This window comes from Schistocerca gregaria, chromosome 1 (genome assembly GCF_023897955.1).
Source record: "Schistocerca gregaria isolate iqSchGreg1 chromosome 1, iqSchGreg1.2, whole genome shotgun sequence".
Taxonomy (NCBI): Eukaryota; Metazoa; Arthropoda; class Insecta; order Orthoptera; family Acrididae; genus Schistocerca; species Schistocerca gregaria.
This window is the reverse complement of record NC_064920.1, coordinates 979,091,923-979,164,011: the sequence shown is the minus strand read 5'-3', so window position 1 is coordinate 979,164,011 and position 72,089 is coordinate 979,091,923.

Sequence of the window (72,089 nt, the reverse complement as noted above, 5' to 3'; positions counted from 1 at the left end):
AATATGAAGATAATTGTTTAACGAGTTATGTAGTGGGATTTAGTGTGGGAACATTTCGAAGTACGGATGTGGACAAAGGGGAATTTCGTTGAATAGATTTGTAAAGTATGTTTATGGTAAAGGGAAAGTTAATTAAGGTATAAATAACAATAATAAATAACTTTATCCATAAAAAAATTCAGCATATTAGATAATTACGTCGGTAAAAAGTGCAGTCGTTAGGTTTACTATTTTGCGATTGGTTATTGATGAAAAGCGGGGACTGACGCGGGAGAGTGTTGTTTTGCTATTGGCTGTTGAGTAAACTGACCAATGGTAAAGCAATATTTTTCGCGCACCTATCTCTGCTGCTAGAGAAGACAGAGTATTCTAGAGAAGAGTGGGAGCCTAGCCATGAAACAGTTCGGATGTGTGTAGTAGTAGTTCCGATGGAAACGATAGGTTGCCGGATCTAGCAGTGCTTCATGCATCAAAAGTGTTGCCGATGGTCGTGTAGAAATTTCCGAATTTTTAAGTGAATTTTGTGACGAGAAGAGACATATAGATTCCGAGTGGCGTATTGATCAGGTCGGTGGCTACAAACTGTGACTGCATTTGGTACCGACAGACATAATATTTGGCGGGCATTATCAATCAATACAATCAGTATTTTTGTAGCTATTACGTTTTCGTGAAATGCAACACCATAAACTTGCTAACCTGAGTGAAAGGGATTGTCAGTGACTGTGTTAAGACTAGCACAGGCTTGGCAGTGATACTTGTTCACCTAAGTTTCAGAGTATATTAATGGTGGACAACATTTTCAACCTTTCATTTCGTGTGAAAACTTTCTCCCCAAACGTAGATTAGTGACTTTAATTGCAGCTTGGCTCACGTCGAAGTACAATAGGTTTCGCTCGGCTTCCCTACTGATGATATGGAGACACTGTTCACAGGTAGGTGCAGCTTCGTCGTAATGGGACGGAAAGAACCGCGCCGCCGTAACCGGAATACTATTCTGATTTAAAGAACTATAAATGGCACTGTGTGTCCAAAGTAACTGTATACGCACACCTGTCTATTCGAACACTTAACTAATGGCTTTGAGAACCAATAGTAACATGTACGTAGGAGTATTTCCTCTGTGTTGTCATATGTTAAGTGTCATTATTTTCTTCTTCTTTGTTTTTTCTTTTTGTTCTTCTTTAAACATGATAAGTATCACAGTCCTTCGTGAGTGTTTAAACGACGCCAACATAAATGTGGGAAATGTATCATACGATATTTCTTATGAAAGTAGTGCTCACTATCTTACTTGAACATGGCATCTCAACATGAAATGCTGGCTCGTTACCTCTAGTCTAGTCCAGCACCATCTGCTGAGTGTATTGTGAACGTGAGGAACCGACCAGCCGGAGCTTTTATTTGTACCTGCCGGTTACAAAAGGCTACGGCCGTGTCCTGCATAAGCGACGAGCGACCGACAGCGAGCGACGACTTCAGACGACGAAACACTAACGCAGGTATGGTTGCGGAAGTGTCCTACGTGGGCGACATCCGTGGCTCTGTCTGTTCTCTGCTACAAGTAGCTACGTTTGAATTCAAACGAGTTTGAATCTTGTCGCTGCAGCACGCGCGACAATGAGAGCGACAGCCATGTGTGTTCTCGGCAAAGCAGTGGAGCGGGCGCAACTGCTGTTATGAAATACTTACTATCCGATTAAAAAAAAGAAAAATTATTCGCTGAAGAAATTTGTGTCTTCCCCATGTTGTAGCTTGATTTCTTTGCTCGATAAAGATCTGAATTTATTTTCGCTATTCGTCATAGTTACTGTGCTGCACGAAACTGAGTACATGGCTGCACGCCGAGGTAAAATAACATTGCGTAGACCTTCTGTATCGTTCAAATAAGGCCATACATTATTGCGTGTGAATTGTAACCAATACATCTGCATTGTATTTAAAGTTTCGACCGCAATGATACCTCTTTTCATTATTGAGAGATTGCTTGCTATATCTGCGAACGGGTCGCTCGCTGCGCGTCCGAATCCTTTCCCGCGCTTTGGGAATCAAGTGGACGCAAAAAACGTATCTCATAAAGGGTGCAAGATATCGAAAGGGCGTTTTTTGGAAATGACAGCACACAGAAAGGACTATTTTATCGTATGATTAACACTCGATACGTTTTTGTAAATGTGTGAGCAGAGAGTAAACAAGACTCCCTACAAATTACACATGAGGTGTTGTCCAAATTTTCACATCTGAAGTCTAATTTTGCATGAAAATATTTAACTGTATGAAAGTAATCAGATTAATTAAAGAAAACGTAATTAATTAATTAATTAAGGAATATTGAAATATTGCACGAAAAGCTGCTGCCAAGCTATGTAACTGGAGTGTCAAAAAGTTCAAAAAAATGGTTCAAATGGCTCTAAGCACTATGGGACTTAACATCTCAGGTCATCAGGCCCCTAGAAATTAGAACTACCTAAACCTAAATAACCTAAGGACATCACACACATCTATGGCCGAAGCAGGATTCCAAACTGCGACCGTAGCAGTCGCTCGGTTCCGGACTGAAGCGCCTAGAACCGCTCGGCTCAAAACGTTCATCTGTTCAAAATTTTCAAAAAGGGCTTCCTTCGAATCAAGTACCAAAGTTAGGATTTTCGAGAGCAGAAGACGTTAGGAAGGAAAATGAGGCCTCAGTAAGATCATGTTTTCTGAATTAAAATTTAAAATAACAGATGAAAGAAATCGAACAAATATTTTGTGAAATGGTTTGTCCAAAAGAAGTAAATAGACCAGAGGAACGTTCTACGTGCTTTTCAAGGATGCTGGAAATCATGAACAGAAAATGAGGTGCGTCAAACGATTCCCTAATATTTTTTATTATATAGCTTCAGAAAATTATTTCACAAAACGTTTGATTTTCTTCTCAAAAATTTTGTAACCTCTACTTTTACAAACTAATTAGATTAATTGAAATGCTTGGCCTTAACACTGGCTGCTGATCAATTACGTTCGCAACACCAATATACCTATAAAATGTCAAGGTTGTTTATTGTAATTTATTAGGAATTCAAGGTACGTTATATACTGGGATACGTATGTATACACTTCAAGATCAACTGCTTCGGCAAGTCCTAAAAATTACACTTAGCTATGCAGAGTAATCAGTATACATAAAACAGAATACAGAAATGTAGGTTCAGGAACCTTGAACGCTACCGTTACACCACTGCTCACTCTTGTTTGTGAGTAGTTATTCTTAGTACATTCCTGGAAATGGAAAAAAGAACACATTGACACCGGTGTGTCAGACCCACCATACTTGCTCCGGACACTGCGAGAGGGCTGTACAAGCAATAATCACACGCACGGCACAGTGGACACACCAGGAACAGCGGTGTTGGCCGTCGAATGGCGCTAGCTGCGCAGCATTTGTGCACCGCCGCCGTCAGTGTCAGCCAGTTTGCCGTGGCATTCGGAGCTCCATCGCAGTCTTTAACACTGGTAGCATGCCGCGACAGCGTGGACTTGAACCGTATGTGCAGTTGACAGACTTTGAGCGAGGGCGTATAGTGGGCATGCGGGAGGCCGGGTGGACGTACCGCCGAATTGCTCAACACGTGGGGCGTGCGGTCTCCACAGTACATCGATGTTGTCGCCAGTGGTCGGCGGAAGGTGCACGTGCCCGTCGACCTGGGACCGGACCGCAGCGACGCACAGATGCACGCCAAGACCGTAGGATCCTACACAGTGCCGTAGGGGACCGCACCGCCACTTCCCAGCAAATTAGGGACACTGTTGCTCCTGGGGTATCGGCGAGGATAATTCGCAACCGTCTCCATGAAGCTGGGCTACGGTCCCGCACACCGTTAGGCCTTCTTCCGCTCACGCCCCAACATCGTGCAGCCCGCCTCCAGTGGTGTCGCGACAGGCGTGAATGGAGGGACGAATGGAGACGTGTTGTCTTCAGCGATGAGAGTCGCTTCTGCCTTGGTGCCAATGATGGTCGTATGAGTGTTTGGCGCCGTGCAGGTGAGCGCCACAATCAGGACTGCATACGACCGAGGCACACAGGGCCAACACTCGGCATCATGGTGTGGGGAGCGATCTCCTACACTGGCCGTACACCTCTGGTGATCGTCGAGGGGACACTGAATAGTGCATGGTACATCCAAACCGTCATCGAACCCATCGTTCTACCATTCCTAGACCGGCAAGGGAACTTGCTGTTCCAACAGGACAATGCACGTCCGCATGTATCCCGAGCCACCCAACGTGCTCTAGAAGGTGTAAGTCAACTACCCTGGCCAGCAAGATCTCCGGATCTGTCCCCCATTGAGCATGTTTGGGACTGGATGAAGCGTCGTCTCACGCGGTCTGCACGTCCAGCACGAACGCTGGTCCAACTGAGGCGCCAGGTGGAAATGGCATGGCAAGCCGTTCCACAGGACTACATCCAGCATCTCTACGATCGTCTCCATGGGAGAATAGCAGCCTGCATTGCTGCGAAAGGTGGATATACACTGTACTAGTGCCGACATTGTGCATGCTCTGTTGCCTGTGTCTATGTGCCTGTGGTTCTGTCAGTGTGATCATGTGATGTATCTGACACCCAGGAGTGTGTCAATACAGTTTCCCCTTCCTGGGACAATGAATTCACGGTGTTCTTATTTCAGTTTCCAGGAGTGTATTTAGAGAAGGCAGCCATTCTTCTGCATTTATCGGCTGTTAAAATTTCTTGATCATGTAAAAGACATTCGTCGTTAAGTTGTTCGTGGTATACTCGAATGCTCCTCAACTCATTCACGTATATTCGAAGAATTGTCTGGTGATCTTATTAGTTGATGATATAAATTATGAAATTCTCCATCAAGATACCTCCATTTGTAAATTTTAATCACAACATTCCGTTTCGCTTTATTTTCCTAGCCGTCCTGTAGCGCGAGGTTGTCGCTCGCACGCAGGACACGCGAGATTTCCGTGCGGTGCTGCTTCTTGTCACTGCAGTGTCGCGCATCCCGACGTTGCTCGCTGTCGGTCGCTACTGACGCGTACGTAGGACACGGCCTAAGCCACGGCTTCCGGTCGGCCAAGTCCTCGTGACCACTCCTGCCGCTGGCCAAGCACCGGCGTCGCTGACTCCTAGCCCACTACGCGACAAGAAGGGGCAGCTGGGACATAGAGTTCTAATTGCAATTCCACCACAGGCATAGGCTCCGCAGACTAAAAAGTCTGCTTTATCCAATCCATACAGGGCGTTCTTGTTCATACCTTCGAATTTCTCACACGAAATGCAGATGCGTTATTTTTAATGACAAGAAATCAGTTCATACACACGTTTTCACATCGTTAAAGAATCGTTACTCGCTGATTCCTAGTGTGAATAACCTGGACAACAATATGGCATGGGTTGTATTTCCTCTATGTATTCATTCATCAACTAAACAAGTCTGTTCTTATCAGTTTAATATCTGTTACGTCCTGCATCATAGGAGTAAAATATGAAACTCTTTTTGGCTCATGAAAGAGTGCTAAGAGCATGATTTACCTTTGTCGCAGGATATCTTCTCACTTTTGAACTCTCTTAAGGTAGTCAAATGCCTTATCAGCTACAAAGTCTCTTAAGGTAGCCAAATACACTAGACATTAAAATTGCTACAGCAAGAAAACAAATGCAGATGACAAACGGGTATTCATTGGACAAATATACTAGAACTGACATGTGATAACATTTTCACTCAATTTGGGTGCATAGATCCTGAGAAATCAGTACCCAGAACAACCAGCTCTGGCCGTAATGACGGCCTTGATACGCATGGGCATTGAGTCAAACTGAGCTTGGATGGCGTGTACAGGTACAGCTGACTGTGCAGCTTCAACACGATACCACAGTTCATTAAGAGTAGTGACTGGCGTATTGTGACGAGCCAGTTACTCGGCCACCTTGAACAGACATTTCAATCAGTGAGAGATCTGGAGAATGTGCTGGACAGAGCAGCAGTCGAACATTTTCTGTATCTAGAAAGGCCCGTACAGGACCTGCAACATGCGGTCGTGCATTATCCTGCTGAAATTTAGGGTTTCGCAGGGATCGAATGAAGGGTAGAGCCACGGGTCGTAGCACACGTGAAATGTAACGTCCATTGTTCAAAGTGTCATCAATTCGAACAAGAGGTGAATGAGACGTGTAACCAATGGCACCCCATACCATCACGCCTGATGATACGTCAGTATAGCGATGACGAACACTCGCTTCCAATGTGCGTTCACCGCGATGTCGCCAAACACGGATGCCACCATCATGATGCTGTAAACAGAAAATGGATTCATCCTAAAAGTTACGTTTTGCCATTCGTGCACCCAGGTTCGTCGTTGAGTACACCATCGCAGGCGCTCCTGTCTGTGATGCATCGTCAAGGGTAATCGCAGCCATGGTCTCCGAGCTGATAGTTCATGCTGCTGCAAACGTCGTCGAACTGTTCGTACAGATGGTTGTTGCCTTGCAAACGTCCCCATCTCTTGACTCATTGATCGAGACGTCGTTGCACGATCCGTTACAGCCGTGCGGAGAAGATGCCTGTCATCTCGACTGCTAGTGATACGAGGCCGTTGGGATCCAGCACGGCGTTCCGTATTACCCTCCTGAACCCACCGATTCCATATTCTGCTAACAGTCATTGGATTTCGACCAACGCGAGCAACAATGTGACGATACGATAAACCGCAATCGGGATAGGCTACAATCCGCCCTTTATCAAAGTCGGAAACATAATGGTACGCATTTCTCCTCCTTACACGAGGCATCACCACAACGTTTCACCAGGCACCGCCGGTCAGTTGCTGTTTGTGTATGAGAAATGGGATGGAAACTTTCCTCAAGTCAGTAGGTTGTAGGTGTCGCCACCAGTGCCAACCTTGTGTGAATGTTGTGAAAAGCCAATCATTTGCATATCTCAGCATCTTCTTCCAGTCAGTTAAATTTCGCGTTTGGAGCACGTCATCTCGTGGTGTAGCAATTTTAATTGCCAGTAGTGTAGCAGCAGAGAGGAGTTGTAAATATCAGGTTAACACTACTTATCACTCTATAAATTCGGTAATGATCATGATTGTATTAAGATGGTTATTTCCCCTGCGTAGGTGGAAGATGGAAATTTCGTTAGAAAGATCTCACCACAACGAACAAATGCCTGATTACTGCTCTAGCCAGCGAATGATATGTGTGGCAGTCTCGCCCTCACCCGTCGGCACGTCATTGAAATCAGATTGATGGAGTTATTAATTAAATCGATTGTGATCGCCTGCCGAGCGAGGTGGCGCAGTGGTTACACACTGGACTCGCATTCGGGAGGACGACGGTTCAATCCCGTCTCCGGCCATCGTGATTTAGGTTTTCCGTGATTTCCCTAAATCGTTTCAGGGATGGTTCCTTTGAAAGGGCAGGGCCGATTTCCTTCCCAATCCTTCCCTAACCCGAGCTTGCGCACCGTCTCTAATGACCTCGTTGTCGACGGGACGTTAAACACGGTGAGAAGTTTTTTCCTGCATTCGCATTCCATCGATCAGGTAACACAAATGGGAATCCCTGGAGGGAAAGTGATGTTCACTTTTGAAAAAATTTAGAGAACAGACTGCAGAAGGATTCTACTGCCCTCAACATACATTTCGCATAAGGACCACCAAGATAAGATACGAGAAATTAGCGAACGCATGGAGGCGTATATATGATCTTTTTTTTTCCTCGCGCTATTTGCGAGTGGGAAAGGAAATGTCTGGAATTGATTCATGGCACCCTTCGCTATGCATCGTACAATGGCTTATGGAGTACGCATCAAGATATAGATGTAAATTTAATCTACCTAATAATGTGTCAGTTCATCCATTAATAGGCGCAAGAAACACACGGAAGAGTGTTTCCTCTTATTTATCGAGAAAACAAAAGAAGGGACTTCTGTCTCTCAGTAAAAACCTTCACATTAGCCTCTTATTTGCTTATTGCGGTCACTTTGCGTGACGTATGTGAGAGACTGTAACATGATTTCTCACAACACTTAGACGATGCGGTACAGAGCTGATCTCTCAACTCCCCTTTCATCAGGGTATCACTTACTCGCCATATTCTCACGAGTCTTCCAACCTCTGATGCACAAGATTTGAACCCATGAGATTTCTAATAGTAAGAGGTGTCCCCGTCTACTCACAGACCCCGGATAATTCTCTCTAAATCCCATCACGTTGTGACAGCATTGTTCCATTAGTTACAAACCTGTCCAGCCCTCTACGCGTCATTGACTATGTACACATCTATCACAATAAGAAAAAATAGCACTTTAACGTGCAGGGAAAAATTCACTACCATGTTGATGCTCTCCTCCAGATAGTTTTTACGACTGGTACTGCTTCTAGTGATTCGCAATCTATGACATAATAGAACGGTAGTAGGTGTCTTCGGCTATTTTGGATTCAGCAGTTAAATTTAACTACGTTCAGCTCAAACGCCTACCAATCCTCAATGTTCTGCAGGTCGCTATAGCTTTCTTGCGTCACAACCCTGTTGTAGAAAGGAGCCTGCATGTAAGTACGTATTCCATGAACCACCGCATGGTGTGTATTATGTCGAAACAGTACTATCAGTTTCATCGTTCCTTTTCCAGTACGGAACCGTGCGACTGCTACGGTCGCAGGTTCGAATCCTGCCTCGGGCATGGATGTGTGTGATGTCCTTAGGTTAGTTAGGTTTAAGTACTACTAAGTTCTAGGGGACTGATGACCACATTAGTTAAGTCCCATAGTGCTCAGAGCCATTTGAACCAGTTTGAATCTTTTCCAGTCACATACGTAATGATCGACTAAAAATATCTGTATGCCTTTGTGTGTACCCTATGTTCTCTACAACAGATATAAGTTGGTTTAGGCCAAGGAAGCCTTACTGCTGCAGTATACAATACCAGGATTGCACAAAGAGAATATGATACATCTGCAGTTCACAGATATCGAATGACCGTCTATAAATATGTCCCTGCGGAAGTCCTAATCTCTATTATCGTATTCGAATGGTCGCTTCGCTAGATATGCGACTGCATAATGGTGTCACAGACTTCGTCGACAACATAGTGTTTCACGAGAAATGCATCACCAGCTTTTCAATTGGGATATACTTCAATAACTAACACTATCACAGAGCTTTCAACAAACACACACTATCCACTGAATCATTTACACTGGTGCAACAGCCTCACACCTCCACACACAATTCAGAGCTACTGCAGGAGTAGGGAAACATCCAAATTACCCAGTCCTATATGATAACCGCCCCTTCCTTCACAACCTCAGTAGAGTTAATCATTTTGCTTTCCACCTCTCCGAAATCTTCTGCATACCTGATGACCCTCACTTTAATTACACCATTGACTGCACTGATACCAGTGTCCCACCTTTTGCTCCTGGCTTCTGGTACTTGGAACACACTTATCACAGCACAAGACATTAAACTCATCCTCCACCCCAAATGCAACATTGTCCGTGGTGAAGACTGCATAACCGACTGCCAACGTAAGGATTGCCCTCTCTGCTCCCTCGCTGCCCTTTCCACCCGTTGCAATACCATCCTTTCCACTGGCTTTTACCCAACTTGTGGAAGACCTCCTTGTGACACCTCCTCCTATCGCCCCATATGCTCACCTCCATGTCCAGTAAGGTCTTTGAGTCTACCCATCACCACCTACCTCAACACTGCTTCCTCCCTCTTATCCAGTGTGCTTTCTAGCCCTTCTTCTCCACTGATGACCAGCTACTTAATCTTACCTACCTCTTCTCCCTCCAGCCTCTCTCTCGTCATTCTGCTATTTTTGTTTCTCTTGACCTCCAGAATACCTATGACTGTGTATGGCATTCTGGGCCCCTTTTAAAGCTCCAGACCTATGGCGTTCTTATCAACTTCATCTGCCTCATTGCTTCCTTCCTCACTTACTGTCCTTCCTATGTGACCATTTATGATGCCAATTCTTGTACCTTTTGCCCTACTGCAGGTGTGCCCCAGGTCTCTATCCTTTCTCCTCTCCAATATACCCTGTACACTGCTGATATGTCCAAACAACCCCCACCCGACCACCTCCTTCAATATGCAGTTCCTTGTCCTCTATCCTATCCTTCAATGGTCCCAACGCTCCCTCCAAACCCACCTATACCAATTTAACACTTGGTGCTCCTTTGAATCAATGCTTTCAAAACCTAGGTAATCATTATAGGATATACCACCCCCTCCTTCTGCTACTATGATTTCTCCCTCGCTATTTATGACCGCCCGATCTAACTTACTCCCATCTTAAAATACCCGGGCCTCACCCTTGACCTTCACTTCAACTGGACTGCCCACCTCCTTACCATCTCATGCACAGGTGACTCCTGAAACTCCTGTCCCATTGGACATGGTGATTGCATCCATCCATCATTCTTCATGCCTACAAATCCTGGATCAGTCCTATCCTTTGTTATGTCAGTGTTGCCTGGATCTCCACCCCTCCTAAATTCTATATTTCCATGCAATTCCTTGAACGCCATGCACTCCACCTAGTTTTCTGTCTCTGTTTCCCATCCCCCATGAGGATCCTTTATGACCTCATCAACTTCCCACATCTCTTTTTCCTCAAACAGATCCATTTTCTCTACACCAACCGCCATTTCGATCTCCCTAATCCCCTGGTGTCCCCTTTCGTCTCTGCTGCCCACCCACTGCAGTGCCTCTACTGATGTGTCCCACCCCTCCACCTCCTCTCCAAAAGAAACTTCCAATGTCTCCCATTCGTTCCATGAAGCTCTAAACCTCCTCTTATCTCCTCTGTCGGAGTCCCTCTCCTGACCCTGTGCTGTTTCCTGCATCCTACTGCCCTGCCCTTCTCATTTCTCTTTTTACAGGTTGCTCCCTCCCTACTCTCCCTGTCTCCTGGCCCTGGTGTGCTACTGGCTCACACCCTTCAGCCCCTTCCTGCTCCACTCCTCAACCGACCCTGTTTCTCTCTTACCTCTCTCCCTCCTCTCTAACCTCCCCCCTCCCCTTTTGTCAGGTCCTTCCAATATTAATCCAGTTATTGTGTTGTGTTTTGATGCTCACCATGTATGTATCGTAAGGGCAGTGTGTGTTCTGTGTCGTTGTCACATGTGGCTCTTTATTTTGGTGCTCACCATGAATGTAACATTAGTGCAGTGTGTGTTAAGTGTCTTTGTCCTGTGCACCTCTCATCACTGTGAATGCCATTTCTAATTGTGCTCTTCATGCCACCAGTGTTTGTGTGCTTCATCTTCGTTGAGTGCCATTTTTGTTAGATGTGGGTTTTATGTAAACATGCCATGTGAAACTACCACTTTTTTGTATAAATCAACTTCCATTGTTTCCCCTTCTCGTGTGTAAACGTCGTCTTTTATCTCTATATTTTGTGTATTTAAGGTTTTATGTTATACAGTCTCTTGACTGGAAAGGAGCGAATTGTGCTGCTGTCAGACCACTCCTACCCACATTGAGCAGGGTACAAAATGACAATAAAGGAAAAAAAAAGAAATATAGCCGCTCTGGGACAGTGGGTCGCTGTCTTAATTTTATTACCGATACTTATGTCCCTTCCAGCAGCATCCATTTGTAGATCAGCAGGAAATTATTCTGCTGCATGTCTGTGATAATCTGCTGTGCCATTATTATTGCCCATCCTTCCCACATAGGGCTATTGGCTGGACTGGCTGGAGCAACTCTCTTGTGCCAGAACAACACAAAACTATCCTCTCGACGTTCAGCATTTATTGATGAGGCTGTCTAGAGGTACTCTCTAGCACTCAGCCAATTGCAGCAATCCCATCCCAACTCCAATGTATCAAAAGTAGGAGAAAAATTTGATTTTCCCAACTGGTGTTTGAATTTCCCAGCAATAGAAGGAGGGGATTTAAACTGCAGTAGTATTCTGGATCGACCAAGTTGAGGTGGTGATGTCATAGTTAGTCAGCACCAGTATTCCAAAGATAATCAAAGAAAGAGAGTACCCTTCATTCTTCCACACCATCGATATGCAGATTGGTTTTTGCTAATAATGACTATAGTATTATTGATTATTATTATTATTATTATTATTAATATTATTATAATTATTGTTTTTTCCTCTGAAAATCAATGTCATCAGCATTTGAATTTATTGTGAAAATACCAATTTACCATTTAAATCTGAATTTGTTCACCATTTTCTGAGATGGATAATGCAGAGGGGAGTAGGTGCAATTAATTGATTGATTTAATCAATTAGTTTATTAATTTTACATAAATTTGCTATCAAAAATGGGACATTGCGGAGACTTCATCAGGGGGAGGAGGAAGGGTGGGGGATAAATTCGGCAACAATGGAGACTAGTGTAGAACCACCCTTGCTCCACTACTAATACTGTATATTAGCTTTCTTCCTCTGTAGGCTATCCCTATTTTTTTCTGAATCTCAAAAATCTTCTTCCATTTTACAGTGTTTAATGGTTTTCGCAGGTCGTCAGATCCTATGTCGTGTCTTGATGTTTCGTCACCCGGGTTCCATTATCAATTGAAACTTTAGATCTGCGTCTCATGGCCCTCAACTGTCATAAAGCCAAACTGATCGCCGTCTAATAAATACTCAATTTCCTTTTCCTTTCTTTAGTATATTTTTCTTATCAGCTATTCGGGTGCATGTGATGTTAAGCTGCCTGTGCGATAGTTGTCGCACTTGTCAAGTCTTGCAAACTTTGTAATTGAGTGGTGGATGGTTAACTACATCTACACACCATCGTGAATAGTCGTTCTATTGGCGCTTCCTCCAATGATTTTAGAATTTTCGATGGAATGTTATCAGTTGCTTCTGTCTTATTTAATCTTAAGTCCTTTCTTTTAAATTATGGTGTGAATATCTCTTGCCCTCTGCTCATAGAGGCTTTCAATGTACTCTTTCTATCGATCCGCACTCTTCTTCGCATTTAACAGAGTTATTCCCATTGCACTCTTAATGCTACAGCATGCGCCGTATCCATCTAAATACTTATATCTATCGAAATACCAACCGAAAGGCATCCGCTAAATACAAACATGTATTCCTGAATGTCACATCCAGTTACTCTTCACTCCATAAATGTTTCTTCCCTTGTCCTTGTGGCATCCTTTCTTTAACAGAGTGAGGAGACGGTCCCCCGTCATTTCTATAAGCATAATTAATCTTAAAATCCCTGACTATGGACAAACTATCACAAACATTGGCCTCCATTGTCTTCTTTCAGAAATCCAACTCCTATTCCAAGCTGTTGTCATCGCTGATCAGGAAGGCACATGAAGAAGTGTTGAGAACTTCTTGATTCTGGAGTAGGCGGTGTGCGGTGACATCTAAATACCTACTTGTATTAACAAGTTTCTTGTCAGGTCTTATATACAGTAACGGGAGACCGACCTCACCCTCAGCCTTCAATGGAATGAATCACTCGTCACTCCATTAAACCACTGTTCCTGAGATTACTGACTGCAAAACAAGAATTCTTTATAAGAGATGGTATTCAGACCTGTTTCTTCGGTCGAAACAAAGTAGAAGATCTATTCCGACACAAAACGGGTGTATCTGATTACCTGCTCACTGCAGGCATCGACGAAATGATGTGTTCCCTGCGCTAAAGCCAACATTTGCGAAACAAGATGGACTGCTTAAGAAGGTATTAAGGAAAACGAATGCCACATGTGGCTAAACAAAAGCGTGAAGGTTGCGGTAGCGGCACATAACGAGACCTGTGGTCTTGGCATTGATCTTAATACTATATTTGTGCTGGCTCAGAAAACCAACATTTATAGAAAAACTGCTGGAGAAGCGATTGAAATTTCTAAGGACGAACGTAACTACAATAGACGACGGCTACAGGCTTCCGGCTTCGTTGCTCCCCGCCTTCAAGGAAGTGAAAACACGGCCGCGGTGTGTGAGCAATACACACAACATCCAGGAAGCCACCCTTGCGGACAATAACATTTGTGATAAACATTCCACCTCTCTTGCTCCATCCGTTTCGCTTCCATCCAACGACGGTGACCTGTGAAAAGCAACAGGAAGGATTTTAACCAATAATTCATCTCTAGGATAAGTCCCGGAAAAATCTCTTTCATTCCAATGACTATGGTCCACCAATGGCAGTCACAATAACTTTTTGACAACAAAGCCACTTCTTCAGCCTTAGTGCTGGAATACTTCACTTACTATCCAATGATTATGCTCCGCCAAAGGTAAAGGAATTTTACCCAGTAATCTCGCTTCTAAAACATAAGCGCAGATAAAGTCCCACTTTGCCTGCCGGGGTGGCCGAGCGGTTCTAGGAGCTACAGTCTGGAACCGCGAGACCGCTACGGTCGCAGATTCGAATCCTGCCTCGGGCATGGATGTGTGTGATGTCTTTAGGTTAGTTAGGTTTAAGTAGTTCTAAGTTCTAGGGGACTGATGACCTCATATGTTAAGTCCCATAGTGCTCAGAGCCATTTGAACCATTTGAACCAAGCTCCCTCTTTATAAAAGATCACGACACTGCTGTCTGACAGTGTTCAGTTAACTGTGGACACCACAAGATCCTGAAGAAGATCGCAACAGAGAGGTTGAAATGTGGATCGTACAGAATATATATGACACGGCCTGTCAACCCAGAAGGTTTTACCTTCAGTCCTCAGTTATTTGTTGGATATCTCCCAAAGATTTCACACTCTTCATTTCCTTAAAGTGTGATGAAAAGTATTACCTTATGCCTTAACACGTGTCCCTTCATCCCATCGCTTCTTCTTGTAAGTGTCTTTCACATGTTCCTCTCCTAGCCGATTCTGTGGAAATAATCAGCTTACCATATAAGTCATTTTCAATATCCCTCCGTATCATCATATCTCAAAAGCTAGGATTCTCTTATTTTCTGGATTTATCACAGCTCGTCATTCATATCCATACAATACTTTGCTCCAAACGTTTCTCCCTCGAATTAAAGCCAATATTTGATAACAGTAGGCTTCTTTTGTACACAATAACGTCTTTGTTTGTGCTAGACTTTTTTATGTCCTTTTTGTTTCGTCCTTCATAAGTCATTTTGTTTCCAAAGTAGCAGAATTCTTCCACGTCTTCTCCATCGTGTCTTCAGTTTTTATGTTAACTTTTTCGCTAATCTAATTTCTGCTACTTTTCAATACTTTCATTGTTCTTCGTTTTAATCTCAATCAGTGATCAGTTTGTTGAAATAATCAATCCATTTAACATGTCCAGCAAGTTTTCCTCAGTTCCTCTGAGATTAGCAGTGACATTAGCGACTCTTGTCATTGATGTCCTGAATTTCAGCCACACTCCAGAAACTTTCCCTTATTTCCGTCATTGCTTCCTCGTCATAGAGAATGAACAGTAGGGGAGAATAACTGCATCCCTGTTTGAAACTCTCTTTAATGTGGGGACTTCGATCCTAATTTTCCTCTTGTTTCTTATACATATTGTACATTTCCCATCTTACAACCATTTTCGAGAGAGCTGAAACATATCACTTCATGTTACATAATCTAACGCTTTTTCCAGATCGACAAATCCTATAAACGTGACTTTATTTGCCTCAAGTTTCGCGCAACCTTAGAGTGCCTGTCTGTTGCCTTTATCTTTCCTTAAGTGATCGTCATCTAAGAGGACCTCAGTTTGGTTTCCCATTCTTCGATATATTATTATTTTCAGCAACTTGGATGCATGAGCGTTCAAGATGATCGTGTAATTGTTCGAACAGTTGTGGCCACATTTTACCTTTGAGATTGAGTGGATGATAATTTTTCGAAAGTCTATATTAAGTCTTATAGATACTACAGACCATCTTGAAGAGCCATTGGCTGCCATTTCCCAAACGATTTCAGAAATTCCGGAGGATTATTATACAAGTTGGGCAAAATAAAACCGACCTGGAAAATATTTCATGCGTCTTATTATGTGCAAGGCAACTTACATAATTAGCATCTGGGGCGAGTAATGTAAGTTGGTTTGCCTATCACAAGGTGCATCATACATTTTCTGGAGAAATTTTTTTTTGTCCTTTCCGTATATCACGTCAGCCTTATTTGATTGTAAGTCTTCCAAACTTGTGTGAAATTCTGTCTAATTGTGGGACGCATATGTCTGCCATATGTTGTTGTTGTACCACGTCTCAGGTCACAACTTAATACTGATGAAGAGTAGGCTGAAATTTAAGAGACCAGTACGGAGGAATCAGTGCGGTAGGAAGTGGGATACTGAAGTACTGAGGCTGAAATTTAAGAGACCAGTACGGAAGTGGGAGGAAGTGGGATACTGAAGTACTGAGGAATAATGAGATAAGGAGTACTGAAGTACTAAGGAATGATGAGGGCCGTTTGAAGCTCATTGAGGATGTGGATACACCGATAAGGAATATCAGAGTAGACAGTTCAGCTGAAAATTAGTGGAAAGCTCTACACAGGACGATCACAGATTTTGAACGTAGATACCAGGACGTTAAAACCGAAGAAACCGTTAGTAACAGAAGAAATACTTGTTCATCGACGAAAGACGGAGGTACAAAACTGTTCAGAGAAATTCAGGAATGCAGAAATACAGGTCACTTGTAAATGAGATACATTGGGGTGCAGGGAAGTTAAGGTGAAATGGCTGCATGAGAAATGTGAAGAAATAGAAAAATAAATAGTTGTCCAAAGGACAGAGTCAGCATGTAGAAAACAACTTTTCATGAAATTAAAAAGAAGAACGGTAACATTAAGAGTGCATCAGTAGTTACACTGTTAAATGCAGAGGAAAACATGATAGATAGAAATAGGCCTAGTACACTGAACGCCTCTACGAGGTGGACGACTTGTCTGACGACGCGATAGAAGAAACGGAATTCGATAGTGAAGATATAGGGGATCCAGTATTCGATTCAGAATTTCGAACAACTTTGGAAGACTTACGAGCAAATAATAGATAACTTTCTATCGAAATTTTTAAAAATCATTGGGGAGGTGGCAACAAAACGATTATTCACGTGGGTGTGTAGCATGTATAAGACTGGCCATATACCACCGGACTTTCGGAAAAACATCGTCCGCATAGTTCCGAAGATTGCAAAGGCCGGAAGCGCGAGAAATGTCGCACAATCAGCTTAACAGCCCATGCTGTGGAGAAGAAAACTGAGGATCTGTTGGATGACGGTAATTTTGGCTTTAGGAAAGGTGAAGGCACCTTAGAGGCCGATCTGAACTTGCGGTGGATAATGGAAGCAAAAATGAAGAAAAATCAGGACATGTACATAGGATTTGTCGATCTGAGAAAAGTTTGCGACAATATAAAATGGGGAAGCTCTCGAAATTTTGAGAAAAACCGGAGTAAGCTTTCGGGAAAGACGGGTAATAATATGGACAAGAACCAAGAGGAAATAATAAGACTGGAAGACCAAGAACGAAGTGCTCTGATTAAAAAGATGTAAGACAGAGATGTAATCTTTCGCTCCTACCGTTCAATCTATACAGCGAAGAAGCAAAGACGGAAATAAAAGGAATATTCAAGAGTGGGATTAAAATTTAAGGTGAAAATGTCAGTGATAAGGTTTGCTGACAACATTCCTCGCCGAAAATGAGGAGTCTATTTGTTACAGAATACGGGTTGAGAATAAGGGGAATGAAGGTGAGAAGGAGGAGAAACGAGAACACTGAGAAATGTAGCATCAGAATTGGCATTCACGAATTGGATTAAGTTAAGGGATTCAGTGTCCTGGGCAGCAAAAGAAGCCCATGGCGGACGGAGCAAGAAGGACATGAAAAGCAGGCAGGTAATAGCAAAAAGGGCATCCGTGACTAAGAGATGTCGTGTAGCATCAGACATAGGTCTACATTTGTGGAAGAAGCTTCTGAGAGTATACGTTTGGTTGCACAGTATAGTACGGTAGCGAGACACGGACTGTGGGAAAACCGGAATAGAAGAGAATCGAAGCATTTGAGATGTGGTGCTGCAGGGGAATGTTGAAAGTTAGGCGCACTGATAAGATAGGGTACGAGGAGGGTCTGTGTAGAATCGTAGAGGAAGACTGAGATTGGATTACATACAGAAAATAATTGAGGACTTAGTTTGAATATGAGGTGAAATATTCGCATAGGGGAGGAATCCGTGGTAGGCCGCATCAGACCAGTCAAAAGTGAGGCAGCTTTGTCCCCTCTGGTACGGGCCTTCAGTATACTCTTTCCATCCAACTGCTTTCTTCTCTGCGTGTAATAGCTCTCTTTAAGTTGACGGCAGTTTTAATATTGCCAACATTTAATTTGACTTAATGTGCTGAGTAAGTCCTTCCGACGATCATTTATCACTTTGCATTTTTGCTGCAGACTTTTCGCCTTGGCTACCAGCACTTCGTATTAAATGCGTTCAGAGTTGCTTTGTAGTATTTTTCTGAATATCATAAAACTGCCTTCGTCGATTAATTCAAATACTTTTTCTTTAGCCTAAAATTTCTTCACTGTTACATTCCTTGTATTTGTATATGTTCAACTTCTGTGTGTTCCCTTCCTTTAGAGCTGTCGATTCATTTTCAGCTTCAGCTTCATTATCTACGGCTTTCAAGTAGTTTCAAAATACCACTCATCCCTCCAAAGCACTGAAATATCGCACTTCTTTTCACATTAATCCTTTGAGAAGATTCTCTGAAAGTTCATTGTACTTTTCAGCATTACTAATTTATGATATGAGTCTATATCTGCTCCTGGGTACTACAAGCCACTATCTAATTACGGAATCTCTGCCTCATTATGACGTCATCCAGATGAAATCATCCCTTCTCTCTCTGCCTTTTCCAAGCATTCGTTTTTCTCTTATGATTTTTGGACAGTGTATTCGTCATTACTAGCTGTCATTTATTGCGGAAGTTAATTAGAAGTTCGCATCTCTTTCATTCCTACCGCGGAGTACATATTCTTCGATAGTAAAAAAGCAAAATTTTGCGAATGAGATATAACATTTTCAGTTTTGAAGTCTGACCAAAAAAGGCAAACAGACACGCAATGTATTTTACAAGTTGTTTTTAGATGTCACATATTAAAAAGACTAATCGATGTTCGGCCAGTTAGTATTTAATTTGATCTCCATCTGTTGTCTATTTCATCTTGTCGAAACACTGATGGTCTTGACAAGAGACGGAGGCAAAAATACCTGGTGTAGTTTCCACGAGCGTAACTGGCCAGTAATCGCACTTTACCTTTGCCGCCGATGAAACCATAGCCTATAGGGCAAAGGCTTATCTACTGCAGTGATCCCCATTAGAAAATGTGCGACACCACATATTTAGGAAACGTAAATGTCTCAGGGAAACAATTCTGAGCTTGCACTTTAAAAAATGAAATCGATTTGAAGTGTTGACAGGGTACTTTCACTCATTGTTCATCTGTGTAGTGGGAATAACCGAAGTGGAAAATGACGACAGGTATACCCACAGGCACGGTTGCAGCTTATCATAATTCTTAAATAAATTGTTTCTCGAAAGACAGATAGTATGGTAAGTGTGGAGTAAATACCTCTGCTAAGTTTCTCGTTTACTATACTTTCAATAAATCGTTGTTAGAAACTGAAGTAAGATAGCTCTTCTGTCAAAAAATAAAGGATATGTAGAACTGTTGAATGTAATGATTGGTTACCTTTTATTCTAATGCAAGCGTTCATAACCAAAGCTATTACGAGAGCAAAAGAAGTTAGACGCTGACTGAAAATGAACATAGGGTCTGCTGTATTGGGGAAAAATTAAAATTCTGCTATCTAGAAAAGTGAACGAAACAACTTGGCCCATAAACCGTAGGTACATATCACAAGGATGCAGCAAATTGGGAAGAGATCATGCATTAGGAGGACAGGCCTACTTGAATAAGTTTTTAACGACAATTTCAGGCATTTTGAAGCAGTATGGATTTCAAGAAAATGAAAATACGATCTGTAATGGTATAGTAATATCCATTTTTCGGATATGAAATAGCGATTGTTTAGCAATGATGACAATGTAACAGTCAGAATTTAGGCATAGGGTGAAAAAAAAGAAAAAATACCTAAAAACACATTTTATTTTATAAATACCTTCCGCGCGGGATTAGCTGAGCGGTCTCGACCGCTGCTATCATGGACTGTGCGGCTGATTCCGGCAGAGGTTCGAGTCCTACCTCGGACACGGGTGTGTATGTTTGTCCTTAGGATAATTTAGGTTAAGTAGTGTGTAAGCTTACGGACTGATGATCTTAGCAGTTAAGTCTCATACGATTTCACACGCATTTGATTTATTAATACCTCAAACTGTTTTGTTGTCAATCAGATAATGACAGCATTGTTTCTCGAAACGCAGTGATGAATTGTGTTAACTACCATTAAGGTTGATGAACGGTAACAATTGTCTTCAAAATGTCGTGTTACGTTACGAAACTATGTAAGGAATGAGGGATGCTTCTAGATGAAATAGGAATAAACTATAAAGTCCGCGCCGGCTGGAGTGGTCGAGTGGTTCTATGCGCTACAGCCTGGAAGCGCGCGACCGTTACGGTACCAGGTTCGACTCCTGCCTCGGGCATGGATGTGTGTGATGTCCTAAGGTTCGTTAGGTTTATGTAGTTCTAAGGTCTAGCGGACTGATGACCTCAGAAGTTAAGTCACATAGTACTCAGAGCCATTTTTTTATAAAGTCCGCGGGGACTTTTCATCAGATAAATATTAACGAAATTTACTTTGGATAATGCAGCAATAATGTTCCGCGTAGAGTAGCAAGAGTTGAAATTATAGTAACAGAACAGACTGAAGGTGAGTATGGTGGCTGTGATGGGTAGAATTGTTAGGACTGCAAGAGATGGAGGACGACTTGAAACCAGTCAAAGAAGAGATGACCACTAGGTTTAGCATTTTTAACTCCACTTTTCCATACACTTGATTTTGTATGTGTGTGTGTGTGTGTGTGTGTGTGTGTGTGTGTGTGTGTGTGTGTGAGAGAGAGAGAGAGAGAGAGAGAGAGAGAGAGTCAGACAGACAGAGACAGAAAGAGAGAGACAGAAAAGGAATGTTAGCGTTTAACGTCCCGTAGGCAGATGTGACGTAAGACTGCTTTTATTACATTTTTGACGCCAACGTTAAGAATTTTGCAATATACGATGACTTAAATCTATTGGTAGCGCCTTATGATCACAGGTTGATTGAAAGTGATACTTCATAAAAGTTAGCGTCGTCAGCAAGCCCTGCCGATTTCAGATTATATAACCTTTTCCGCTGTGCTGGAGGTATTCAGACCGACAACTTCGAGAAACTATTCTAACTCAAGGTCCATTTTCCTCAGTCATTTGTTACTGCACCGTCAGAGAAATTAAGAGAACCGGCGTCGCGAAGGAAGCGTGTTTGCGAGGCTCAAGCGAGCACTTAGTCAAATTATTCCCGACGTGGCCGCCCACACTCGGGACGTAAGTTACAAGCGCCGGTTCTGGAGCTGGCGGCTGGAGACGCCTTGTTCCTTCGGCCGCGGCTTCTCTGATGTCGGCCAATTCCAGTGTAAGAGGACAGAGCTGTCGCGGGAGCGGAAAGTTCCCGAGGGGAATGTGCCGTGACGTATGGGGCGTCGCGAGTTATGTGCGTGTTTGGCCAAGGCGAGGCCTCCGCCGTGGAAGCGCGGGGTGGCCGGCGGGTGGGGGGCTGGGTGCGGGGGCGTGTTTACTGGGGCCAACAGGGCGCAACCGCCCACTTCCTATTGTGCGCTCTCGGCTCTGCGTCGTCAGCTCTGAGGCGTGTGGCGCTCTCGGTTGAAGAAGCCGTTCAGAGGCGGCTTTATTGTTATGTTGTTCATCAGAAGATACAGAGGCTTGCTATTTCATAACATGCTATTCCTTGCGTTGTTAAGAAAAACCAATGGGCGGAGCATGTAATCTACTTAGTGAATTGAAGAGAGCTCTTCTGTAATCCATTTACACCAAAACACGTCTTAGGTTTTTGTACCCCCTAACGACACACGTCAGCAACACACACTGAGGTGACTAAAGTCATGGGATAGCGATATGCACATGCACAGACGAATTAAGTCGGGTGATGCTGAGGGAATTATATTAGGAAATGAGACACTTAAGTAGTAAAGGAGTTTTGCTATTTGGGGAGCAAAATAACTGATGATGGTCGATATAGAGAGGATATAAAATGTAGACTGGCAATGGCAAGGAAAGCGTTTCTGAAGAAGAGAAATTTGCAAACATCGAGTATAGGTTTCAGTGTCAGTAAGTCATTTCTGAAAGTATTTGTATAGAGTGTAGCCATGTGTGGAAGTGAAACATGGACGATAACTAGTTAGGACCAGAAGAGAATAAAAGCTTTCCAAATGAGGTGCTACAGAAGAATGCTGAAGATTACATGGGTAGATCATATAACTAAGGAGGAGGTATTGAAAAGGATTGGTGAGAAGAGGAGTTTGTGGCACAACTTGACTAGAAGAAGGGATCGGTTGGTAGGACATGGTCTGACGCATCAAGAGATCGCCAATTTAGTACAGGAGGGCAGTGTGGAGGGTAAAAATCGTAGAGGGAAACCAAGATATGAATACACTAAACAGACACAGAAAGATGTAGGTTACAATAGGTAGTGGGAGATGAAGAAACTTGCGCAGGATACATTAGCATGGAGAGCTGCATCAAACCAGTCTCAGGACGGAAGACCACAACAACAACAACAACAACAACAGCAGCTTCCACAAGGTATAAAACGGAAGTATATTGACGAAGCTGTCATTTGTACTCAGGCGATTCATGTGAAAAGGTTTTCGACGTGATTATCACCGCACGTTGGGAAGTAACAGGCTTTGAAGGCGGAATGGTAGTTGTAGCTAGAAACATGGGACGCTCTATTTCGGAAATAGCTAGAGAACTCAATATTCTTAGAACCACAGTGTCAAGAGTGTGCACTATCTCTCAGCGGCCTTTACTTAACGACCGAGAGCAGCGCCGTTTGCGTAGAGCTGTCAGTGCTAACAGACAAGCAACACTCAAGAAGTACCGCAGAAATCAATGTAGGACGTACGACGAACGTTTCCTTTAGGAGGGTGCGGCGAAGTTTTTCGGTATATCGGTTTGACTTTGGCCCTGAAAAACCGTGGCCTAGTCAGATGAGTCCCGATTTCAGTTGGTAAGTGCTGATGGTAGGATTCGAGTGTGGTGTAGACCCCCCGAAGCCATGAACACAAGTTGTCATTAAGGCACTATGCAAGTTAGTGCTGGTTCCATAATGGTATGTTCTGTATTTATCTGCAATGGACCTCGTGCTCTGGTCCAACTGAAACCTGACCATTGACTGGAAATGGTTATGTTAAGCTACTTGGAGACCACTTGCAGACATTTATGTACATCATTTTATGGACGACTGCGCCATTTCACTTGGCCACAATTGTTCGCGACTGGCTTGAAGAACATTCTGGGCAATGTGAGTGAACGATTTGGCCTTCCAGATAGCCCATTATGAATCCCATCGAACATTGATGGAACATAAATGGGAGATCAGTTCGCTCACAAAATACTGCACCGGCGACACTTTCGCAGTTATGGACGGGTATACAGTCAGCGTGGCTCAATATTTCAGCAGCGGACTTCCAACGAGTCTTTGAGTCCATACCTTGTCGAGTTACTGGCCCGCTCCGGCCAAAAGAAGATTCGACACGATATCAGGAGATATTCCATGACTTTTTTCACCTCATCATAAGAAGATGGTAAATTGTTCAGTCATTTCATTATTCCAATGGTAACTCAATGATCTTTGTGTTGTGGTGGTATCCAGCCTGTACATCATCTCTGCATGCCTATTATACCTTTTATCCTCTTTCACTCTTGCACTTGGACACTGTATTGAAGCACTGACCTCCCTCTGCAAACCTCCCCCGCCCCCCCCCCTCCCGCCATTCCCCAATCTAACATTCGTTACTGAATTCAATACTTTTTTCCTTCTGTTCGATTGAGTACCTCTTCATTAATTATCTGATTTACTCATCTAAATTTCAGAAATGTTCTGTAGAACATTATTTCGAAAGATTTTATTTACAAAAGAACAGAAAAACTGACAAAAGCCAACTCGGTGAAGATCAGTTTGGATTACGGAAAAATATATAGAGACCTATGACTTATCTTGGAAGATAGGTTGACTTCCTACTTTCTATAACATTTTCGAGAGTGTTTTTGGCGATGCAGAATTTGTAATTCTTAACGTAAGAGATAAATAGAGGAGCGAAAGTTTATCAACGACTTGTACGGAAAACAGATAGCAGTTATGGCGTCAAAAGACACGAGAGAAAAGCCTTGGTTGAGAGCGGAGTAGGACAAGGCTGTAGGTTATCCCAGATTTTAGGCAAATTATATATTCAGCAGGCTCTGAAGGAAACCACGAAAAAATCTCGAAACGGAATTGAAGTTCGGAGAGAAAAATTAAAACTTTGGAATTAACCGATACTGTAATGCTTTCGGTGTCGGCATATAGAATTGGAAGTTGAGCTGATCAGGAACAGATGGAGTCCTGAAAAGAGGTTATAAGATGAATATAGGAGAAGTAAAAGAAGGATAATGAAGTTTAGTTGCATTACATCAGGCGTCTTCAAGCAGTTAGATTTGGAAATGTGACACTACAGGTACTGGGGAGAGAAATACCTGACGATGGCTAATGTAGGGAGGATATACGTATTAAATGTAAACTCGTAAAGGAAGAAAAGATTAGTTTCTGTAGGTACTTATCTCAAGTGTATAACTGCACAGAATGGAATGTGCACGACAAAACGTTCAGACAAAAGGAGGATTTTTTAAGATATGGTGCTACTAAAGGCACTGAACCGAATTTGGGGAAAATTGCCTACTCTTCATCGTAGTTCACTTTTATTTTTATTTACGTGTTCAGAATTGATTCATGCATCTATCGGAACGAATGCCTCGCCATGATCACCATCCTGAGATATTCATCAGAATTTATATGCAAAAACCAAAACATCGTGAAGTAATGAATTCAGTTTTCATTTACATCCTTGTGCGCTGTTCTGGATCCTCAAACTGGTACCTGCTATAATAGAAAATTTACAAAGTTCCTCATCTCGTAAGCGGAAAATTCATTCTGGGCCCCTGAGAACACTTCCTGAGGGCTTACAGACCCCTGACCATGGTGTCATATCTACAATAAGCAGATCTACAATAAGGTACTACTGTTCTTTCATGTCGTCGCTACACAGAAAAAGAATGACGATCCTACCACGAAAATGTTACCATGCATTAAATAGTAATACTTAATTGCATGGAAAGCAATGCAACAATAGTCCCCAAAGGGTTCAACTTTCTAGCTTTATACGGCAAGGTTATAATTAAACTGACGGTGTTCAAAGCGCTGCAGTGCGATCTGTATACAGTACAGGACGCTGAAATATTGTAGGTACACTCCTAGAAATGGAAAAAAGAACACATTGACACCGGTGTGTCAGACCCACCATACTTGCTCCGGACACTGCGAGAGGGCTGTACAAGCAATGATCACACGCACGGCACAACGGACACACCAGGAACCGCGGTGTTGGCCGTCGAATGGCGCTAGCTGCGCAGCATTTGTGCACCGCCGCCGTCAGTGTCAGCCAGTTTGCCGTGGCATACGGAGCTCCATCGCAGTCTTTAACACTGGTAGCATGCCGCGACAGCGTGGACGTGAACCGTATGTGCAGTTGACGGACTTTGAGCGAGGGCGTATAGAGGGCATGCGGGAGGCCGGGTGGACGTACCACCGAATTGCTCAACACGTGGGGCGTGAGGTCTCCACAGTACATAGATGTTGTCGCCAGTGGTCGGCGGAAGGTGCACGTGCCCGTCGACCTGGGACCGGACCGCAGCGACGCACAGATGCACGCCAAGACCGTAGGATCCTACGCAGTGCCGTAGGGGACCGCACCGCCACTTCCCAGCAAATTAGGGACACTGTTGCTCCTGGGGTATCGGCGAGGACCATTCGCAACCGTCTCCATGAAGCTGGGCTACGGCCCCGCACACCGTTAGGCCGTGTTCCGCTCACGCCCCAACATCGTGCAGCCCGCCTCCAGTGGTGTCGCGACAGGCGTGAATGGAGGGACGAATGGAGACGTGTCGTCTTCAGCGATGAGAGTCGCTTCTGCCTTGGTGCCAATGATGGTCGTATGCGTGTTTGGCGCTGTGCAGGTGAGCGCCACAATCAGGACTGCATATGACCGAGGCACACAGGGCCAACACCCGGCATCATGGTGTGGGGAGCGATCTCCTACACTGGCCGTACACCTCTGGTGATCGTCGAGGGGACACTGAATAGTGCACGGTACATCCAAACCGTCATCGAACCCATCGTTCTACCATTCCTAGACCGGCAAGCGAACGTGCTGTTCCAACAGGACAATACACGTCCGCATGTATCCCGTGCCACCCAACGTGCTCTAGAAGGTGTAAGTCAACTACCCTGGCCAGCAAGATCTCCGGATCTGTCCCCCATTGAGCATGTTTGGGACTGGATGAGTCGTCTCATGCGGTCTGCACGTCCAGCACGAACGCTGGTCCAACTGAGGCGCCAGGTGGAAATGGCATGGCAAGCCGTTCCACAGGACTACATCCAGGATCTCTACGATCGTCTCCATGGGAGAATAGCAGCCTGCATTGCTGCGAAAGGTGGATATACACTGTACTAGTGCCGACATTGTGCATGCTCTGTTGCCTGTGTCTATGTGCCTGTGGTTCTGTCAGTGTGATCATGTGATGTATCTGACCCCAGGAATGTGTCAATAAAGTTTCCCCTTCCTGGGACAATGAATTCACGGTGTTCTTATTTCAATGTCCAGGAGTGTATGTTGATTAACCGGTGCGCTCGTGAAGTAAGCGGAGAAAGAAAATTTTCCTTTTTCTACCACCAGGTGAAACACTGGGGCAGTAAACAGTCAGAATATGGTGCACGTGAAGGAAAAAGAACGGACAAACACCTGATAACGCTGGTTATGGCACGTTTATTGGGATTGTCAAATGGCTCAAATGGCTCTGAGCACTATGGGACTTAGCTTCTGAGGTCATCAGCCCCTTACTACTTAAACGTAACTAACCTAAGGACGTCACACACATCCATGCCCGTGGCAGGATTCGAATCTGTGACCGTAGAAGTCGCGCGGCTCCAGGCAGTAGCGCCTTTAACCGCTCGGCCACCCCGGCCGGCTGTTTGGGATACTGTTACAAGTTACAACATCCTGTATCCATAACACGGCATGGTGGACAGTTGCTCACAGCGTATCCAGTATAATCAGAGCAATGTCTTTTCATATGCTATCCTTCAGATCAGGAAGAGTCCGTATTCATCCCTGATGGACCCAACCTTTGAGATATCCCCACGACCAGAAGTCACGTGGATTTAGGTCGGCGTATCTGAATTTGTCTAGAGATGAGGAGATCGTTCCCGAAAGTTTCACGAAAAATTTTTCACCTGGCAAGGGACGTGTAGTGTTGGCTTATCTTGTATGAATTAGTGGAGTGGACACAGTTATGTCTTTGCAAAGCGGGAATCGCGTGTTAAAGAAGGAAGTCTTTATTGTATGTAGATGTCACTATACAGTATCTCCTCGAAGGAAAACGGACCAAGCATGAAGGAGATTGTGGAACAGCACCATACATAAGCTGAGTGCAGTAGACCTTCCTGCTCAACATGTGGTGGAGTAGAATCCCATATAATGTACAACAGTTCTGTGCATTCAAGGCACCGTGCTGAGTAAAATATGCCTTGCCCCTCCAAACAATATTCCCCGGTCACGAATCGAAGGGCAAAGTCACAGCTTTATAAGCTATCTTGAAACTTCATCTGGTACACATTTGGAACCTTGTACGGGTACCAGTGTAAAATCCATCGCATTATCTTTTGAACTGTTGATCAGGATAGAGACAATTCCCACGACGAAGCTCGATCATTAGCTGCAGAATTAGAGACGTGTGTTGCACGGGCAGCTGTAGCTACAGCAACTTCACCACAAACGGTCAATGGGAACGGACCGTCTCCCTCTCCATGCTGCACAGCATAATTCATCTCCTTCTTCAGATATTCTGAAGCCCACTTATTGAAACGGGTCCTCGTCGTAGTTGTTTCTGTCGGCGATATTCACGCAATGCAGGGCTGCTGTTGCTGCCGTTCTGAGGAAACAGCTTCACCAGTAGTGCACAGACTTTCTTTTCAATAGCCGTTGCATTTCTTACGGAAAACTTCAGCCTGCTCAATCCTTTGGACCAAAGTCACTTCGTAAAAGAAATTAACAGACATCGCCAAGCGACAATTACAGGAGGCATTCCTCATTCTGACTTCTTACAGCACCATACTTTCAATTGGTATCAAAAAGTGTAGCTTTTTTCAGAATATTTCACGTGCGCACCGATTAATGAATAATCCTACAATGTTTCAGCGTCCTGTGGTGTATACAATCCAGACTAGACTACTTGCAATACCGTCAGTATAATTATAATCACCCGGCATGTATCACACTAGCAGGCAACAAAGTAAACAAATGAAACACCTAAAATTCAGAAAGCACCAACTAATACGGTGAATTGCGTCACTGCTTATTTACTAGTGGGTATTAATCTAATAAATTGCCTGAAGCAACCTATAGTAAAATTGTATTACTAAATCATAAGTAATTCAAACAAACGTTTACAATTTACTGCTAATTACATACAATATTCTGTGTACTTTGCTATTAATGGCAGATTTCCAACACCTGTATATGGCGCTACTTAGTTTGTAATTCTAGTCCAATAGGAAATAGGGAGGTGTTTTACAGACATCTCGAAACAGAACACTAACGTAACCATGCCGATTTATGCAACCAAAGAAGATACACACATCACATGCACACACCTGGGACTGTGTATCACTGATGCGGTGGATATGTGTCTTGAAGCAGCCAGGACTGAAATTCAGGTGTGACTGCAGATATGAAGCTCCTCCAATCATTGTACTGTTAGCAAAGTGAAGCATACACTCTTTTCCCACGTCTGAAATGATTCAAATGGCTCTGAGCACACTGAGGTCATCAGTTCCCTAGAACTTAGAACTATTTAAACCTAATTAATCTAAGGACATTACACACGTCCATGCCCGAGGCAGTTCCCTAGAACTTAGAACTACTTAAACCTAACTAATCTAAGGGCATTACACACGTCCATGCCCGAGGCAGGATTCTAACCTGCGACAGTAGCGGTGGCGCGGTTCCGGACTAAAGCGTCTAGAACCGCTCGGCCACACCGGCCGGCCCTACGTCTGAAACGGTACGGCCGTTCTTTGGCTAAAGATCAATTCAAAGGAAATCTGTAGGTGGGAACCATCGATGAATAATTTCTATACTGTGAGTGCTGTTTTTTGATAAAACATACACCATCTGATCACAAGTATCCGTACACATCTATATAATGCGGAACGGATCACTAGATGCCACGAGAGGAGAACCCACAAGAATAAAAGAGGGAGGCGCTTCCCGTTTATCCTTTCTCTGGGTAACTACGACCACAACCATGAATGGAAACATAAGAGACCAAAGACACTACTGGCAAGGAACTAAACATCTATGGTCCAAAGCACGCTACCAGGACAGTACTGGCGAGCCCCTGCAACACAGCTACTACTGGCAAACCCAGATGCTCGACCCGCCGAAAAACAGGCAATCGCAGGGAAACCTTACTATACACAGCACGCAAACCAGACACATACACCCCCTACACGGTGAGCCGATCTATGACCGATCGCCCACTAATGTATGGCGACGTTGAACTGTTACAGGGACGCAGCAACTGCAGCAAGCCCTACAACGAGCTTCCGCAGCGACAAAGGTAACGATGCACGATACCTCGCACTAACACAACAACACCTTGCACGCACTGTCGCAGCTATCAAGCCGCTACTGCCCTTACTACCCGTCCTACTGTCGCAGAGGCTTTCTTCCCTTGGCGCTGGCCTTGGCACTTTTTTTTCCTCTGCCCTTACAACCGCTACCGTTTGATCGCTTTCGTCCACTTTCTGTCTCCTGATGGAACATGTAAATGAGTAATCTTACCCAAACACATGGATACCATTACAGCCCGCATCCTGCGATCCCTGAGTCAAAAACTAACATGTTATACGGAGATGACGGTAGGACTTTTGGTTTGGTCACCACGTTGATGGGGGCGTGGGGGGCCTCTTCCTTTGGTGGTGGTAGCGGGGGGGGGGGGGCGGGAGGTGAGGATTATATTGTCAATAGATAATTAGCAACAGCAGAATGGGTCCGTCAGGACAGCTCGGTAACTTCGAACATGGACTAGTCACTGGATGTCGCCTGAGTAACAGATCCATCAAGCACATTTCAACCCTTCTGAAACTATCCAGGACGACTGTTGGTGATGTGATTGTGAAGTGTAAACGCGGAGGAGCAGCAGCGGACGAGGGACAGGCTGACTTGTCCAAAATTCCGATCTGAAACCAATGGAACACTTTTGGGATGAGTTAGGACGTTGATGTCGAGACAGTCTCCAGCTTCCACCGCCATTCCCTTCGCTGTTTTCGACACTGTGGAAGACTTCCATTCATCCACAGACGTTCAGACATCTCACTGAAAGTGCCCCCACAAGAGTTACCGCCGGTGCTGAAGTGAGAGGTGGACGCGTCTAGTATCAATGTCCACTAGCAGGTATCGGATAGTTTTGATCTTAAGGTATGTATCATTTCGCTTGATTTGGTTCAGAGACTGATGTACTGATGTTAGCTGTAAGAAAGTAATTATATCGCGTGCGGCTCGCAACTCGATGCTATACTAAACGAGTCAGAGCTTCTATCTGATGCACAGAGACAGAAAAACTACTAGCAGTTTTATTTTGTTACGTAGTTTTATTACGGAGCACACTACGTTCTGAAGCGGAAGAGTAACTGTAAACTATTTTGTTGATAGTACATAGGAACACGACTTGTTTAGAGTAGTGTCATTTTATACTTGCTAAGATAGTCGTAATTGGGGATGGAAAAATATTTTCTTCGAGACGATATTTCGAAAGCGACTGCAGAATTTCCCCGCAAATCTACCCCGAAGTTTATTAATCTGTTATTTGTTTCCGGATACTGTAGAGGAGTGTGTTCAGGCACTTCAGGCTGTTGAAGAGAGACTGAGGAGCTGTGGGCCATCCCCACGCCACTCGACACCGCTTCGATTGACACCACGAGACAGACTGTGACACAGCGGATGGGACGACGCGCTTATTCATCTGGTCCACATCGTGTTTCCTTTCTTTATACACCAATGGCCATTAAAATTGCTACGCCAAGAAGAAATGTAGATGATAAACGGGTATTCATTGGACAAATATATTATACTAGAACTGACATGCGACTACATTTTCAAGCAATTTGGGTGCTTAGATCCTCAGAAATCATTACCCAGAACAACCACCTCTGGCCGTAATAACGGCCTTGATACGCCAGCGTATTGAGTCAAACAGAGCTTGGATGGCGTGTACAGGTACAGCTGCCCATTCAGCTTCAACACGATACCACAGTTCATCAAGAGTTGTGACTGGCGTATTGTGACGAACCACCTTTGACCAAACGTTTTCAGTTGGTGAGAGATCTGGAGAATGTGCTGACCAGGGCAGCAGTCGAACATTTTCTCTATCCACAAAGGCCCGTACAGGACCTGCAGCATGCGTGAGCCGTGGTAAAACTTGCTATTTTGAATAGCGCACCGCAGCGCGTTATGTGATGCAGTCGCCCTCCGTTTCTGGCGATGGCGCTGCTGTGACAGTCGCAGCTTTGGTGTCTCCCTCTGGTGGGAAAGGGGAAAGGTAGCCCGTTCACGTGCATTTACGGGGCGCTATGAGCTCGCCAAGGGGAAAGTCTGGGCAGCGCTCAGCTAGTGGTCGCCCGGTCGGGGCTGTGTTCCTGCATCTGAGTCTGCGCTTTAGGTCGCCAGTCTGCTCGAGCTGCTCGGGCAACGGTCATTGGTGGTTGTATCGATCGGTTGGTCGGTCGCGCACTGAGACACAAGATGACTTGTCTGCCTTGAGCGTCGGCGCATGTGAGGTCGCCACGTGAGTCCAATGGGCCGCGCCGTATAGCGAGGGGTAGTGGCTTCGGGGCCGACACGAGAGCAACAGGAGTCAACCCATGACATTGGTCTGGCCGGGACGAGCTGCGACGCCGTGAGACGGGAGATCGGCGCGCCTTCCTGCGTCCGTTGAAGCGGCTGGCAGTGGACGGTTCGGGAGAGCGTTTTGGGTCTGCTGCGCCAGGTCTTCGCCAGACATCACAGTTTATTAGAAGTCAAGTGATTCGTGGTATGTTGTTTCATTTACTTGTTAAATTCTACTTGTTTTCTTGGTCAGTTTCTCGTTCCCAGCTTGCTCGTATCTCTCTCATCCGCATTTGTTAGCCAGTTAGTGTCTGTCTGTCGGTCTGCCGCACATTAATAGCTGCCTCTGTTATGTTTGTCGCATTCGGTGTTAAAGAATTTATTGTGTGAAGTGTAACGGCCGAATTCCTGAAACATGTTTTTATTTTGCCTATCATCTTGAGAGGGGATATGTGTGTAATGTAAAGCATGTTTGGCCAACCTTGTATATTTTATATAACACTGCGTTTTATGGTTTTTAATTTAAATGGCCATTTTAGTATATAAAGTTACCACCCTTCCACCGTAAGAGTTTTTTTTTAAATCAAGTTGCAAGTTAATCTTTTAATATTAGTGTTTTGTACAATTTCCATCACTCCTACAGGGTATATTGTTTATGTGCTTGTGTGAGTTGTTAGAATTTTTAGTTTAAAGTAATCTGATGTGTTGCAGATTTGTACCATCGTAGTCTCTCAGAGGTTGTTGTGAGCGGTCGTCACTACGACCGTGTCAAAAGGGAGCGGCAAGGTTCTCAGTCTGAAAGCTCATACAGTCAAAAATTTGTTCTCTCTGCCTCTGAATAAATTGTAACTTGATATTTATAGGGTGTTATCTGATTATAATTTTAAGCTGTTTTTTTTAAAAATAAAGGCTTTTAGGAATAAAATTTCCATTTGTTGAAAGAAATTTGATTTGTTTTCATAAGTTACCTACTGGCACTACTTCCACGCTCACATAGTGTGATTAAATGTGTTAATGTTCTTGATGAAACGATAGCGAATAAAGTAAAGTCTTAAGAAAAGGTTTTGAAAGTAAATTAATGGTTCAATGAGATCGTGCATTATCCTGCTGAAACGTAGGGTTTCGCAGGGATCGAATGAAGGGTAGAGCCACTGGTCGTAAAACATCTGAAATGTAACGTCCACTGTTCAAGGTTCCGTTAATGCGAACAAGAGGTGACCCAGAAATTAGCAAATGGCACCCCATACCATCACGCCGGGTGATACTCCAGTATGGCGATGACGAATACGCGCTTCCAATGTGCGTTCACCGTCACATCGCCAAACACGGATGCTATAAACAGAACCTGGATTCATCCGAAAAACTGACGTTTTGCCATTCGTGCAACCAGGTTCGTCGTTGAGTACACCATCGCAGGCACTCCTGTCTGTAATGCAGCGTCAAGAGTAACCGCAGCCATAATCTCCGAGCTGATAGTCCATGCTACTGCAAAACGTCGTCGAACTGTTCGTGCAGATGGTTTTTGTCTTGCAAACGTCCCCATCTGTTGACTCAGGAAGCGAGATGTGGCTGCACGATCCACTACAGCATGCGGATAAGATGCCTGTCAACTCGACTGATAGTGATACGAAGCCGTTGGGATCCATCACGGCGCTCCGTATTACCCTCCTGAACCCACCGATTCCAAATTCTGCTAACAGTCATTTGATCTCGACCAACGCGAGCAGCAATGTCGCGATACTATAAGCCACAATCGTGGTAGGCTACAATCCGACCTTTATCAAAGTCGGAAATGTCATGGTACTCATTTCTCCTCCTTACACGAGGCATCGCAATAACGTTTCATCAGGCAACGCCGATCAACTGCTGTTTGTGTATGAGAAATCGGTTGGAAACTTTCCTAATGTCAGCACTTTGTAGGTGTCGCCACCGGCTCCAACCTTGTGTGAATGCTCTGAAAAGCTAATCATTTGCATATCACAGCATCTTCTTTCTGTCGGTTAAATTTCGCGCCTGTAGCACGTCATCTTCGTGGTGCAGCAATTTTAATGGCCAGTAGTGTATAACTGTTATGTATGGCTTTTGGTGATTCATTGGATGGCTTTGATATGTACAGGAAATCAAACGACACACAGGTAATGCTAAAAGACGAACTCTACCCCTCGCCGACCATCATGGTTGGTTAACTCTGCAGTGGTGCTGAAGTAGCTCGGAATGAAGTATTCTTACCTATCACCCGAGTTATAAACATGTTTGCTGCCGGTGTTGGCTGCTCTCTGTACTGAGTTTCGCACCTTGGAAAATCCCAAACTACCCATAAGTTGATGTGCTCTTCTTACTCTCTGCTATACGCACTGTAGGTGAAAATATGGTGTCTGCTATTCTTTCTGATGGTGAAGTTTTAGTGGCTAGCAGTGTGAAAAGCAAAACACTTACATGATTTATGGGAATAGGGCTGTGGTCCAAGGCTTAAGCTTCTGCCTAAAGTTTCGTTTTCCTCTGTTGGAGACATTATAAGAACATTTAACACCACACAAAACTGTTATAGACTCAAAAACAGCAAACCGAACCGTTTATATATATCCATATTAATATGTTTATATGCTTGTATGTATCCATATAAATATAAACATTTCCGTTTCCTCAGCTTGTTTAAGTCTGTAACGACTTTCTGACTCGTTAAAGCTTCTGATGATGTTTGCAACAGCTGAAGACGAAAATTTAGGCAGAGAATTATGCCTTGGACTGTGGCCTTACGCAGTTTTTAAATTATTCGGTTGTTTTTGTATGAGATTTGTCTCTTCGTCCTTACTCACTTGGTCATATCTCTGTCCATCATAGGTGCTTTCATAAAGCACTAAAAATTTAAGTTTGGTGTAATGTGTAACAAGTAACACTCTTAAAACCTAAGAGTTCTCTAAGAACTTTTGTAACAAGTAACACTCTTAAAAGCTAAGAGTTCTCTAAGAACTTTTGTAAATATATGTGTTCCTCGTTATATAGTCTTTATTTTTTAATTTTTAATTTTTGTTTCTTTTTTTCCGTGATATTCTTCCACAATCTTCATTGTGTCTTAGGTACACTCTTTTCCTACAACCTCTCCGTCGTTCAATAGTATCACCTGCCAGGTCCTGCTACATAGACAGCAGGTTGAAAAACTGGGCTCTTTGCAGCTCCGGCGGAGGGGCCCTCGCACGCGCTTTGCAGGAGGGGAGATAGCAGACGTCGTCGTGGCGCTCGGCATCCGTCTAATTCAATTGTTCCTCCCCCTCGAGGCACGGAACGGTTGGGGTCTCCCCACCACAGTCACGAACGTGAAACGACTTCTTAATTATCAGGAGAACGGCGATGGACTCAAGGAAGGCGTCGTGCTAAAGCGGCCACAGCTGTAGTTCAGAGCTTGTTACCTGCCGGCCACTCTCTACGTATTTACGTTTGTCTTCTTTCCGGCAATGCAGATGGTACAATATTATGGTTCAACTCAACACTTGAAACAGTTATCAACGCTGTATAACTTAAATTATTGAAATGTCAAATGCATCGAATAAAAGTACTCGAAACAAGTATGGTGAGTCACAAATTTATCCTGCCACTGATCTCGTTATGGATGCTTAAATACGGCTCACAAGGAGCTACTGCTTGGACAGAGTGATTATAATTTAAGTTCCAGTATGAAAACGCTGTGAAAACGGAACTACTGCTGAAAATGAAGTCAAATTTGAACTGAATATAATCAAAGAAGGGGGAAATGCGATGAAAGCCCAAAGGTTAACGAAACATCACTCGAAACCACTGTAAGGGACATAACGTAAATGGGTTCGGCAGCAAATGACAGGTGAAACATATTACAACGTCTATGGTGTGGGTTGCACGAGGGGAGTACAATACATAATGCAAAACTTTTTTTGTGCACCCGAGTTTTATTCAGTATTCCAATACCCTATGCTACATTCCCCACTTTTGCCTACAAAATCCTATTTATCACCTTAACCTTCGTTCAGTGCGTCGACCTTACAGGGAGAGCCTATGTACCCGCATGGTACCATTCTACTGGTCGACGTCAGAACCAACGTTTTGCTGCATTAATAATCTCCCCATCAAGCTCGTACTGCTTCCTGTGGAGTACATTCTTCATTGGACCAAACAGATGAAGTCGTAGGGGGCGGGATCGGGGTTTCCAATAAAGTTTTGTGAACTCCTCTTGGATACGCAGAATTGTGCGAGGCTTTGCATTGTCATGGGGGAGGAAAAGCTCGTGAGCATTTTTGCAGTGCCGAACACGCTGAAGTTCTTTCTTCAGTTTACTGAAGGTAACACGACACAAGTCATAGTTGATCGTTGTACCATGATGGAGGACATCTAACAGAATAATCCAGAATAATAAACTTATTTCCTGAGGGTGTGGCTTTGGACTTTTCCTTAGGAGAAGATGTGGTGTACACCACTTCATGGATTGCTGTTTCGTTTCTGGTCAGAAGTCACGATACCATGTTTCATCGCCTGTGACGATGTTCGATAAAATATTTTCACGATCAGCCTCGTACGACGCAAGCAATTCCGCACAGCTTGTCCTTCGTTGCTCTTTAGGGTCCTCTGTTAGGTGGCGAAGAATGCAGCGGGCACACGCCTTTGAGTTACCAACTGACAAGTGTCAGCACTACCAAAAGAGACGTCCAGTTGAGCAGCGATGTGTCTGTGATCCGCCGATCACATAGAATGGGAGTGTCCGCACGTTCCAACACTGCAGGAGTTACAGCTGTGTGCTGCCAGCCGGCGCGCTGGCAAACGAACAGGTTTGTCCGACCTTGTTGCGATGAGGACAGACTCTTCGCCAAACGACTCACCGTGCTTTTGTTCACTGCCAGGTCTCCGCACAAATTCTGCAAGCGGCTACGAATATCTACGATGCTCTGCTTTTCCCCCAAAAGAAACTCTGCTCCGAACGCACCTCCTTTACAGACGTCATTTTGGAAGCACGTATAGCGCCACTACCTATCGGAGATTCATGAAACTACAAGGGCTGAAGCAAGAATAATCCACGATGTCCCACTATATAAATGGCAAATTAAATTAGTAAAAATAGAGCTGTTAATTAACATGTACAATTTACAAGGTGTATGAAACTAGATTTATAGACGGTGTTTCTTTTAAAGTGTACAGTACTGGTGTTGGGATTATTTTTAACAGTTATTTTCTTGGTTTATATATTGACTGGACTGGGAAGACGAGATTTAAGATAAGATTAGTGGTTCATTTAAAATTAATAAGTAGGTACGCATTTGGAAGGGAGTGGTAAGAATGGTTGGGGTGGGGTGTGTGTGTGTGGGGGGGAGGGGGGGGATGAATGAGAAAGAAGAAGGAAAGATACTATTAAAGCGGAGAGTATGCAGGTCATCTAGGACCGGTTGCAACATATGTGGACCAGCTTTCCTCAGGAAAGGATATAACGGGTAACAAGGGTGCCCGCTTCTCAACTGGATCAGAGCAGGCATCCAGGCAATAGGGAACGCAATGTCATACTGAGACGACGTCCCATACTGCCGAGCTATTTGTAAATTAGACCTCATTTTGTAATTACTGGAACAACATAATATGCTCTCTCAACCGTGAAGTTTCATTTCGTTGTCTTCACCCCGCCCCATCTGAGTGTTTCAATCATTTGTCAAGCAGTTTATATACACTTTTTGGGCCAGTTTTCCTTTGCACACCCTATAGAAAGAGGTTTCTTTTTCAAAGGTGCTAGAGTAATGCATTGTAGTTATGTCTGCAAGCTTTCGCTGTTAATTCCAATTACAATAAAATCCTTTCGGATACAGGAGTGCACCATTCATAAAAATAAATTTTAATTATAAAAAAAATTATATGTCCCGCAGTGTTCCTTTTCGGACTCTTCGGAGACATGCAGCATTTTCGTCAGCTTGAAGAGCACCGTTGCAAGGCGGTGGATACGATGGCTCTAGATTCATTGTAACCGGTTTGTTTTCAAAAAATCAGCAGCCTAATTATTAAACAGATTTTATTTACACGTAGTACGTTTCCTAGTAGTCAGTGTTACTAAAGCACCAGTGTTGCTAGTCGTCAGTATACCAAGGATGGCCATCGTGAGATTCCATAAAATGTCCCCACAGACCATACGGGTAAGATAACAGCGAAAACAGTTGTGATCCTGTCTTCCTTGTCATTGCTCTGAGACTGCACATAGTATTCATTAATATTTAAGTTAAGCGGAACGACTTACCAACTGAAGTACAATGTTCTGCTACGAGACAAATAAGAAGGCAAAGCTTTCTGACATGAACGAAACGTACTGATTCTAAATTCTTTCTTATCTCCTTTCCCCCGTGCAGTACCAGTATCTTCATTCTTGCAGCGTAAATTCTTCGTTCAAAATTTCATATCTTCCCTCTACATAATTCTGTAAACATAGCCGAAAATACCCTCGAGTTCCAGTATTTACTAACATCACAGTTGCTTAACTGTAGATCGAACTTGAGCATTCATTCAGTATGCATCTTTTGGCATATCGTACGTCACAGATGGTCGTTTGAACTAAGAGTCAAACTCACTCTCAATACCCCGGCGAGGGTGGTCGAGTGGTTCCAGGCGCTACAGTGTGGAAACGCGCAACCGCTACGGTCGCAGGTTCGAATTCTGCCTCGGGCATGGATGTGTGTGATGTTCTTAGGTTAGTAATGTTTAAGTGGTTCTAAGTTCTAGGGGACTGGTGACCTCAGAGGTTAAGTCCCATAGTGCTCAGAGACATCTGGACCATTTTGAGCCCAATACACTAGCATTATACCTTGTCATGTCCATTATACTAGGTAGAAACATAGCAATCTCGATTATTCCTTCCACAATTGTGATTGTCAAGGTACGTAATCCATACGTAATAGCCGGCCAGAGTGGCCGAGCGGTTCTAGGCTCTACAGTGTGGAAACGCGCGACCGCTACGGTCGGAGGTTCGAATCCTGTCTATATACTCCTTCCATCTTTCTGCTTTCCCTTCTTTGCTTAGAACTGGGTTGCCATCTGAGCCCTTGATGTTCATTATGCATATTCATTATTAAACCTACTCCTGCAGTACCCCAATTTGATTTTGTGTTTATAACCCTGTAGTCACCTGACCAAAACTCTTGTTCCTCCTGCCACCGAACTTCACTAATTCCCACTATATCTAACTTTAACCTATCCGTTTCACTTTTTAAATTTTCCAACCTACCTGCCCGATTAAGGGATCTGACATTCCACGCTCCGATCCGTAGAACGCCAGTTTTCTTTCTCCTGATAACGACATTCTCTTGAGTAGTCCCCGCCCGGAGATCCGAATGGGGGACTATTTTACCTCCGGAATATGTTACCCAAGAGAATGCCATCATCATTTAATCATACAGTAAAGCTGCATGCCCTCGGGAAAAATTACGGCGGTAGTTTCCCCTTGCTTTCAGCCGTTCGCAGTACCTGCACAGCAAGGCCGTTTTGGTTATTGTTACAAGGCCAGATCAGTCAATCATCCAGACTGTTGCCCCTGCAACTACTGAAAGGCTGCTGCCCCTCTTCAGGAACCACACGTTTGTCTGGCCTCTCAACAGATACCACTCCGTTGTGGTTGCACCTACGGTACGGCTATCTGTATCGCTGAGGTACGCAAGCCTCCCCACCAACGGCAAGGTCCATGGTTCATGGGGGTAGGAGTTCAGGATATATGAGATCATAAACAATGAGATGCGTTCAAAACTACCGCATCATGCACGACCTTTAAATGTATTACTTCTGTGCTACAAACTATATTCCCAATAAGTTTCTCAGGAAGTATCCAAATATGCTGCTAAATGAAACTGCAAAAGTATATATCACGGTTCCACACGTCGTTCACGGGATATAACGTCGTAAACACTGAGATGTTCGAGAAACCGCCGCATCATGCCGTCTCTGTCCGAAGACGCCTCGGAAGGTCCCAAGGTATCGACTCTTGCGTCGTCCTTGACCCGTAGGCGTAACTGAATGAGGATGTGGAGGAGCATTTGGTCAGCACTTGCTCTCTTGGCCGTTATCAGTTTTCGTGACCTGAGCCATTCTTCTCAGTCGAGTAGCCCCTCCACTTGCTTCTCAATGGCTGAGTACAATCGTTTTCGCTCTGAAAGCTCTAAATGATTCTACAAAAGTACATTACGTCATAAATAGTGATATGTGTGAAATAATGCCACATCTTGCATGAAGTGCATAACCTTTAAATTTATTGCTTTTTTTACTTACTCTATTCGAAACACATTTCGCTGACGGGATTCACTTATGCCGCTGAATGTACCAACAGGAATATATCACAGTAAGATTCGAAGTTCAAGAGATATAACGTCACATACACAGATGTGTAAAAATTCCCGCATCTTGCATGAGGTTTTAATACATTCATTCTTTACTGCTAAGACACTCCTATAGTCGAGTTAACTTACGGAAATCACTGATACATTGCAGCTCTCTTGACAGCTTGCAACTGCGAAGCGAAAATGGCTGTTAGCGAAAACGATAGCCGTATAGAGAGCTATGAGGGGCTGCTTGCACAGAGACGTTTACAAAACCGTGTTGTTGACACGGGATGCGCCCAACGTATGGAAAACGTCCGCGTGTCTTAATTTGGATACTGTACTTATACATTACGCATATTTGTTTGTATGACTGTTTCCTTATTTCAAAGAAATTCTCAAGGATACATGTAAAAGAATTTTTTTGTGTACTCTACTACAAACGGAGTTCATTTTTAATTTTCGTTTTTAATAGAGCATTATTAAAGTCATCACAAAATGTCACATCTTTGAAGCCGTTAGATACTGGATATACACAGTCAAATCTCAGAAACGAGGACTGCGTCACTCTCACATTCTCATGTGGGTACAAGACAGAATTCATCCCAAGGATATGGACCAAATCATCCATGCTGAATTTCCCAATCCAGAAGGAGATCCGGAACTGTACGAGATTGTAGTGAAAAACATTATTCACAGATCATGTGGGCCATTAAACCCCAATTAGCCAAGTGTAAGTGATGGAACATACACAAAAAAAAAAAACATCACCGTATTTGGAAGAGACACAAAAAGGAGCTGATCGCTATTCCAGATACAGAAAATGATCACCCAAAAACGATGGTTTCACAGCGAAAATAGGAATACGTTGCAGCGAGAAAGTGGAAGTAGATAATCTATGGGTAGTACCATGTAACACAATACTTTCAAAAATGTTCCACACACACATAAACGTAGGATATTGCAATTTCGTGAAATCTATCCAACATGTTGTAAGGTGTGACGCAAATCCAACACCTTCCATGAAAACCCTGACATGATAAGCAAATCCAGTAGTACGTTACATACCTCCGAATAAATCGTTACATTAAATTAACCAAAGTAATACGAGTAACGAGTGAGCAAATGGAATACCACAGAGTAACACAAGAATGTCTAAATGCATGTCATACCTTCCCACCTTCCCACCATGAGACAGACGCAGTTCCGAGGGGAGAAACTAGAACAGAAGCCGAGAGCAGAACTGTATTAAGCTAGAATGCCCTACGGTAAGGGACGGACACCCACGAGCCAGCTAACCAACAGGACCACCCCCCAGCCCATGTTAAAAGCTAGAGCCCTCCAGAAGAATAGTATAGATCTTACAATAACACTAAAAGGGCCACACCAGCTGCATGTTTTAGCGTGAGACTTTTTCGCGTCTCTGTTACGTTGTAAACTTTAAAAACATAGACCCACCACGAAAAGTATAACGTTTCTCATTGGATAGACAGAATTTTTGTAGGCGGAGATTAAGATTAACATTGAGACCATGAATGGTGAGATGAAAACACAGCCAGATAGTTTTTTTTTTTAAACCAACTTCGGTAAATTGTAGTAAGGAGAAGCTAGAAAAGAGTTGCTAGCGAAACGGCGAGCTGGATGGAGCTGCGTCGCCCGACCCCCACTGACACTGCCTAACCAATGACAAGGTAATGAACGCACGCGATGCCGCATAGCACCGCATAAAGCTTCACTCAGAACTGCAGAAGTCTCATCTGTTACACCCCCGTTTTGCGTAATACTAGTGTCGATCGACAATTAAAGCTCATGGTATACACATTTTCTGACACTGCCTAACCAATGACAAGGTAATGAACGCACGCGATGCCGCATAACACCGCATAAAGCTTCACTCAGAACTGCAGAAGTCTCATCTGTTACACCCCCGTTTTGAGTAATACTAGTGTCGATCGTCAATTAAAGCTCATGGTATACACATTTTCTGACACTGCCTAACCAATGACAAGGTAATGAACGCACGCGATGCCGCATAGCACCGCATAAAGCTTCACTCAGAACTGCAGAAGTCTCATCTGTTACACCCCCGTTTTGCGTAATACTAGTGTCGATCGTCAATTAAAGCTCATGGTATACACATTTTCTGACACTGCCTAACCAATGACAAGGTAATGAACGCACGCGATGCCGCATAACACCGCATAAAGCTTCACTCAGAACTGCAGAAGTCTCATCTGTTACACCCCCGTTTTGCGTAATACTAGTGTCGATCGTCAATTAAAGCTCATGGTATACACATTTTCTGACACTGCCTAACCAATGACAAGGTAATGAACGCACGCGATGCCGCATAGCACCGCATAAAGCTTCACTCAGAACTGCAGAAGTCTCATCTGTTACACCCCCGTTTTGCGTAATACTAGTGTCGATCGTCAATTAAAGCTCATGGTATACACATTTTCTGACACTGCCTAACCAATGACAAGGTAATGAACGCACGCGATGCCGCATAACACCGCATAAAGCTTCACTCAGAACTGCAGAAGTCTCATCTGTTACACCCCCGTTTTGCGTAATACTAGTGTCGATCGTCAATTAAAGCTCATGGTATACACATTTTCTGACACTGCCTAACCAATGACAAGGTAATGAACGCACGCGATGCCGCATAACACCGCATAAAGCTTCACTCAGAACTGCAGAAGTCTCATCTGTTACACCCCCGTTTTGCGTAATACTAGTGTCGATCGTCAATTAAAGCTCATGGTATACACATTTTCTGACACTGCCTAACCAATGACAAGGTAATGAACGCACGCGATGCCGCATAACACCGCATAAAGCTTCACTCAGAACTGCAGAAGTCTCATCTGTTACACCCCCGTTTTGCGTAATACTAGTGTCGATCGTCAATTAAAGCTCATGGTATACACATTTTCTGACACTGCCTAACCAATGACAAGGTAATGAACGCACGCGATGCCGCATAACAACGCATAAAGCTTCACTCAGAACTGCAGAAGTCTCATCTGTTACACCCCCGTTTTGCGTAATACTAGTGTCGACCGTCAATTAAAGCTCATGGTATACACATTTTCTGACACTGCCTAACCAATGACAAGGTAATGAACGCACGCGATGCCACATAACACCGCATAAAGCTTCACTCAGAACTGCAGAAGTCTCATCTGTTACACCCCCGTTTTGCGTAATACTAGTGTCGATCGTCAATTAAAGCTCATGGTATACACATTTTCTGACACTGCCTAACCAATGACAAGGTAATGAACGCACGCGATGCCACATAACACCGCATAAAGCTTCACTCAGAACTGCAGAAGTCTCATCTGTTACACCCCCGTTTTGCGTAATACTAGTGTCGATCGTCAATTAAAGCTCATGGTATACACATTTTCTGACACTGCCTAACCAATGACAAGGTAATGAACGCACGCGATGCCGCATAACACCGCATAAAGCTTCACTCAGAACTGCAGAAGTCTCATCTGTTACACCCCCGTTTTGCGTAATACTAGTGTCGATCGTCAATTAAAGCTCATGGTATACACATTTTCTGACACTGCCTAACCAATGACAAGGTAATGAACGCACGCGATGCCGCATAACACCGCATAAAGCTTCACTCAGAACTGCAGAAGTCTCATCTGTTACACCCCCGTTTTGCGTAATACTAGTGTCGATCGTCAATTAAAGCTCATGGTATACACATTTTCTGACACTGCCTAACCAATGACAAGGTAATGAACGCACGCGATGCCACATAACACCGCATAAAGCTTCACTCAGAACTGCAGAAGTCTCATCTGTTACACCCCTGTTTTGCGTAATACTAGTGTCGATCGTCAATTAAAGCTCATGGTATACACATTTTCTGACACTGCCTAACCAATGACAAGGTAATGAACGCACGCGATGCCGCATAGCACCGCATAAAGCTTCACTCAGAACTGCAGAAGTCTCATCTGTTACACCCCCGTTTTGCGTAATACTAGTGTCGATCGTCAATTAAAGCTCATGGTATACACATTTTCTGACACTGCCTAACCAATGACAAGGTAATGAACGCACGCGATGCCACATAACACCGCATAAAGCTTCACTCAGAACTGCAGAAGTCTCATCTGTTACACCCCCGTTTTGCGTAATACTAGTGTCGATCGTCAATTAAAGCTCATGGTATACACATTTTCTGACACTGCCTAACCAATGACAAGGTAATGAACGCACGCGATGCCGCATAACACCGCATAAAGCTTCACTCAGAACTGCAGAAGTCTCATCTGTTACACCCCCGTTTTGCGTAATACTAGTGTCGATCGTCAATTAAAGCTCATGGTATACACATTTTCTGACACTGCCTAACCAATGACAAGGTAATGAACGCACGCGATGCCGCATAACACCGCATAAAGCTTCACTCAGAACTGCAGAAGTCTCATCTGTTACACCCCCGTTTAGCGTAATACTAGTGTCGATCGTCAATTAAAGCTCATGGTATACACATTTTCTGACACTGCCTAACCAATGACAAGGTAATGAACGCACGCGATGCCGCATAGCACCGCATAAAGCTTCACTCAGAACTGCAGAAGTCTCATCTGTTACACCCCCGTTTTGCGTAATACTAGTGTCGATCGTCAATTAAAGCTCATGGTATACACATTTTCTGACACTGCCTAACCAATGACAAGGTAATGAACGCACGCGATGCCGCATAACACCGCATAAAGCTTCACTCAGAACTGCAGAAGTCTCATCTGTTACACCCCCGTTTTGCGTAATACTAGTGTCGATCGTCAATTAAAGCTCATGGTATACACATTTTCTGACACTGCCTAACCAATGACAAGGTAATGAACGCACGCGATGCCGCATAACACCGCATAAAGCTTCACTCAGAACTGCAGAAGTCTCATCTGTTACACCCCCGTTTTGCGTAATACTAGTGTCGATCGTCAATTAAAGCTCATGGTATACACATTTTCTGACACTGCCTAACCAATGACAAGGTAATGAACGCACGCGATGCCACATAGCACCGCATGAAGCTTCACTCAGAACTGCAGAAGTCTCATCTGTTACACCCCCGTTTTGCGTAATACTAGTGTCGATCGTCAATTAAAGCTCATGGTATACACATTTTCTGACACTGCCTAACCAATGACAAGGTAATGAACGCACGCGATGCCGCATAGCACCGCATAAAGCTTCACTCAGAACTGCAGAAGTCTCATCTGTTACACCCCCGTTTTGCGTAATACTAGTGTCGATCGTCAATTAAAGCTCATGGTATACACATTTTCTGACACTGCCTAACCAATGACAAGGTAATGAACGCACGCGATGCCACATAACACCGCATAAAGCTTCACTCAGAACTGCAGAAGTCTCATCTGTTACACCCCCGTTTTGCGTAATACTAGTGTCGATCGTCAATTAAAGCTCATGGTATACACATTTTCTGACACTGCCTAACCAATGACAAGGTAATGAACGCACGCGATGCCGCATAACACCGCATAAAGCTTCACTCAGAACTGCAGAAGTCTCATCTGTTACACCCCCGTTTTGCGTAATACTAGTGTCGATCGTCAATTAAAGCTCATGGTATACACATTTTCTGACACTGCCTAACCAATGACAAGGTAATGAACGCACGCGATGCCACATAACACCACATAAAGCTTCACTCAGAACTGCAGAAGTCTCATCTGTTACACCCCCGTTTTGCGTAATACTAGTGTCGATCGTCAATTAAAGCTCATGGTATACACATTTTCTGACACTGCCTAACCAATGACAAGGTAATGAACGCACGCGATGCCGCATAACACCGCATAAAGCTTCACTCAGAACTGCAGAAGTCTCATCTGTTACACCCCCGTTTTGCGTAATACTAGTGTCGATCGTCAATTAAAGCTCATGGTATACACATTTTCTGACACTGCCTAACCAATGACAAGGTAATGAACGCACGCGATGCCGCATAGCACCGCATAAAGCTTCACTCAGAACTGCAGAAGTCTCATCTGTTACACCCCCGTTTTGCGTAATACTAGTGTCGATCGTCAATTAAAGCTCATGGTATACACATTTTCTGACACTGCCTAACCAATGACAAGGTAATGAACGCACGCGATGCCACATAACACCGCATAAAGCTTCACTCAGAACTGCAGAAGTCTCATCTGTTACACCCCCGTTTTGCGTAATACTAGTGTCGATCGTCAATTAAAGCTCATGGTATACACATTTTCTGACACTGCCTAACCAATGACAAGGTAATGAACGCACGCGATGCCGCATAACACCGCATAAAGCTTCACTCAGAACTGCAGAAGTCTCATCTGTTACACCCCCGTTTTGCGTAATACTAGTGTCGATCGTCAATTAAAGCTCATGGTATACACATTTTCTGACACTGCCTAACCAATGACAAGGTAATGAACGCACGCGATGCCGCATAACACCGCATAAAGCTTCACTCAGAACTGCAGAAGTCTCATCTGTTACACCCCCGTTTTGCGTAATACTAGTGTCGATCGTCAATTAAAGCTCATGGTATACACATTTTCTGACACTGCCTAACCAATGACAAGGTAATGAACGCACGCGATGCCACATAACACCGCATAAAGCTTCACTCAGAACTGCAGAAGTCTCATCTGTTACACCCCCGTTTTGCGTAATACTAGTGTCGATCGTCAATTAAAGCTCATGGTATACACATTTTCTGACACTGCCTAACCAATGACAAGGTAATGAACGCACGCGATGCCGCATAACACCGCATAAAGCTTCACTCAGAACTGCAGAAGTCTCATCTGTTACACCCCCGTTTTGCGTAATACTAGTGTCGATCGTCAATTAAAGCTCATGGTATACACATTTTCTGACACTGCCTAACCAATGACAAGGTAATGAACGCACGCGATGCCGCATAACACCGCATAAAGCTTCACTCAGAACTGCAGAAGTCTCATCTGTTACACCCCCGTTTTGCGTAATACTAGTGTCGATCGTCAATTAAAGCTCATGGTATACACATTTTCTGACACTGCCTAACCAATGACAAGGTAATGAACGCACGCGATGCCGCATAACACCGCATAAAGCTTCACTCAGAACTGCAGAAGTCTCATCTGTTACACCCCCGTTTTGCGTAATACTAGTGTCGATCGTCAATTAAAGCTCATGGTATACACATTTTCTGACACTGCCTAACCAATGACAAGGTAATGAACGCACGCGATGCCGCATAACACCGCATAAAGCTTCACTCAGAACTGCAGAAGTCTCATCTGTTACACCCCCGTTTTGCGTAATACTAGTGTCGATCGTCAATTAAAGCTCATGGTATACACATTTTCTGACACTGCCTAACCAATGACAAGGTAATGAACGCACGCGATGCCACATAACACCGCATAAAGCTTCACTCAGAACTGCAGAAGTCTCATCTGTTACACCCCCGTTTTGCGTAATACTAGTGTCGATCGTCAATTAAAGCTCATGGTATACACATTTTCTGACACTGCCTAACCAATGACAAGGTAATGAACGCACGCGATGCCGCATAACACCGCATAAAGCTTCACTCAGAACTGCAGAAGTCTCATCTGTTACACCCCCGTTTTGCGTAATACTAGTGTCGATCGTCAATTAAAGCTCATGGTATACACATTTTCTGACACTGCCTAACCAATGACAAGGTAATGAACGCACGCGATGCCGCATAACACCGCATAAAGCTTCACTCAGAACTGCAGAAGTCTCATCTGTTACACCCCCGTTTTGCGTAATACTAGTGTCGATCGTCAATTAAAGCTCATGGTATACACATTTTCTGACACTGCCTAACCAATGACAAGGTAATGAACGCACGCGATGCCGCATAACACCGCATAAAGCTTCACTCAGAACTGCAGAAGTCTCATCTGTTACACCCCCGTTTTGCGTAGTACTAGTGTCGATCGTCAATTAAAGCTCATGGTATACACATTTCCTGACACTGCCTAACCAATGACAAGGTAATGAACGCACGCGATGCCACATAACACCGCATAAAGCTTCACTCAGAACTGCAGAAGTCTCATCTGTTACACCCCCGTTTTGCGTAATACTAGTGTCGATCGTCAATTAAAGCTCATGGTATACACATTTTCTGACACTGCCTAACCAATGACAAGGTAATGAACGCACGTGATGCTGCATAACAGCCCATAAAGCTTCGATCAGAACAGCAGAAGTCTCATCTGTTACACCCCCCTTTTGTGTAATACTAGTGTCGATCGTCAATGAAAACTCATGGTATTCACATTTGCTACGTAAGTTAAAATCTGAAATGCAATGACTTTTCTGTTATATAATTATTGAGAAGCCACATCAGCCACTGTAATTTACGACAAGTTAGATAAGTAATTAAAGATAACTGAGGGTCACTGTAGACCATTTTGATAGTTTTCTCTTTTGTGAAACGTAATTTAAAGCTCTATTATAGATGTGAAATAGCATAGGTCATGCTTCGATCCAATGTAGAACTTGGAAACCCATTCAGGGAATATTCGTTCACTTTTTGTTGAAAGCAGTTGGTTTTTATGATCCTGTATTAAAACAATTTTATCAACAGTGCAATTTATAAACAATGTTTTGTGATTAGAATAAAATTCCCAATGGTAAACGTAACTGCTTTTTCGATGTTATTTTACCAGGTAACTAAAAATAGGAAAGCCTTGAACCCCTTCCACTAAATTTAGTCAGTATTAAGATTCTTTTACAGGGAGTGCAGTGGAGCTGATGCTGAAATCATTAAGTATTTGGTTATATCATTGCTAGTGTCACTGAACCCTTCTGAATTCTATATGACATGTGTGGTCTGGCGTCTCCTTACCAGCAACAGGTCCCAGGTTCTAACTAGTCAATTCTCTAAAAAACACGCTCAGAGCATCGTTGCGCGAAAAGTGGTAGGGAGACACAACTTAGAACAAACAGACATCATGCAGAATGTTAGAGAATGTCGACCCTGCTAGGACAGTAAAATGCCATGGTTGAAGATCGGCCACATGCCTAAATTGATCAGAAAAATATGCTGTTAAAAATTTTTGTAATAAAAAAAATTTTTTTTGAAAGGCATAAATAGTTGATAACTGTAGCTGCAGCGATGGGTAGTAATAAACTATTCAATAGATAGTGAGACATTCTAGCAGAGACAATAGCCTAATTAAGTTATGAATTTTAAAAATTGTTAGAATTAAATTTTCTCCTCAATGCAAGCGCACAGGTGGCCGATACATCGTTCAAGTTGGTTCTGACCCAACAAGTAAGTGAATGGATTGCAGTCTTGGGTATAATAAGTGTCAAGTCGTGTGAACAATAAGCTTATGACACGTGTGAGATAGTATGAGCGCATGTTGAGGCGTAGTAGGGATCATGAATTGCTTTTAAAACAGAAAATAAGGGATTCGGAAAGATTAGCAATGGCAGATCGAGACCTTGACCGAATTGACGTAGAGACCCAGCATGAAAATGGACAGAGAATCGAGGACAGTACAACAGACGATGCAGTGTCGCGAGAAATAGGACATATAACGTACCATAACGAGGATAAGGTACGTCAAGGCATAGAAAACATAAGTCAGCATACGACAGAGGAGCAGGAAAGTAGAGAGACAGTCGATGAGGACTCTAACTTGCTTCTTGAATACGAAGAACCCATAGTACAAGTAATCAGAGCTCCCTCACCACAGAGTACAAAGAATGCGAACAGAAACGTTTCACAGCACAGTTCAATGCAATCGGTTGCGAACCAACACTTAGGCGAAAACACAGAGCGTAGGACGTCGGAAGAAAACGCAATAGGACCCACCAATCTGGCAGAATTATTACAACAAATTACGGAAACCATGACAAGGCGAAATGAAGAAATAGCGAACCAAATTCAAATTCAGAATGCAGAAACCACGAGACAAATGCGTGAGATTAAAGAACAAAACAAAAAAAATTCAGTTACACCTAAGTCATATTGAAGACGAGACAAAAGAATCTCGAGAGGTGATAGGAAACTTAATAACAGGTCACAATCAATTGAGAACAGACAATGACAAGGTACAAGTGCACGTACAAACACTGCGTAATGACATTCAGGACGAGATCAAAACATTACGTAACAACACCAAACGAGAAAACAAGAAACTAGAGAAACACATAAACGAAATTACTAGACAAGCAGCAGGTACAGCGCCTGAAATTGCTGAAAACAGTGTGTTACACAAACGTATCACAAAAGCAGCGCTGAAAAGATGGGATAACCGCGTAGTAGAAATAGAATCGCAAACGAAGCGACAATTTCAGAAATTGCAAACAGAGTTGTTGCAAACCATTGAAGAGCCTAGTGAACAGGATCTAACAAGCACTGAGTCTGCAACCACATCCGTATCTGTAACAGCACCGAAAAAACAAGCAATTAACGACGATTTTACGCATTTGCGTTTCCAATCACAGGCGGAAAGTAACATACGTGGAATCAGACAGCCTGCACAGCAAAAAACACGTTTCGAAATTCTTGATGAACAAATTTTTGTAGGCGGAGATTAAGGTTAACATTGAGACCCTGATTGGTGTGATGAAAACACAGCCAGATAGTTTTTTTTAAACCAACTTCGGTAAATTGTAGTAAGGAGAAGCTAGAAAAGAGTTGCTTCCGAGATGACGAGCTGGATGGAACTGCGTCGCCCGACGCCCCCTGACACATTTGCTACGTAAGTTAAAATCTGAAATGCAATGATTTTTCTGTTATATAATTATTGAGAAGCCACATCAGCCACTGTAATTTACGATAAGTTAGATAAGTAATTAAAGATAATTGAGGGTCACTGTAGACCATTTTGATAGTGTTCTCTTTTGTGGAACTTAATTTAAACCTCTATTATAGATGTGATATGGCATAGGTCATCCTTAGGTCCATTTTAGGATTGGAAACCCATTCAGGGAATATTTGTTCACATTTTTGTTGGTTTTTATCATCCTGTATTAAAACATTTCCTTCTATCAACAGTGCAAATTTATAAACAATGTTTTGTAAGCAGATTAAAATTTCCAATGCTAAACGTAACTGCTTTTTCGACGTTATTTTACCAGATAACTAAAAATAGGAAAGCCTTGAACCCCTTCCACTAAATTTAGTTAGTATAAAGATTCTTTTACAGGGAGTGCAGTGGAGCTGACGCTGAAATAATTAAGTATTTGGTTATATCATCGCTAGTCTCACTGAACCCTTCTGAACTCTGCATGTCATGTGTGGTCTGGCGTCTTCTTACCAGCAACACGTTCCAGGTTCAAGCTAGTCAATTCCCTAAAAAACACACCCAGAGCGTCGTTGCGTGAAAGTGGTCGGGAGACACGACTTAGAACAGACAGACACCAAGCAGAATGTTAGAATGTCTGTAAGTATGTCAACGAATCCCGTGACATGGCATGATTTCAAATAGCCATGGACAGAGGACAGTAAAATAGAAACGACGAGATCCTCATGTAGCAAATAGGAAAATACATCAGCAGTAAAAAAGCAAAGTGGTGGGTTTTCGGTTTTCCCATATTCGAACGTAAACCAACTGTGCAACATGTAGCAGTGCATTTGGAGAATAGAGAGACAGTTTACTTCACAATAGACACCACTAGAAAAACTGTTAGCGAACCTCCTCAGAATACTTTAACTGCTTTTTATCACCTGTGCCAAACAAATCCCTTCACGAAAACATTACTATATATCAGAATCAACTACAAAAGCAAGGAATTCCAGTAGAAGATCATCCAGGAATAATTGAAACTGGCGCACTAGGCCGAGTACACACAGTAGATCCGAACAACGCGGAATTTTTCCAGCTCCGGATGCTGTTACACGAAATATGGGGACCAACATGTTTCACAGATGTCCAGACTGTTGCTGGTTACCTGTTCCTAACGTACAGAGAAGAATACCAACGCTTAAGACTACTGGGAATTAACACAACAAGAAGTGTCACTCACAGCCTCAGCTGAACAAATGAGACTTCTAACGACATGTAAGCCATAGAATCCAAAACAGCTGTGGAACTCCTTGAAAGAGAGTATGAGTGATGGCATATTGTACCAAATCCGACAAACTCATCCTGAATTGCCCATCGAATTCGACGACCACGTCTTCAATGAAACACTCTGTCGCCTAGGTAACAAATGTTTCGCAGTAAGCAACCAGATCTTAGTACAACTTGGGATGCAAGAACCACGCAAATATACTATGAGTATGCCTGAACTTTGAAATTACAAAAAAAAGCTGCATCAACGAACTTCTTCAATACATTGTTGACAACAAACCACTACTCAATGAGAATGAACAGAATCATCACAACGTTATCATGGGCCGGATCCACAACAAAATTGGAGGAATTATTTACTTGGACGCACCAGGCGGCAGCTTGAAAACGTTTCTAATAAATCTATTTCTAGCGGAAATACGTGCTAAACAATACATCGCACTAGCAGTGGTACCCTCCGGCATTGCAGAAACACTTATGGAAAGAGGACGAACTGCCCATACCATCCTAGAAACTACTTTCGAGTAGAGCTGAAGAACAGTTCTCAACAAGAGCATCTGGACGGTGTGAACTTCTGAAGCAAAGTAAAATTATCATCTACTACGAATTCACAATGGGACATACAAAATGACACGAAGCCATGGCCAGAACATTACAAGCCCTGCGAGGCAATTCTCAAGTGATGGTCTTCTCATATTCTCAGGTGATTTTTGACAAACACTTCCAGTTACCCCCATGTCAACAGCAGCAAACTAGATCAATGCATGCTTTAAAAAAAAATCACATCTATGGCCACACATACAAATACTGCGACTAACGAAGAAATGAGAGTTGCAGTGTCTAAATACGAAACAGCTCATTTTGATTTAAAATTTTTACAAACAGGAGCAATAGCACATATCGTACTGACCTTACAACAGGCATCCTTAAGCTCAAAAGTGATTTCTGCAATACAGTCGCTGCTGAAAACAAATTCATCGGCCAAATTTGTCCAAAAATTGTTCACAATCATTTTGAGTTTGAATCTCTTTTGTCTATGTTTGCTTTAACAGTCACATATATTTTTGGGTGGGGTCTGCCTTGGTCTGGGACAGAAAACAAAACTATGTTTTGGTAAAGGTGGACCCCACCCAAAACTATATGTTATGATTCACAATTATATCAGACCGGACTGGGTATTTCAAAGGGAAATTTTGACAAAAAAATAATATTGTTGACCATATAAACTTTAATAGTCAAAAGAAAATTCCCAACGAAAAGAGAATATACAAATCGATCGACACGATGGTAAACGTTGAAGAAAGTGAGAACTTCCCTACAGAATTTCGAGAATGCCCTTACACTGCCTCCGATCATACTACTCAGAAATCCCAACTCACCGACCTCCCAACTCAGTACCATTAGTGGCAGAACAACTGAGAGAAAATTAGGAATACATTTCACATAAATTTTCTCAGCATATTACAGTCTTAGGTGTAGATTTCAATTTACCAGATATAGACTGGGACACTCAGATGTTTAGGACAGGTGGTAGGGACAGAGCATCGAGTGACATTATACTGAGTGCACTATCACAAAAATTCCCTCGAGCAATTAAACAGAGAACTGACTCGTGGAGATAACATCTTGGACCTACTGATAACAAACAGACCCGAATTTTTATTTATTTATTTATTTATGCATTTATTTTACCTGGCAAGATTAGGGCCTTCAGGCCCTCTCTTACACCTAACCAGGCATACTCAGATTGAACGAGTTACAGTTTCTACAGAACATGAAGGACATAAATTGTATTTTGCAGTATTGATGTTAAAGAAAAAAAATTGAGATTATAACAGTAGTACAATGATAACTATAACAATAAAAGTAATTATAACAACCAAGAATAATAATAATAATAATAATAATAATAATAATAATAATAGTAATGACTATGTACATGAAAGTAAACATACTTTTCTTTTGTGAATGTCAGTCCTATTGTTAGTTGGGAAATTTCTCGTTATGTTCTTGCAGCTTGTGAGTTATTCTCATCGAGTAGAGACTTGGACGATAGAATGAGGGAAAAGAGATATATAAGAGGTAGAGAAATAGAATGGGAAAATTCGGAGCTGTGATGGAGAGGAGAAAGAAAGAGATGAGAGGGGCACAACAATGATGGCTATACCCTCCCTAGTATGTAAGTTTTGAGTTCCTTCTTGAATGTTGAGTAGTTCTGGATAAGACGCAGATCACAGGGGAGCGCGTTCCATAGTCGTATGGCTGAGATGGAGAATGACACGGAGAGAGATTTTGTGTTATGTAAAGGTACAGCCAAGATGCTAGACGTATCCGATCTGGTATTGTGATTGTGGAATGATGATAGGTGTTTAATGTGAGAAGGGGGCACCAGTGGCTAAGAAATCGATGAAGTAAGCACATCGTGTGGAGATTGCGTGCCGTATGTGGGCGTATCCAACCTAGCTGGGAGTATGAAGGACTGATATGATCATACAACCGAATATTGCACACGTATCTAACGCAAGCATTCATCACTAGCTCGAGGCATCTAGAATTTTCACTATTTAAGCCGTGTTGAACTACATCACAGTTGTAAAGCTTAGGCAAGAGTAGTGTTTGGACTAATTTTTGTTTAAGATGGGTTGGGAATATTTTTCTAAATTTTTGAACTGCATGTAGAGAGGAGAGCGATATCCGGCAAGCTGTGACTGTTTGTTCTTCCCAGTTTAGGGGTTCATCCAAGATTATTCCAAGGTCTTTTACTGTTTTTTGGTATGGTAGCTGGGTACCATTGAGAAGTATTTGAGGGACTGTTTCCTGAAAGTACCGGCTGATTAACTTGGGATGAGATATAAGTATGACCTGGGATTTCTTGGGGTTTAGTTTCAGACCTAGGTTCTGTGCCCATCGAGAAACAGAGCAAAGATTTGCGTTCATACTCGCTACTGTGTCAGCAATGTTTTTGGGGCTTGCGCTTATGTACAGTTGGATGTAGTCGGCATAGAGATGGTAGTTGCAGGAGTGAATCACTGAAGAAATATCGTTAATGTACAGTGAGAAGAGTAGTGGACCAAGGACGGAGCCTTGGGGAACTCCAGAGCGCACGTTTTTCCATGATGACTTTTCCGACCCACAAATGACTTGTTGACTTCTGTTTTTGAGGTGGCTGTCGAACCAGTGTATTGCGCTGTTTGAGAAATTCAGCTGTTTATTTTTAATTAGTAATATATCGAAGTCAACTGTGTCAAAAGCCTTGCTAAATTCAAGCAATGTTATGATAGTAGCTTCACGTCTGTCCATAGCATGTTTAACGTCATCAGTTACTTTAATTAATGCAGTTGCTGTACTATGGTGCTTTCGAAAACCTGACTGATATCCGTCATGGATGTTATGAGTTTTTAGGTAATCTGTCAGCTGTTCATGGACGATGTATTCTAGGGCCTTACATATTGAAGGTAGTATGCTGATCGTCCTGTAGTCACCTGGTGACTTAGGGTTGTCAGTCTTGGGTATAGGTTGAAATAAACTTTGCTTCCACTCAGTAGGATATGTACCACTGACAAGAGACAGGTTGAAGATGTCTGTGATAACTGGAATAATAGTGTCTACGACGTTCTTAACCATGCCAATGCTCACACCATCATTTCCTACTGCCTCGAAAGAGATTCTCATAATTGCCTTGTGTACTGTGCCGGTAGTGACATGTTTTAGGAAAAACTTGTCTCTCGAGAGATTGATATCTTGGGGCTGGTAATTTGTCGTTGCGTGACAGTTTACAGCTGTTGAGAAGGAATAGTTTAATTCTTCTGCAGACGTTTGATAAACAGCGTCGGATCTTCGCTTCCCTATACCGAAACTGCGCAGCATTTTCCACAGTGCAGCAGGTTTTGATATGCCACATACAACAGAGCGGGCATGTCTGATTTTGCCATTCCTCACGCTTTGCTTGGTTCTGTTTCGGAGTTTCCTATAAGCTTCGAACGCCTCGGGAGTTGGGTTACGCTTGATGGCCCTATGTGCAGCATCACGTTTATTCATTGACTGGCGTAATGCAGTGGTGAGCCACTGACAGTGCGTTGAGGAGCATGTTTATCATACAGTGCAATAATTTTGCGGTTCATTGCTTATATCATGCCAAGGGATGCCTGAGCAATCCTTTTGAAGAGCGTCATGGTTAACATTTTTTAAGTTTCTGTAGGTTACCAGATGAGATTTTTCTTTGGTAGTATGTATTGAGTAATTTAAGAATATCACGTCATGAGCAGAGAGTCCCGGAGCGGATGTCTGATTGGCGCGAATTATTTTGTCTGGTCGCTTTGTTGCTATTATATCTATGAGTGTGTGGCTGTGTGGCGTGTGATGATTTGGGTCCAGCGGTGTTAAACTCATATCATTGGAGTGGAACAGTTGCCTCAGTTTTTCGGCAGAGGGAGATTTTAACTGTAAGTCGATATTTGTGTCGCCCATAATGATTATGTGTTCATACTGTGTCACGAGTGAGGACAGAGCAGACTGAAAGGAGGACATGGCACCGACGTTTGGAGGTTTATAGATTACTCCAATTAGGAGTTTCTGATTTGATGTATTTATTTCGAAAAACAAGAACTCTGCTTCTCCTTCGCCCTTTGCATCCGATGTGCATAGCACAGTAGGTGTCAGATCAGAGCCAACATAGGCACCCACACCACCCCCGCGTCGTGTGTCGCGATCTGCCCTTAGGCAGAACAGGGAATCAGTGATCATAAGGCCGTTGCAGCATCCATGAATATGGAAGTTAATAGAAATATAAAAAAAGGGAGGAAGGTTTATCTGTTTAGCAAGAGTAATAGAAGGCAGATTTCAGACTACCTAACAGATCAAAACGAAAATTTCTGTTCCTACACTGACAATGTTGAGTGTTTATGGAAACAGTTTAAGGCAATTGTAAAATACGTTTTAGACAGGTACGTGCCGAGTAAAACTGCGAGGGTCGGGAAAAACCCACCGTGGTTCAACAACTAAGTTAGAAAACTACTGCGAAAGCAAAGAGAGCTTCACTCCAAGTTAAAACGCAGCCCAAAACATCTCAGATATACAGAACCAAAACGGTGTCAAAGTTAGCGTAAGGAGGGCTATGCGTGAATCGTTCAGTGAATTCGAAAGTAAAATTCTATGTACCGACTTGACAGAAAATCCTAGGAAGTTCTGGTCCTACGTTAAATCAGTTAGTGGCTCGAAACAGCATATCCAGACACTCAGGGATGATGATGGCATTGAAACAGAGGATGACACGCGTAAAGCAGAAACACTAAATACCTTTTTCCAAAGCTGTCTCACAGAGGAAGACCGCACCACAGTTCCTTCTCTAAATGCTCGCACAAACCAAAAATATGCCGACATAGAAATAAGTATCCAAGGAATCACTCAACAGAGGAAAGTCCACTGGACCTGACGGGACTCGAATACGATTCTACACAGAGTACGCGAAAGAACTTGCCCCCCTTCTAACAGCCGTGTACAGCAAGTCTCTAGAGGAACGGAAGGTTCCAAATGATTGGAAAAGAGCACAGGTAGCCCCGGTCTTCAAAAAGGGTTGTCGAGCAGATACCCAGAACTATAGACCGATATCTCTGATGTCGATATGTTGCAGAATTTTAGAACATGATTTTTGTTAGCGTATCATGTTGTTTCTGGAAACCCAGAATCTACTCTGTAGGAATCACCATGGATTCCGGAAACAGCGATCGTGTGAGACCCAACTCGCTTTATTTGTTCATGAGACCCAGAAAATATTAGATACAGGCTCCCAGGTAGATGCTATTTTTCTTGATTTCCGGAAGGCGTTCGATACAGTTCCGCACTGTCGCCTGATAAACAAAGATTGAAGAGTTTTTAAAAAAGAGAACACAGCATATTGTTATCAATGGAGAGACGTCTACAGACGTTAAAGTAACCTCTGGCGTGCCACAGGGGACTGTTATGGGACCACTGCTTTTCACAATATATATAAATGACCTCGTAGATAATGTCGAAAGTTCCATGCGGCTTTTCGTGGATGATGCTGTAGTATACAGGGAAGTTGCAGCATTAGAAAATTGTAGCGAAATGCAGGAAGATCTGCAGCGGATAGGCACTTGGTGCAGGGAGTGGCAACTGACCCTTAACATAGACATAATATAATATAATATAATATATTGCGAATACATAGAAAGAAGGATCCTTTATTGTATGATTATATGATAGCGGAACAAACACTGGTAGCAGTTACTTCTGTAAAATATCTAGGAACGATTTGAAGTGGAATGATCATATAAAATTAATTGTTGGTAACGCGGGTACCAGGTTGAGATTCATTGGGAGAGTCCTTAGAAAATGTTGTCCATCAACAAAGGAGGTGGCTTACAAAACACTCGTTCTACCTATACTTGAGTATTGCTCATCAGTGTGGGATCTGTACCAGATCGGGTTGGCGGAGGAGATAGAGAAGATCCAAAGAAGAGCGGCTCGTTTCGTCACAGGTTTATTTGGTAATTGTAATAGCGTTACGAAGATGTTTAGTAAATTCAAGTAGCAGACTCTGCAACAGAGGCGCTCTGCATCGCGGTGTAGCTTGCTCGCCAGGTTTCGAGAGGGGGCGTTTCTGGATGAGGTATCGATTATATTGCTTCCCCCTACTTGTACCTCCCGAGGAGATCACAAATGTAAAATTAAAGAGATTAGAGCGCGCACGGAGGCTATCAGACAGTCGTTCTTCCCGCGAACCATACGCGACTAGAACAGAAAAGGGAGGTAATGACAGCGGCACGTAAGGTGTACTCCGCCACACACCGTTCGGTGGCTTGCGGAGTATAAATGTAGATGTAGATGTAGAACTATCTAATGGAGCACGGATGATCGTCAGACAGCTATCGAATAACATCCTCGAAGCCGAACTTACGACTGAAATGTACAACGAATACACACAATTTATTCCTCGAATACCACTGATCTCTACTGATGTGCCATTCCAATTTCAAAAGACAGCCATTGCAATCAAAATAGCCTGCAGTTTAACAGTTAACGAAGCGCAAGGACAATCTTTAAAATACTGCGGCATCAACCTTAATGACTACTGCTTCTCTGACGGTCAACGATATGTAACCTGCTCTCAGAGTAGGAAAGACGAAAAATCTGTACATGTGTAAAAACAAAATGAAAAATGTTGTTCATAAGCTAATATTGTAAATAGATAGAATAAGTTGTCAATAAAAACTGTAAATAGTTGTAATATGCTTTCATTTCTTTGCCGGCCTGGGAGGCCGTGCGGTTCTAGACGCTACAGTCTGGAACCGCACTACCGCTACGGTCGCAGGTTCGAATCCTGCCTCGGGCATGGATGTATGTGCTGTCCTTAGGTTAGTTAGTAGTTCTAAGTTCTAGGGTACTGATGACCTTACAAGTTAAATCGCATTGTGCTCAGAGCCATTTGAACCATTTTTTTCATTTCTTTTACCTCTTCTACTTCAAAGTTTATACTTCTATTCCATCATGCACACAACCTCGTATCAACTTCCTGAATGAAGCCATATACCCCGGCATTTTATAATGTTGTCTTCTTAAAGTAAGCGTTACAGACACGTAGATAAGTGCGAGAGGGAGAGACATGCGTAAGGAGTATTGTATTTAACATATGAAAACACAAAGACAGAGAAAGATGAAAGGCAGAGGTGTGTGCATGTGTGTAGGTGATAGATCTTTGAACACAGTCCGAGTTCAAGTCACGTTTTCGTATGTTTTGACATCGAAATATTACATCTCTTTCAACATTACGTCATGTTAGGCAATTCAATCTTTGAATATGTCTAGATTTCTACTCAATCCATGCACAGGTTACGTAATCTGAATACTATATTGTAACTGGCAACACCATTTTAATACCCACTAAAATACTAGACAGTTATTGCTTGGAGATTAGATTAGATTTACTTCATTTCAATTGATCCGTAGTGAGGAGGTCCTCCAGGATGTGGAACACGTCAGAAAAACAACAATACATGACAAATAATTACAACTAAAACAAATAAGCTAATGTACCATTCCACAGGTCCCAAGCGGAATGATTGTCATTTTTTAATGAACACTATATGAAAGAGTTATTTTACATATACTAATGTACTGAATTTAAAATAATTTTTTATTTATTTATAAGGTAATAAATATGTCATACAACCACTATAATATTTATTTACAATGAACACATTACTGCACTGAAATAGTGCAGAAGTTAGATTGTGCTTACAAACGCACACACATACACACACATTTACAATGAACACATTACTGCACTGAAATTGTGCAGAAGTTAAATATATATAAATCAGTTGGTTTTACTGAGAAATTCATCAATGTAGTAGAAGGAGTTGGCCACCAATAAATCCTTTAGGCTTCTCTTAAACTGAATTTCATTGGTTGTTAAGCTTTTTATGGCTGCTGGCAAATTATTGAAAATGTGTTCCTGAATAATGCACACCTTTTTGTAGAAGACTAAGTGACTTTAAAGCATTGTGAAGATTATTCTTATTTCTGTAATTGATTCCATGAATTGAGCTATTGGTTTGAAAAAGTGATATATTTTTAATGACAAATTTCGTTAGCGAATAAATATATTGGGAAGCAGTAGTTAGTATACCTAGTTCCATAAACAGGCTTCTGCAGGATGTTCTTGAGTTCATACCACATATAACTCTTACTGCACGTTTTTGTGTCCAGAAAACTTTAACTTGGCTTGATGAATTACCCCAAAAAATAATCTCGTATGACAGTATGGAATGAAAGTAAGCATAGTATGCCAGCTTTTTCATTTTTATATCCCCTATGTCTGACAAAATTCGCATTGCAAACAGAAATTTGTTAAGACGCTTCAGCAGTTCTAAGGTGTGCTCCTCCCAGTTGAATTTATTATCAAGCTGTAATCCCAAGAATTTAACACTGTCCACTTCTTCTATCTTCTTGTCATTGTATGTTAGACATATACCCGTGGACACCCCTGACAAGTTCTGAACTGCATGTAGTGTGTTTTTTCAAAGTTTAGTGAGAAAGAATTGGCTAGGAATCAGTGATTAATGTCCACAAATATTTTATTAGCTGATCTTTCTAAGACTACACTTGATTGGCTATTTATTGCAATGTTTGTATCATCGGCAAACAAAACGAACTTGGCATCTGGTAATGTTACTGCTGAAAGGTTATTGATATACACAAGAAAAAGTAAGAGCGCCAAAATGGAACCTTGTGGGACCCCACATGTAATTAGATCTCAGTTGGATGATGCCTGATAGCTTGATACATGTCTCTTTGTTTCCTACCGGAGATATGACATTTGAACCATTTTGCAGCATTTCCTCTTACACTATAATATTCTAATTTACTTAAAAGGATATTGTGATTTACAAGTCAAATGCCTTTGAGAGATCACAAAATATACCAGTAGCCTGCAATTTTTTGTCTAATGTATTAAGCACATTTTCACTGTAAGTGTAGATAGCCTTCTCTATATCAGAACCTTTTAGAAATCCAAACTGTGACTTTGACAGTATGTCATTTGAGAAAAGATGGTTATAAAGCCGACTGTACATTACTTTTTCGAAAATTTTTGAGAATGCTGGCAACACTGAAATTGGACGAAAATTTGATGCTATTTCTTTGTCTCCCTTCTTAAACAGTGGCTTAACTTCAGCATATTTCAGCCATTCAGGAAATATTCCACTGATAAACGACTGGTTACACAGATACCTTAATATGTTACTTAGCTCAGAATCACATTCTTTAATTAACTTTGTTGATATTTCATCATACCCACTAGATGTTTTTGATTTTAAAGAATTTATGATGGACATTATTTCTGTTGGGGTAGTGAGGGCCAAGTTCATATTATGGAAGTTACTTGAAATGTCTGGTCTGAGGTATTCCATAGCAGCATCTACTGAACCTGACAACCTCATCGTTTCAGTAGCAAAAGATGTCAGGGAGAGTGGGCACGAAGCAAATCGGGGCTAGTTCCGCCATTTTTCACTGTTTTTAAAGTTCCCCTCACTACCGCCATCTTGTATTCTTCAATTTACCACTGTGTCTATCACGCTTTTCGTTAAATTCCACGTCATCATAACTTGCATTTCTTAATTCCACACCGCCGTCATCTTGGGATTTTTGGCGATTTCAGCGTTGGGTAGAGGCAACCTTTAGAAGTGTGTGTCGAAGGCCTTACAGATGTATAATTGTGGATATAAAATGGAGGTACTCGAGAATGGGCACAATGGCGTGCTAGGAGCGCGGACACGGCGCGTATACAGAGGGCGGCCCCATCCGGCGGTCGGTGGGGCCAGCCGCCTGTGTGGACAGCAGTGGCCGGGCGGTGCCGTCTGTGTACACGCGCTCCAGATCAAACGGGCGGCGCAAGCCGCGGCCGCAAATAGTCGTTACGCCGACACTGCCGCCCGCTCGCTTACGGCTGTTCAAGGGGAACTGACAGGCACGCCGCGGAACACGTGACGGTTGATCAGTGTGAGCTGAAGTATGACCCGACTTTATGCCGGTGGTGTTATAACCAGCTATGCTTGACTAGAACTGCGATTTGGTATACAGGGGGCAAATAGGTTTTAAACCACGCTTCCAACCGTAATAGAAACTTACAAACTTAAATCAAAGTCATGTAGTAGGATATGAGACATGCAAAATCTGATTCATTTTTCAAGCCGCCATTTTGGATGCAGCTTGTAATTTCAAATAGAAAGAGAGTCATGTGACAAATTAGATAAGTGACTGCAAGAGGAAAACAACGGTGGCTTTAATCTGAGCATAATTGTTATGACTGATGTAATTCTTCCCTTTTCGTGACGTCAAATCTGATGGCGTGAGCACGAGCCGGACGCATTGAGACCGTCTTGTGGTACTCTCCGCATCTCGCACGAAACGGGCTTCAGCTGTAGATCTATACTGACAAGGGAACCTCCCCATCGCACCCCCCTCAGATTTAGTTATAAGTTGGCACATTGGATAGACCTTGAAAAACTGAACACACATCAATCGAGAAAACAGGAAGACGTTGTGTGGAACTATGAAAAAATAAGCAAAATATACAAACTGAGTAGTACATGCGCAAGATACGCAACATCAAGGACATTGTATGTTGAGGAGCGCCGTGGTACCGTGGTAAGCGTAAGCAGCTGCGGAACGAGAGGTCCTTGGTTCAAGTCTTTCTTCGACTGAAAAGTATAGTTTTTTATTTTCAGTTTATGTCACAAACTCTTATGTTTTCATCACTGTTTTGGGAGTGATTATCACATCCACAAGAAAACCTAAATCGGCAAGGTAGAAGAATCTTTTTACCCATTCGCCAAGTGTACAAGTTAGGTGGGTCGACAACATATTCCTGTCAGGTGACTCACATGCCGTCACCAGTGTCGTATAGAATCTATCAGACGTGTTTTCCTGTGGAGAAATCGGTTGACCTATGACCTCGCGATCAAATGTTTTTGGTTCCCATTGGAGAGGCACAGCCTTTCGTCTACTAATCGCACGGTTTTGCGGTGCGGTAACAAAACACAGACACTAAGCTCATTACAGTGGACAGAGACGTCACTGAACGAACGGACAGATCATAAGTTGGCAAAAATAAAAGAAGTAAACTTTTCACTCGAAGGAAGACTTTAACCAAGGATCTCTCGGTGCGCAGCTGCTCACGCTTACCACGGGACCACGGTGCTTCTGAACATACAATCTCCTTGATGTTGCCATTCTTGCACATGGACTACTCAGTTTGTATATTTTGCTTATTTTTTCATAGTTCCATACAACTTCTTCCTGTTTTCTCGATTGATGTGTGTTCAGTTTTTCAAGGCCTATCCACTGTGCCAACTTGTAATTAAATCTGAGGGGGATGCGATGGGAAGGTTCCCTTGTCAGATGTATAGATCATAGAGGTTTGAAGCCACCCTATCTGAGGTCATTGGTAGGTAATTGTCTATTCGTTACATATTTGCTACGGAAGAAGGTTGAAAATTGGGTGGACTACTAAAGTAGGGAATGAGGAAGTTCTTCACAGAACTGGCGAAGAAAGGGATATATGGAAAACACTGACAAGAAGGAGGGACTGGGTGGTAGGACAACTGCTGACTTCTATGGTACTAGAGGGAGCTGTAGAGGATAAAAACTGTATAGGAAGAATACATACAGCAAATAACTGAGGACCTAGGCTGCAAGTGCTTCTATGAGGTGAAGAGGTTGGCACAAGAGAGGAATTCGTGACTGGCCGCTTCAAACCAGTCGGAAGACTGATGACCCAAAAAATAAAAATAAACTAAAAATGAAAAAACAACAACGTTGCACACCTCATGGATAGAATTTTCAGATTTGCTCTCGTACTACAGTACATTTGTTGGATTGACACCATGAGGAATGGGTGTAGCAGTTATCAGCGTTACAACAAGCTGGACAATACGCCAAGCACATACTATAGGCTTTATGTGTTATTACCAGCATTTTCGTTATTCTGTAAAAAATGTGATACAATCTGACACTCAATAAATCTATACCCAAGTAAAAGATACAATTTTTTGTGTAATTCTCTATTTGATATACTACGTAATCAAAAGTATTCGGACACGTGGCTGAAAATGACTTATAAGTTCGTGGCGCTCTTCATCGGTAATGCTCGAATTCAATATGATGTTGGCGCACCCTTAACGCTGATGACAGTTTCCCCTCTCTCAGGAATGCATTCAACCAGGTGCTGGAAGGTTTCTTGGGTAATAGAAGACCATTCCTCACAGAGTGATGCACTGAAGAGATGTATCGATGTCGGTCGGTGAGGTGTTCTGTAGGATTCAGGTCAGGTCTCTGTGCAGGCCAGTCCATTACACGGGTGTTATTGACGTGTAACCACCCCGCCACAGCGGTGTGGCCGTGCGGTTCTGGGCGCTTCAGTCTGGAACCGCGTGACCGCTACGGTCGCAGGTTCGAACCCTGCCTCGGGCATGGATGTGTGTGATGTCCTTAGGTTAGTTAGGTTTAAGTAGTTCTAAGTTCTAGGGGACTGATGACCACAGATGTTAAGTCCCATAGTGCTCAGAGCCATTTCAACCATTTGAACCACCCCGCCACAGGCCGTGTATTACGAACAGGTGCTCTATCGTGTTGAAAGATGCAGTTGCCATCCCCGAATTGCTCTTCAACAGTGGAAGCAAGAAGGTGCTTGAAATATCACTGTAATGCTGTGCTGTGATAGCGCCACGCAAAACAACAAGGGGTGCAAGTCTCCTCCATGAAAAACACGACCCCGCCATAACACCACCGCCTCCGAATTTCACTGTTGGCACTACATATACTGGCAAATTCGCCATACCCACACTGTGCCATTGGATCCCCACATTGTGTACCGTGATTCGTCACTCTACACAATGTTTTTACACTGTTCAGTTAGTTGTTCACTGTTTACTTTCCTTACACCGAAGGAGGCGTCGTTTACCGTTTACCGGCGTTATTTGGAGCTTACGAGCAGCTGGAGCACCATGAAATCCAAGTTCTCTCCTTCCCGCCTAACTGTCAAAGTACTTGCAATAGAGCCTGATGCAGTTTCGAATTCCTGTTTGATGGTCTGGATGGATGTCAGCCTATTGCACATTTCGACCCTCTTCAACAATCGGCAGTCTCTGTCAGTCAACAGACGAGATCGGCATGTACGCATTTGTGCTGTACGTGTCCCTTTACGCTTCTACTTCACTATCACAATGGAAACAGTGGACTTAGGGAAGTTTAGGAGTGTGGAAACCCCACGTGCAGACGTATGACACAAGTGACACCAAGTCACCTAACCATGTTCGAAGTTAATCTCACGATGTCTAATGACTACTGAGTTACCTGATATGGAGTACGAGGCAGTAGGTGGCAGCACAACGCGCCTAATATGAAAAACGTATGCTTTCGGGGTTGCCCGGATACTTTTGATCACATAGTGTATGTCACCTTTTTCCCAAGACAGCGATTTTGAAAATGCCCGTCACGTTGAAAACATAGACATGTTCGCCTCTGTTTATTGACCTGATTTATAGGTATAGTTCTACACCAGTAGATGACCCTGTGATTTGCTCCACAGAAAGTTTATCTTACAGATATTGCTTTGTTCCATCTGCTATATTATCTCGTGTAGAATACTCACTATTTAAACACTATGTTTTAATTCACTATGCGTGGCGATATTAGAGAAAACGGCGGACTATTCTCTTCAGTAGAGTGCTGGGCATAGTGTACAAAATGAAAAGAGGATAGTTTGGTTTGACACGGGGATGGAATGCGTCGTACCCGTCATATCTGTATTGACTTCAGACAAAGTATTGTCCTGTTGTGAAATGGTACATCTTACTTTTGTGTCGCTCAATCACCAATTTAGAGTAGACGCTATTGAGGAGCACGTACAGCACCACACAGTGATCTGCCCATAGCAGCACAAACGACGTAGGTTAAAAGAGAGTCCTCTAGTAGGAGTCACACGGAAATATTGACTCCTGGTGTGAAACTACAACACAGTAAACTACCTGATCAAAAGTACCCGGACACCTGTTAGTGTGACGTTTGTCCACTCTTCGCCCTTATGACGATTTCTGCTGGGGACACTTTCAGTTAGGTGTCGGAATGTCTGTAGGAAAGGAAAACCATTCTTCCTCAAACGAAACCGGAGAAGGTAGTGATGTTGGATAGCAGTACATTACATATACACTCCTGGAAATTGAAATAAGAACACCGTGAATTCATTGTCCCAGGAAGGGGAAACTTTATTGACACATTCCTGGGGTCAGATACATCACATGATCACACTCACAGAACCACAGGCACATAGACACAGGCAACAGAGCATGCACAATGTCGGCACTAGTACAGTGTATATCCAACTTTCGCAGCAATGCACGCTGCTATTCTCCCATGGAGACGATCGTAGAGATGCTGGATGTAGTCCTGTGGAACGGCTTGCCATGCCATTTCCACCTGGCGCCTCAGTTGGACCAGCTTTCGTACTGGACGTGCTGACTGCGTGAGACGACGCTTCATCCAGTCCCAAACATGCTTAATGGGGGACAGATCCGGAGATCTTGCTGGCCTTCTAGAGTACGTTGGGTGGCACGGGATACATGCGGACGTGCATTGTCCTGTTGGAACAGCAAGTTCCCTTGCCGGTCTAGGAATGGTAGAACGATGGGTTCGATGACGGTTTGGATGTACCGTGCACTATTCAGTGTCCCCTCGACGATCACCAGAGGTGTACGGCCAGTGTAGGAGATCGCTCCCCACACCATGATGCCGGGTGTTGGCCCTGTGTACCTCGGTCGTATGTAGTCCTGATTGTGGCGCTCACCTGCACGTCGCCAAACACGCATACGACCATCATTGGCGCCAAGGCAGAAGCGACTCTCATCGCTGAAGACGACACGTCTCCATTCGTCCCTCCATTCACGCTGTCGCGACACCACTGGAGGCGGGCTGCACGATGTTGGGGCGTGAGCGGAAGACGGCCTAACAGTGTGCGGGACCGTAGCCCAGCTTCATGGAGACGGTTACGAACGGTCTTCGCCGATACCCCAGGAGCAACAGTGTCCCTAATTTGCTGGGAAGTGGCGGTGCGGTCCCCTACGGCACTGCGTAGGATCCTACGGTCTTGGCCTGCATCCGTGCGTCGCTGCGGTCCGGTCCCAGGTCGACGGGCACGTGCACCTTCCGCCGACCACTGGCGACAACAGCGATGTACTGTGGAGACCTCACGCCCCACGTGTTGAGCAATTCGGCGGTACGTCCACTCGGCCTCCCGCATGCCCACTATACGCCCTCGCTCAAAGTCCATCAACTGCACATACGGTTCACGTCCACGCTGTCGCGGCATGCTACCAGTGTTAAAGACTGCGATGGAGCTCCGTATGCCACGGCAAACTGGCTGACACTGACGGCGGCGGTGCACAAATGCTGCGCAGCTAGCGCCATTCGACGGCCAACACCGCGGTTCCTGGTGTGTCCGCTGTGCCGTGCGTGTGATCATTGCTTGTACAGCCCTCTCGCAGTGTTCGGAGCAAGTAAGGTGGGTCTGACACACCAGTGTCAATGTGTTCTTTTTTCCATTTCCAGGAGTGTATATTTTTGTCCACACAGATGCTGGTTTGGGCTATGACGAATTCTCTTACTGATACAATCAACAACTCCGAAATGTTCCTCCACTGGACGGAGCAAACAATGCTGTAAAATATGTTCATATCCTTCCGAATTTATCATCTTCTTAAGCGCAATAACGAGACCACACCCTAGGCTGAGAAACCACATTCATACCCTACCACCGACTCCACCACACTTCACGTTTGGCAGTACACATGATGGCATGTAACGTTGTCCAAGTATTCGCTAAACCAAAGCCCTTCCATCACATTGCCACGGGGCATACACCGATTCAGCCCTCTTTTACGTTATCAGCTTTCCAGTGACATCGCTCTTTACACCACTCCTAGCCTCACTTAACACTTTCTACAGAAATGTATTCAACCATTGTACTCGATTTTTTTACCCACAGTAACTGGGCTAGTTGGAAATATGGGTGTTCCTTCGTGTTTCAACTGCACAATCACTTTTTCAACAGTAGACTTGAGCATCTATAGAACGGTTCAATGTCCGTAATGAATTTGTTACTCTGTTGGTATACAGTGACTAGTCCATGTTCGAAGTTTTTCACCTGGCCTGTTCTGCTGTTACGATCTCTCTATTAGTTAATTAGTTAGTTACATGTTCCGTGAATCATTTTGCACGATAATCGTCATGATGTGGAACGAGTCATTGTACTTTCATATTCCAAGTTAATTTGTACATCTACTTGTACTCTAAACAGCACCATATAATTATTTTTCTCCGAAATGAAAACAAGGTATACAGACTGAGTTAGCAATTCCTACCCACCACCTTTTACACATTACAAAAATAGCAGTTCTTCTACAGAATAGAAGGAGTTGTCAAGGAGAAAATTTTTCAATTTATTTGCAAATTTTACCTTGCTGTCCTTTAGACATTTTAATCACTGGGTAAATGGTAAAAATGTTTTGTTGCAGCGTAGTGCATCTTTTTCTGTGCTAAAGACAGTCTTAATGTTGAGTACCGAATGTCATTTATTCTTCTAGTACTGTAATTATGTATTCCATTGTTCCTTTTGAAGTGTAGTGGATTATTTACAACATACTTCATGTGGGAATAAATACAGTGTGAAGCAGTAGTCAGAAAGCCCAACTCCTTAAACAGATGTCTACAAGATTATCGTGGGTGAGTACCACATATTTTTCTTACAGCATGTTTTTGGGTAATGAAGACCTTATTCCTTAACCCTAGGGTGCCTAAGCGGAGGGGGGGAGGGTTCGTTGAACCCACAATTTTTTTATGTCCCCTGCTTTTGCCCAAGTAACTTTCATACTACATATTCCCTTTGTTGGCTATTGTATGAAACGTTAGTGCCAATATATCTTATAGAAAATTCCTGCTTTGAAAGAGAAAATAAATAAACTTATTATGGGTCCAACAACAACTCCTCTCTCCCCCCCCCCTCCGCCCCCTTAGGCTTCCATGCTATAGAAAATTTTCCGTAGTAGAATTTCGTATTTCTCATCTCTACAACAATGCAAGATAGTTTCTTGTTGGTTGCTATTCTTGATATTCACAACAATCGGTTTACTTTCAGAGGAAGTGATTGCTGACATCAGTCAGCTGTTATTTATCTTGTAAACTTGCAGTGAGTTCGTGCAGTTCCCTACTGTTCACACCCACACTTAGAAATGACTAAAAGAATACGTGACTCGTTTCTAGAAAGAGTTCTGAATGAAATTTTAGATGAAGATTCTGACTCGGGGAGTGAAAGTGAATATGAGGATGGTGTTATGGAGTATGATTCAGATCGGGAAAGTGATGTGGATGTTAGAAAAGATGAAGATAGCGCAGCTTCAGGCTGTGACCATCTGGATGGTATTGTGGCCAAGTCTGGAAGAACGTACGTAACCACACAGCCTAAAATACCTTGGAGGTCTGTTGCAAATATAGTAAGAGAGCAGGCAGGGGTAACTCCAGCTGGTGTTTGCCATTCGCCTGGAGAAGCCTTGAAGTTACTTCTTATGCCTGACATCGTGATTGTTATAGTAAAATATTCAAATGAAGAGGCAGTTAGGGAAATGTTACTTTGACTAATGAGAAAGAATCGTATGCCTTCATAGGAATCCTGATGCTTATGGGGGCAAATAAGGACAATTCTGTCAGTGTACACGATCTTTGGTCAGACCTAATGGGACCGGCCAGTTTACGAGGGTGTTATGACAAGAGAACGTTTCAAGGAACTTAGTGCAATTATAAGGTTTGATGACAAAACTACCCGCCAGCTGAGAAGATAAGCAGACAAGTTCACAGTAATCCGTGATGTTTTCAACAAAGTGAATGATAGGTTTCCACTACTGTATAAACCAGGGGTTCACCTCATCATTGATGAGATGCTCAGCTTGTTTAGAGGGCGGTGCCCCTTCAAAGTATTTATGAAGGATAAACCGGGGAAGTATGGCATCCTTATACGCTTGATGTCCGATGCAGTTGACACATACGTCTTGAATATGGAACCCTATGCAAGTAATGTTAAGAAATTGTCGAAAGAAGAACGGGGTTCAGCAGCCGTCGTCAAACGTCTGCTGGCACCTGTGAAAGATACTGGTCGACATATTACTACAGACCGATACTACACATCGGTGGATTTGGCGGAAGAGTTATACCAAGACAACAAAGTTACTACAGTAGCAACTCTCCAGTCAAACAGGAAGCATATTCCAGACATAATGAAGAACACGTCAAATCGAGAGCTATATTCAACAATGTTCTTGTTCACAGACCCTTTAACAGGTAGGCTTCCAGTAACTTTGGTGTCCTACATAGGAAAAACGAAACCAAGTAAAAACTTACTGATGTTGTTAACAGTGCACCAAGATAAAGGCACTGTTGGAGTTGGAGATAAATGGATATTATAATTCCACTAAAAGTGGAATTTATACCATTGATTAAATGGCGCGTATGTACACCTGCAAGAGGGGAACAAAGCGATGGCCTCTATCTGTATTTTACTCTCTCATCGACATATGTGCTATCAATGCAACCACCATATTCATCCAGCAACTTCCAAGATGGAATGAAAAGAAACACAACAAACGGAAACTTTATCTCCTGCAAGCTCGGATGGAACTAGTGAAATTGCAGGTAGAAGAAAGAAGTGCAAGTGCAAAAGGGTTACCTAACCAAATTGTTCAATCAGTAGACACTATTCTACAAAAGAAAATCAAAATAGTGACAACAGAAGCACGTTAGCCTCCTGCAGGGAAAAGTCGGTGCCATATTTGTGTAAGAGAAGCTAAAAAAAAAGAAGCAGAAGTACAACATTCTAAGTAAACCAAAACAGTATTGTGGACAGTGTGATAAATATGTGTGTAACACACATTCAGAAAGAATTGTGAAGTGCGTCTCTTGCCTTGAAGTTGAGGACTCAGAGTAGTCTGTTGTATATGAACACATCTGTATTTTGTATTGT